Source organism: Mercurialis annua, linkage group LG1-X (genome assembly GCF_937616625.2).
Source record: "Mercurialis annua linkage group LG1-X, ddMerAnnu1.2, whole genome shotgun sequence".
Taxonomy (NCBI): Eukaryota; Viridiplantae; Streptophyta; class Magnoliopsida; order Malpighiales; family Euphorbiaceae; genus Mercurialis; species Mercurialis annua.
This window is the reverse complement of record NC_065570.1, coordinates 58,756,627-58,824,075: the sequence shown is the minus strand read 5'-3', so window position 1 is coordinate 58,824,075 and position 67,449 is coordinate 58,756,627. Positions and strand designations below refer to the sequence as shown.

At 33.0% G+C, this 67,449-nt stretch overlaps 5 protein-coding genes across 6 annotated transcripts; 3 read left to right on the top strand and 2 right to left on the bottom strand.

Moving 5' to 3' along the window:
* The first annotated feature begins 12,008 nt into the window (after positions 1-12,008).
* LOC126686703 (phosphoenolpyruvate carboxykinase (ATP) 1-like) lies at positions 12,009-19,698 on the top strand. The gene is made up of 12 exons (XM_050380894.1): positions 12,009-12,165; positions 12,287-12,548; positions 12,631-12,812; positions 15,906-16,059; positions 16,162-16,246; positions 17,260-17,360; positions 17,628-17,926; positions 18,071-18,244; positions 18,363-18,428; positions 18,557-18,735; positions 18,842-19,180; positions 19,289-19,698. The coding sequence occupies exons 2-12, from the start codon at positions 12,298-12,300 to the stop codon at positions 19,430-19,432; spliced, it is 1,974 nt and encodes a 657-aa protein (XP_050236851.1). The 5' UTR covers positions 12,009-12,165; positions 12,287-12,297; the 3' UTR covers positions 19,433-19,698.
* A 1,556-nt stretch (positions 19,699-21,254) lies between these two features.
* Positions 21,255-23,143, bottom strand: LOC126686708 (ubiquitin-fold modifier-conjugating enzyme 1). 2 transcript variants are annotated; one of them, XM_050380907.2, is made up of 3 exons: positions 22,729-23,141; positions 22,568-22,629; positions 21,255-21,583 (listed from the first exon to the last, which is right to left on the bottom strand). In XM_050380907.2, the coding sequence occupies exons 1-3, from the start codon at positions 23,059-23,061 to the stop codon at positions 21,454-21,456; spliced, it is 525 nt and encodes a 174-aa protein (XP_050236864.1). In that variant the 5' UTR covers positions 23,062-23,141; the 3' UTR covers positions 21,255-21,453. The 2 variants fall into 2 exon arrangements, with proteins under 2 accessions (XP_050236864.1, XP_050236872.1); XM_050380915.2 differs by having other exon boundaries at positions 21,528-21,618; positions 22,729-23,143.
* Positions 23,144-24,185: 1,042 nt separating this feature from the next.
* On the top strand, positions 24,186-25,413 carry LOC126673935 (putative disease resistance protein RGA3). The gene is made up of 4 exons (XM_050368269.1): positions 24,186-24,506; positions 24,551-24,734; positions 24,817-24,962; positions 25,030-25,413. The coding sequence occupies exons 1-4, from the start codon at positions 24,186-24,188 to the stop codon at positions 25,411-25,413; spliced, it is 1,035 nt and encodes a 344-aa protein (XP_050224226.1).
* A 5,539-nt stretch (positions 25,414-30,952) lies between these two features.
* Positions 30,953-49,570, top strand: LOC126664901 (uncharacterized). Its single transcript, XM_050357517.2, has 27 exons — positions 30,953-31,411; positions 31,744-31,903; positions 32,377-32,469; positions 32,734-32,836; positions 32,986-33,148; positions 37,932-38,106; positions 38,714-38,842; positions 38,948-39,544; positions 39,625-40,251; positions 41,115-41,183; positions 41,506-41,619; positions 41,695-41,940; positions 42,722-42,769; positions 42,928-43,071; positions 43,537-43,698; positions 43,803-43,865; positions 44,487-44,597; positions 44,708-44,791; positions 44,879-44,926; positions 45,622-45,696; positions 46,250-46,345; positions 47,203-47,283; positions 47,361-47,432; positions 47,970-48,014; positions 48,132-48,215; positions 48,304-48,407; positions 48,994-49,570. Exons 1-27 carry the CDS (start codon positions 31,215-31,217, stop codon positions 49,097-49,099), a joined length of 3,996 nt encoding a protein of 1,331 aa, XP_050213474.1. The 5' UTR covers positions 30,953-31,214; the 3' UTR covers positions 49,100-49,570.
* A 553-nt stretch (positions 49,571-50,123) lies between these two features.
* Positions 50,124-53,332, bottom strand: LOC126664902 (probable beta-1,4-xylosyltransferase IRX9H). Its single transcript, XM_050357518.2, has 4 exons — positions 52,212-53,332; positions 51,139-51,388; positions 50,830-51,045; positions 50,124-50,571 (listed from the first exon to the last, which is right to left on the bottom strand). The coding sequence occupies exons 1-3, from the start codon at positions 53,000-53,002 to the stop codon at positions 50,878-50,880; spliced, it is 1,209 nt and encodes a 402-aa protein (XP_050213475.1). The 5' UTR covers positions 53,003-53,332; the 3' UTR covers positions 50,124-50,571; positions 50,830-50,877.
* Between the last annotated feature and the right edge of the window lie 14,117 nt (positions 53,333-67,449).

Here is a 67,449-nt window from a genome sequence, read left to right as displayed (position 1 = left end):
GTTTCAAACATTTTCATAAAAAATAAATTAGTTATAAAAACAATCTAAAACAGTTTTCAACGGTTTATAAAGGTTTTAAACAAACAATTTAAAATGATTTCTAAAAACAGTTTCAAACGGCTTACAATAGTTTCAAACGTATGAACAAAAATCATCAATGAAAATTAAAAATTTAATACATAAAAAAATAGAAAGAGGAAGAAGAAGATCCAGAATAAGAGGATATGATGACGGCGATGGCGTAATATTTCGTTGTTTCAAATTCTCTATGACGAATACGATTATTTTTTTCATCGTTGATTTCTTATTTGTTTCAAATCTTTGATTGTTTGTGTTATAAACCGAATATATTAAATAAATTATAGAAAATTTAAATAGAATTTGCTAAGAAATTTTATAGAAGAAAATAAAAAAGAAAAAAGTTGCTGAACAAAAAAAGAACAAAAAAATAAAGAAAAAGAAGGAGAAAAAAAAGAATAAAAGAATAAAGAAAATGAGGTGTGCATGTGTTTAAAAGGGGAGTGAAAATACAAATAAGTTAGATTTTATTTGAAAATACAACTAAAAGCAATAAAAAGTTAGAGTAAGAAAATAAATTTTTAAAAATTAAATATTAACAATAAATAAATTTAAAAAATAAGTTTTTTTTTGCAAATTTTTCTTTTTTCTTTTAGGCCTGGACCTTGTTTAAGTATTCAAAGAATAGAAGCAAAGGCTTCTTTCTTTTTGAAATAATACAACCAAAAGCCTCATTCAATATTCAAATAATACAACCAAAAGCCTCATTCAATATTCAAATCATCTTGTTGGGTTCAAAATCAAGAAAAAAATTCAAAGCCTAATCTTTACAATTTTTGAATAGGTAGCTAGAAGCTACATAGGAATATTTTGGGCCATGTTTGCTACTTTGTTTTATTTTGCAACGGAAATTGATAATTTCAAGAAATTAATTTGAAAAAACGGCAATTCTTTATTTCTCTGATTTTATTTAAATTCTGATCATTATAATGATTGTACAAACAAATTTGTAAAGAAGAATTTTGTTTGTAGATCAATCAGATTCTAACTATGATATTTTTGTAAAAGAAATTAGACTTAATTGCAACAAAAATCACCACTTTAACGTGTTTTGCATATTTAACATTAACTTTAAATTTTGGCAATTTCAGACATAAACTTTCAAATCTTTGCAATTCGAGCTACCAGCTGAAATTCCGATTTGAGATTGCTTATGAGGACACCGGCCACGCGGGTTCAATTTTTTCCACGTATTAAACGCACCGTCTAAGTGGTGCATCTTTCTTCTAAAAACGGTTATCATCAGATTTACCCTAATCTCTATCATTGTACTGAAAGTTTATAAGGTGGATAAGGTTGTAATGAAAGTTTATAAGGTGGACAAGATTAATAAAATAAAAAAATTAAGGTGGATAAACAATAGATTTTAAGATGTAAAAACTATACTAATGCAGCTTACTTCATAATCTAATCTGGAAACCTTGCTGATGTTGCTTCTCCAGGTTTCAACTCATAAGCACATGAGTTTTCTGCTTTACTTAGTCTATAAGTAATCTCCAACCTTTCTCAGCATTTAGCTCGTGTTTAATACAGCTCAGCAAATACAGCTGTATACAGCTCAACAAATGCAGATGGTGTGTTCTTTTCTCAGCTGTATACAGCTCAGCAAATGCAGATGGTGTGTTCTTTTCTGAGCTGATGTGTCAAGGCTTGATTCGTCCAAGAGATAGTTAGCTGAGTGAGGCAGTTATTTTTCTGTCTATAAATACAGCAATGTAGCTGCTGTGTCTGATAATCAGACTTTGTAAAATTTTCTTGGTGATTAATAAAGATTCTATTTCTTTCAGTTTCTATTATGGTATCAGAGCATTAGAAGCTCCAATTTTCTTTTTCTTAAGCTTTCAAGGCTTATTTTCTCGAGAAACAAACAGTTTTAACAGTCTACAATCTATGGCAAATCTCAATCTCAGGCAAGAAGAAGCTATTCCTGTATCAAGTCCCTTCTTTTTACATCCAGGTGAGAATCCTTCACTCACTCTGGTGTCAACGCTTCTTGATGGAGGCAATTATCACAAATGGTATAGATCAATGAGGATGGCATTGTTATCTAAAAATAAATTCAAGTTTGTGGATGGATCTATTCAAGTTCCAAGCAGAGATGATGAATCTTATGAGGTATGGGATAGATGCAATAATATGGTAATGTCCTGGCTTTATAGAGCACTTTCACCTACAATTGCTGAAAGTATTTCTTGTATGGATTCTGCTCTTGACATTTGGATGGATCTGAGAGAAAGATTTTCTCAGGGAGATAATTACAGAATAGGAGATTTACAAGAGGAGATTTACACTTTTCAACAGAACAATCTATCAGTTACTGAATACTACACTCATCTCAAAACCTTATGGGATGAATTATACAGTTTAAGAGTTTTACCTATGTGTAGATGCAATCCTAAGTGTGATTGTGGAGCCTTAGTGCAGGTGAAGGAAAATAGGTCTAATGATCAATCCATAAAGTTTCTGAGAGGGCTTAATGAGAAATTTTCTCATGTTAGATCTCAAATTTTGATGAAGGAAGTATTGCCTCCTATCAACAAAGTTTTTTCATTATTGATTCAACATGAAAGACAGTTGAACACTCCCAGCAAGCAAGGCAATAATGAGACTAATATTTTTGCTGCAAAACTCAATTTGCAGAATCAGTATGAAACTGATTCCAGTTGTTTTGATGGAAATCAAATTACTGGTTATGAATCCAATGTTCATTATGCAAGAGGAAGAGGAACATCTTTTTTACAGAGGAAGAGGAACATCAGGCTACAGGCCAATCAATTTTCAAGCTAATAAGTTGAAAATGTGTTCATATTGTGGCTATAGTGGACACACAGTTGAAATTTGTTACAGGAAACATGGCTATCCACCAGGTTTTCAACCTAAATATAGACCAGAAAACAATTTCTCTTCTCAAGCTAACTTTGTTGATTCAAGTATGCAGCAATCATATCCAAAAGCATCTACTTCTGAGAATGCTATGTGCAGGCAGGCCAATGAAATGAAGGTTACAGGGCAAGTTTTCCCCTTCACTCCTGAACAATGTGAGCAGATAATGTACATGATTCAAAATCCATCAAGTGGACAGAATATGCCTGAAGTTGCTCAAGTGAACTCACTAAAATCCAGTTTCAGTCCAGAAAAACAGGAACCTAATGCTAATCAAGGTACTGTTTGCTCCTGTCATTATAAGACCATTGCATATAAAAATGTCTGGATTTTAGACACTGGTGCCACTGATCATATAGTTTGCAACATTAACTATTTGACATCATCATTTCCTGTGAACAATGTGAATGTGAAGCTACCAAATGGGATTCTGATTCCTGTGACTCATATGGGGACAGTACAGCTGAATACTGAATTGACATTGAAGCATGTCTTATGTGTTCCATCATTCACCTTTAATCTTATCTCAGCCAGTAAACTCACTGATGATAAGAGTATTTGTTTGATTGTTCACAATGATTCCTGTTTCATTCAGGCTCTGCCTTCATGGAAGATGATTGGCATAGCTAAAAAGAAAGATGGACTTTACCAGCTCTCACAAGGGGACAAGATAGAAGAAATTTCTAATATTGTTTGTTCAAGTAGTATTGATAATAAATCTGTAAACATATGGCATTACAGACTTGGACATCTGTCCTCTAAGGTTTTAAGGGAGATGCAGAGATTAGAACCTTCAATTGTGAGTCATATGGAGCAAGCTTGTGATGTCTGCCATTATGCAAAACAAAAGAAGTTACCTTTTCCTGTAAGTTCTTCTTTTACAAAGCATATTTTTGAGTTGATTCATGCAGACATTTGGGGTCCAGTTTCTGTCAGTTCAATAAATGGTTATAAGTATTTTCTAACCATAGTTGATAGTCATTCAAGATACACCTGGGTTTTTATGATGAAACATAAGTCAGAAACAAGGAAAAATTTGCAGGATTTCAATGCTTTTGTTCAAACTCAGTTTAATACCAAAATCAAGACTATTAGGACTGATAATGGACTTGAGTTTATGGACAATGAATTCTATGCTAAAAATGGGATTCTGCACCAAACCAGCTGTGTTTATACCCCTGAACATAACAGTATAGTTGAGAGAAAGCATCAACATATACTTAATGTTGCAAGAGCTTTGAGATTTCAATCTTCTTTATCCCTGCAATTTTGGTCCCATTGTGTTCAGCATGCAGCTTATTTGATTAACAGAACTTCTTCTCCTGTTATATCAAATCAAACTCCTTATGAAAGGTTATATGGCACTTTACCTGTTCTGAGTCATTTGAGAGTTTTTGGTTCATTATGCTATGCAAGTACTATCAGTGATGGAAGATCAAAGTTTGATGCTAGAGCATTGAAATGTATTTTTCTAGGCATTCCTACTGCTACAAAGGGATATATACTTTATTCCCTGGATAATAAGAAACTTTTAGTTTCAAGGAATGTGATTTTCTATGAACACATTTTCCCTTTTGCATCTCAAACCAAAACTTCTTCATCCATTCCTCAATCTTCTGCTGATGGTTCATTCTTAGATTATGAACCATACTCTGATATTCCTTCTTTATCTCAAACACCTCAAACCAGTTCACCTTCACCACAAATCACTTCTTTTCATCCTTGGAATGCAGCAACTATTCCATCTCCTCCTTCTCCCCCTCTTTTTCAAACAGATGATTTTCCTGAACTTAGGAGATCTACCAGAAACACTCACATACCAAATCACTTAAAAGATTTTTCTTATAATTTACCTCCCTCTTTAAATAAACCTGCCACCAGCTCCCATATCTTAGCAAATGTCATGACATATGACAGATTGTCTGCATCTCACAAACATTTTGTGCTGACCATTGATGCCATCACTGAACCAAAGAGCTATAATGAAGCCATTAAACATGAATGCTGGAAGACAGCTATGAATTCAGAGTTACAGGCTTTAGAGAAGAATAACACCTGGAGATTGACAGATTTGCCACAAGGAAAACAACCAATTGGTTGTAAATGGGTTTACAAACTCAAATTTAATTCTGATGGCACAGTTGAAAGGTGCAAGGCAAGATTAGTTGCCAAGGGTTATACTCAGCAGGAAGGGCTTGACTATTTTGATACTTTTTCTCCTGTGGTGAAAATGACTACAGTCAGAACTTTGATTGCTTTGGCTGCAGTTCATGGTTGGCATTTACATCAACTAGACATCAATAATGCATTTCTGCATGGTGACCTTGCTGAGGATGTCTATATGTCTTTACCTCCAGGCTTTCATAGCTCTATTCCATCTCAAGTATGCAAGCTACAAAAATCTTTATATGGTCTTAAACAAGCAAGCAGACAATGGAATGCCAAACTGTCATCTGCTTTGCTTGCCAATGGTTTTTGTTCTTCTGCTGCAGATCCATCTTTGTTCATAAAATCCACATCCTCTACTTTTACAGCTCTACTGGTTTATGTGGATGATGTTATCATTGCTAGTAACTGTACAAAGGAGATTCAGTCTGTCAAGGATTTTTTGCATAATGCTTTCAGCATTAAAGACCTTGGACAACTGAAATATTTCTTAGGCATTGAAGTAGCCAGATCTGCTAAAGGTATTTCATTGTGTCAAAGAAAGTACATTCTGGATTTACTTAAGGACACAGGGTTTTTGGATGCAAAACCAGTTCCTACTCCTATGGTCACTTCTAAGAAACTCGGCAAGGGTGATGGTGATCCATTACCAGATAATTTTCTGTACAGGCAGTTAGTTGGCAAATTGCTCTACCTCTGTGTTACAAGACCAGATTTATCTTTTGCTGTGCAACAACTTTCACAATTTCTGGATTGTCCAACCACTACTCACATGATAGCAGCACATAGAGTTTTGAGATATCTTAAGTCTGCTCCTGGAAAAGGTCTTTTCTTTTCAACTACTTCTAATCTGAATTTACAGGCTTTTACAGATTCAGATTGGGCCACATGTGTTGATACAAGAAGATCTATTTCTGGATATTGTGTTTTCTTAGGCACTTCTTTGATATCCTGGAAGTCTAAGAAACAAACCACTGTGTCAAGATCCAGTTCAGAGGCTGAATACAGGGCCCTGGCCATATTGACTTGTGAATTGCAATGGCTTTCTTATCTTTTAGCAGACTTAAAGCATACTGCTCCTCTTCCTGCTACAGTTTTTTGTGACAATCAGTCTGCAATTCAGCTTGCACACAATCCAGTTTATCATGAAAGGTCTAAGCATATTGCTATAGACTGTCATTTAATCAGGGAGAAACTTGCTGAGGGTGTTATTAAGCTTCTTCCTGTTACTTCTGCTAATCAGTTGGCAGATTGTCTCACCAAACCTCTTCCTCCTATATCTTTCACTCAATCTACTTCCAAGCTGGGTCTTTTGGATTTATATGCCCCAGCTTGAGGGGGGGTAATGCAGCTTACTTCATAATCTAATCTGGAAACCTTGCTGATGTTGCTTCTCCAGGTTTCAACTCATAAGCACATGAGTTTTCTGCTTTACTTAGTCTATAAGTAATCTCCAACCTTTCTCAGCATTTAGCTCGTGTTTAATACAGCTCAGCAAATACAGCTGTATACATCTCAGCAAATGCAGATGGTGTGTTCTTTTCTCAGCTGTATACAGCTCAGCAAATGCAGATGGTGTGTTCTTTTCTGAGCTGATGTGTCAAGGCTTGATTCGTCCAAGAGATAGTTAGCTGAGTGGGGCAGTTATTTTTCTGTCTATAAATACAGCAATGTAGCTGCTGTGTCTGATAATCAGACTTTGTAAAATTTTCTTGGTGATTAATAAAGATTCTATTTCTTTCAGTTTCTATTATATACTATACTATTCAATTACATATTAATATTTTTAATAAAATAAAAATTACATTTTAAGTATTTACGAGATTGCTATATCAATATATTTTAGTGAAAACTGAAATTATTAACGGAAAATATTTTATAACTATAAATTAAAATTTGAATATTGCATTGCAAAAGAAAAGAAATTTGTGTATCTATTTGTGAAATTTTCCATAATTATATTTTGATGAATTTACCATAGTTTTTGAACTGATATTTTTATAAATAGATATATTGGTTTTGGCACTAGATTACTAGAATGAAATTGGGCGGAAACAAAAGAGAGTCAGTGGAAGGTGGCCGTCTTTTTTCAATCGTCGGCTAACTAGACAGACTGCACAAAGTACGTGTATGTGTGTGGATCCTACGTGGATTGCCCAAAAACCTTTGATCTGGTCTGCTCTTTATAAAACTTGCTCAAAGTGGGCTGCTTTCTTATAAATTAAAATAATTAATTATCATAGTCTAAAAGTCTTCTTCCTATATTATGCACCATTTCTCATTCTACTCCTCCTATTGGACTTCCACTTTTCATCATTTGAATTTTACCAATTTTGTGGCGGTTTTGATGGGTTCCAACATTTTCTTTTAAGATTCCAATCAATTACTAATAAAGTAATAATGATCAATTTACTTCTTCAACTTGAGAATTCTATTGATGTTCCAATAATTTAATCAGTGATGGAGTCTGCCTTCTGATTCGGTTATGTGACCTGTAAAATAAGGTAGAAGCTAACCGGATGGAAATAAATTTACTTTTATATTTAAATTTAATTAATTGCTTGATTTCATTATTTATCATTTAAGTAAAAAAAATTGCCAAAAATTAAAAAATTGGGACACGATTGAAACAATAAAATACGAAATAGAGTAAAATTGACCGGTTTTCACCGCCAGAAAAGGATTGAAAAAGTGCTAAAAGATCAGGGTGTTTTTAAAGTATTATGCCTTAAAAAAACGAATATATTATTTATATTTTTCTTTTGTCTTATTAATTTTGAAGAATTAAACATGTTAAACTATAGGCTATGAATCACTCATGGTCTCTGACTTTTGAGGGTTCATGCACAAAATCCCCCTGATGTTTCAAAACGTGCACAAAACCCTCTAATCTTTGTGGCGGCTATCACAAAACCCTCTGAGGACGAAAATACCGCTGGTGCCGTCTTTTTTGATCAACTGACATTCTTTAAAAAAAAAATATGACGGCACCACATCAGCTGACATATCATCAAAAAATCCTAAAAAACTAAAACACCCAAAATACCCGAATTCAATCCAATCCAACTCAATCTAACCCAAACCATTCGGTCAACCCATCCACCACCGACCCGACCACTGCCGAAAAATTTTCCGGTCATCTTTTCCAATTTAATGATGACCGAAAAAAATTCCGGTCATCGAAAAAGGAACAGATCCGCCGGATCTGTTCCTCAAGAACAGATCCATGTAGAAGATGACCAGAAATTTTTTCGATCATCTTCAAATCGGAGAAGATGACCAGAATTTTTTTCGATCATCTTCAAATCGGAAAAGATGACCAGAAAATTTTTCAGTGGTGATCGGATGGCGGCGGCGGTTGGGTGGGGTTGGTGGTCGGATCGGTTGTTGGGTTAATCGAATGGTTTAGATTAGATTGAGTTGATTTGTTTTTTTTTTTTTTGTCTTTGTCTAAATTAAATTATGGGTACTTTGAGTGTTTGGAATTTTTAAGGTATTTTGCTAACATGGCGTCGTTAGTTCTTTTTTTTTTTTGAGAATGACTCTTGACTGAAAAAATGGCGTCAAGGGTATTTTGGTCATATTTGGGATTTAGGGGGAGTTTGTGAGCGCTGCCACAAAGATCAAGGAGTTTTATGTCCGTTTTTAAACATTAAAGGGTTTTGTGCACGAGTTCTCAAAAGTCAGGGGTCATGGGTGATTAATAGTCTAAAATATATACTCCCTCCGTTTCAATAGAGTTCTCCACTCTATCTTTATAACCGAAGAATATTTTAATATATCATTATAAAATTGAAAAATATTTTAATATAATATTTAAATGTGAGAATATAACTAACATAACAAGTCAAATCTCAAAGGGTTGAAACTTTAAAATAATTATCACATCAAAATTTATGCTTATATAGCAAAATTGTTAGCGAATATGCATATCCCTGCCTCTCTAGTAAATTAATATATGGAAATACTTCAAACTAAAACCTATCTATTTCAAAAGAATTAAGTAGCAATTTGTCTTTTCAACTTGTAAGTAATGAACAATTAACACATAAATTAATTTTGTTGGCAAATCAATACACGAACTTGGTGATTATAGGCAATTAGCCCATTTTGACAAATTAATTTACAAATTTAGAAGGCAAATTGCCAATTTAAGATACAATTAAAGGGCAAAATTGCCAAAATGGAGCAAATTGCCCATAATCACCAAGTTCGTGTATTGATTTGCCCACAAAGTTAATTTATATGTTAATTGTCTATTGCTTACAAGTTTATGGGACATATTGCCACTTAAGTCTATTTTAAAATATAATGTACGCATATAAGAATATGATTGTATATATTTACTTTATTAAATACGTAGATAATTTATTTTATTATCAAACATAAACATGACAACATAAGTTAATTGTACTTTCAGTTTACTAAAAAAAAGTTATTGTACGGCTAATCATGGTGGCTTTATCTTCCCTGGGAGGTCTCTTAATCAAAAAAGTCTACTCTTTTTGTACATGACTCTTCAGCGTTTTGTTAATCCAATTTTAATAGCCCGATGCTTACTTTTTCTTTTAAGTAATTTTTTTTCCATCAAACTAAATTTGTTTGATCAACTATTATATACAATTTGATAACTACATATTCTCAAAAAAAAAAACATCACATCCATCTGTATAAACTATAAAATTCGGTGATTTTCTTTTTGCTAAAATATGAGCAATCGAATAAAATTTCCTATTAACATACTTAAGAATTTTACATATATTTTTGTTTAATCAAATAATGTAGTTATGTGGTGGCATCTAACTAATGATATTACAAGATAATTTTTTACTGAGAGTATCCATTACAGCTAATGAATCCAAAGGAATTAGATTAGCTTTAGTTGTCCAAACAATAATATTCTTAGTCGCACAATTACTACAAATAACAGCTCGAATTTTATCATTCTAGTCTATAATCACGTCTTTCATGACATATTCGTTCTCTTTACTATTTAAGCCATCATCAACAATAACGCATAGCACACTTATATTTGATGAAACACATCATAAAATAATGACTATAAGTATTATTGCCGAGATACCATATATTTTCACCGTAAAACTCAGCATCTCCGTATCTTAAGATAAAAAAAACTATTATTAAATTGTATAAGATCTAATCTAACTAAGACATATATATTAAAATTAATTTTTAAATCAAGGTAGAAATTAGTTAAGAGTAAAATTTTAAATGACGATTTAATTAGATGTCATGACTATAGTTTTTGATATCAAAAATCAATTTGTAAATCATAAAGAGGTTTTGGGCGAAAACTATATTTTATAAATATAACAATTTGATAATTTATTTTTTAATTTCTTGAATAAATCTGCAGATTAGTTTTATTTTTGGTCCGAAGTAATTTGGTTCAGATATAATTGTAAAACATTTAAATATTAGATGCTCATAATTTTGTTATTTTAAAATTTTATTGAAAGAGTAATCTATGTATTTAATAAAATTAAAAAATATATTAACAATATATATAAATTAAATTATATTTTTATATATAAAGATATTGATTTGGTAATTTGATCTCCTATGTCTATTAGAACTTACATACTTTAAATTTTATATAAGGTTCATTTGCCTCATGAAAAATAAATTTATAATTTTAGATAAAATTATTTACTTATTGTTTATTTTGGTTTATTTGCCCTTTTAGTTTTATAGTGTCCAATAGTTTTTTGCCATCTCAATTTTAAATTGTCTTATACTACTAGTATTTTGTCACCTCGACGAGGTAAAATGAATTCAATTACTTGAATTTATGAATATATTATTGTTTTGTGTGAAATTCCAAAAACTGAATTCAAAGTTTTTTTGTAAAGAATTTAGGTACGAATTTGGAGTGATGATATTGTAAAATTAAGATGCGCATGAAAAAGTGGAAACTTTGACTTTTAATGGAAGATAGAGATGATACGTAATTCACGAAAAGCTTGTGAATTGTGATCAGATTACATCCATCTGATCTCAAACCAACACACACATAACAATGCAATTAAGTTAACTAACCCTACAACTTCCCACCTTTAACTTCTCTCTATACATCTATAATTTTTGCGCCACGTCACTACTCTTTCTCTAACTTGTATGGGAAACGTGTCGATTTGTGCCAAATACTTCACTTTAGTCATTCATCTCTCAATTACGTTCTATCAATTACAGTCAAGTTGGACGCAAGTTCTTTGATTTCTTTTAATTATTTATGATTCGGTTTTAAATTTAAAATTCAACAATTTTACATATTAATCCACCTACGCTTATTTAGTACTCTTTATTTGAATTCTCTAATATATTAATATAAAGTGCCGCATAATTTAAATATATATATTCACTTTTAATAGCTTTTTAGAAAAAATAATGTAATAATAATAAAGTAATGTCCAAATAGAACTTTTTCACTTCATTAAATTAATGTTTTAAAATGATTTGCTTTATTTATTTTGAAATTATAAGTTCAAATATTATTATTATGTATACAGACACGTTTTGAATTCTCAATTTTTTGTGCACATCAAACCTTCTATCGATTCTTTTCATCTTTTTTCTGCTATAGTAGTAGAATTTAATAACGTTAGTTGTTAGTAATAATATTAACTGTTAAATCGACTTTAAATCATTTCTTATCCACCTTCGCAATATTCAAGTTTATTAAACAATTTCCTTAAAAATATTCAATATAATTTTGTATAACAAATAAAACCATATCCATCACTAAAATAAAAAAATCAACAACTAGGCATGGTTAGGTAACCATGGTTAGTTAATTAAAATATTGCGGTGGTGAAAGTGGGAGGGCTTTATAAGGAGAGGCATTGGCGCCTAGTCTTTCATTCATTCATTGATTGCCATTCCCAAACAAACTTTGTTTCATTTCTGTCAGCACTGCACTGAATACAAATTCAGAAACTTCCTCATTGTAACACTTATCTTCATTGGAAAAATAAACACTCTTATCCTTATCCTTAATTCTCAGCTCATCATCTTCTGGTTTGTTTCTTTTCCTTCCGATTTGGTCCTTATTTTAGCATGTTTGTTTTGTTATACTATTATATATATAGAGAGAGAGAGAGTAAACTGCTGCAAATTAAAAGATAGCTTGGTTTTGCAGATAATTATAAGATGGCAGAGAATGGAGAATTCAGCTTCAAAAGCAACACCAGCAGCGGACGAAATGGATTGCCCAAGATTGTTACGCAGAAAAATGATGTTTGCCACGACGACAGCGGTCCGACGGTGAAAGCGAAAACAATCGATGAGCTTCACTCTCTTCAAAAGAAAAAATCAGCACCTACCACACCGATCAAGGGCGGTGCGCCTCCGTCGCCACTTTCTGAAGAGCAGCGCCAGAAACAGCAGCTTCAATCCATCAGGTATATAATATGTATTTCATTTTTAAAAATGAGTCTTCTAAATAATACTATTTGAATTGATGGGTTAAATTTGATGGTGCAGTGCATCTTTGGCATCATTGACTCGGGAGACAGGGCCCAAATTGGTGAGAGGGGATCCAGCAAGGAAGGCAGAAGGGCAGACGGTGTCACACGTGGCACATCCTCATATTTTTGCTCCAGCTATCAGTGTTAGTGATAGCTCCCTCAAGTTTACCCATATCCTCTACAACCTCTCTCCTGCTGGTAATAACTTTTATTCTCACACTTTCTCTTATTTTTATCGTTGCAGAAACACGTGTACGTTTTAAGATTTATTAAAGGCCATCTAACCATACAATAGTTGGTTATAAGAAGGCTTAATTACTTAAAAACCACCCATCCTATAACTTTTTTTCATTTATATCATGCCCTAGGAAAATTTTCAATTGTACCCTATTTTTGATTTTTATATTTCATCTCTACCTTATTGAGTTGAATTGACCTATTTTTTTTTAAAAAAAAGTTTAAATTAGTCCTTCATTTTTAATCTATATTCTAATAAAACGTTAATGTTAATCATTTATGTATTTTGTTTTTAATATTTTCATTTTTAAATTAATTAAATTATCAAAAAATTACTCTTGGGGTACAAACGAAACATAAAAATCGAAAATAGGGTACAATTGAAAATTTTCCTAGGTTGTGGTATAAATGAAAAAAAGTTACAAGCTGAGTGGTTTTTAAGTAATTAAACCCTATAAGAAATGAAATAATTACACCTGAAGGTTTGGCCAACTTGGCCAAGCTCTAATGATATGCGTATGAGGTTGGGGGTTCGACTTGCAATACTCACGGGCAGTGTGCCTATTTAAAAAATATTTAACATTAACTCCCGCCCGCTAACAATTAGAGTAGGCTATATTTGACTAAAAAATGAAATAATTATTTCTTAGTTTTTGATGAACCAAAATAAAAAATAGTCGTTCTGTATGAGATACCTACATTATTTTGTACTTATTTCATAAACCAAAATTTTATTAATTTATTTAGAATAGAGAGTCAAATTATAAATATTGTTGAAATTAATTTTTAAAGTTAAGTTAAAATAAATAAATATGGGAAAAGTGAATCTATATATCTAACATACTTATGGATTTGTTAACAGTTTGGTTAATCTTATAATTTATATTAAATATATTTATAACTAGCAAATAAAAATTAAAGTTATTTTCAGTCTTTTAATTTATTATAAATTCATAAGTAAATAACAAAATATCTTTCAAATTTCATGAAGTTTATATATTATTATTAAAATATTTCGATTATTACAGAAACTTTTAAACACTTTTTCTTTAAGCATAAATAAATTAATATTTAATTGTACTTTATTTTAATTTTAATAATTAAATTTTAACTTTTTTATTTGTCTTTTTAATAAGATGGATTAAAAGTATGAAACTGTGGACCAAACTATTAATATATTTTTTTATCAAATGTACTTGCCAATTTCCAAATTCATTTTATCATATATCTATATCTATCTATCTATACTATATATAAAAGCACGGATGGGGGGGGGACAGGCACTTTTACCTAATAGTCCTTTCTAATTTATTAGTTAATTAGATGTTTTAGTAATTTACTAATTGACTATTATTAAATTAGATATCTAATTAGCAAGGTAGCACGGAAACGGAAACGGGAAACGGAAACGATACGAAACGGACACGGGGAAACGAAAGTTTTTCAAAATGGAGGACACGAAACGTGGGGGAAACGTGTAAATAACAAAAATATAAGGATATTTTTATAAAAATATTATCTAAACATTTATGATAATTAATAAAATAATTTATTTTAATATACTAAATATTTAAAATTTTATAAATATATAAAAAAATATAATATAATTCAACACAAATAAGTATATTTGATGTATTGTGGGCAATGCGAATGTAAAATTTATGGGTAACTAGTTAGATTTTTTTATTTGTGGGCAATAATTTTAATTTTTTTACAAATTATTAATTTTTACAATTTACGGAAACGGCCCGAAACGTTTCGTGCGGGTGTCCAAAAGTTTCCGGTTTCCGAAACGTTTCCGAAACGGGAAACGTAACTTTGTCGAAGTTTCCGTGCTTCATAGCTAATTAGTGTTAGAGTTATAATGTAATTAAGGTACAAAATAAAGAAAACTACCGCAAATAGTGTTAGAGTTATAATTTAGTTAGGATACAAAATAAAGAAACTGCCGCAAAAAGACAACATAAGGATTTAATATTTATTTCAAATCCTGATCTTTTCACATATTCTATCGTATATATTTTGTTATTGAGTTCTATTTTTTTTTCAATTATATTTATTCAAATCATTCTTGTAATCATGTTATGTCAAGTAACTGATGCTCTATTATACTATAGTTTATTGCCTTTTAGATAATTGAGTTAGAATATTAGTTAAGATAAAGTTCTTCTGATAATTACAATTTTAAAATTGAAGAATAAATTTATGTACGTTATATATAAATTCAAATTTAAATAAAAAAATTTGTCATTTTTGTTCCACATTTAAATATTATATAAATAATAATGTCCTTTTTACTTATTAAATATAATTACTAATTAACAAACTATTTAAATAATTCTTAGAGTTAGAGTACTAATTTAAATAAACTACTTATAATATTAAATTAATATAATTGTTGAGAATACCAATTAAGATAGACCACTTTAAATATTTAATTATAGATTATTTTAATTGTTATTTAATTATTTAGAGTTCTAATTAAGGAAGACTACTTCTAATAAATTAATATTTAATATTTTTATTCTTTATAAATAAGATAGATTATTTTTAATTAATTATTATTTTAATTAATATTTGATATTTGACGAGTCACACTACGAGTCACGTGTGAAACACGTAAAGCGACACTAGTGTGTATAAAAATATTGAAAAGTCTATGTTCAAATATGAGAGTATGGCTTGAATAATAATAGTAATATATCTAAAAAGTCAAAATGTTGATTAATTAGTTTCTTACGTATTTATATCATGAATTATTATTTTTGTATCAAAAAAGTCAATATGTTGATTAATTAGTTTCTTACGTATTTGTAACATGAATTATTATGATTCATACAGTGTCTTTACCACTTTGTTTAGACTCCAAAATACAAGTACCTGAATCAAATGTTTTAATTCTGTATGAAATGGAGATAACTACAAATCCTGGCGTAGTGAAAATGCGAATTCTATGATCCGTATTTATCGTCATTATATGAAATTGAATTCTTGAAATTTAGTTTAATAAATAGAAATTTTGAGACCATAATAACGTATTTGGATGCATTGTAGAGCTTTATGAGCAATCTATAAAGAACGAGAAGGGTTCATTTATAACGTCCACCGGTGCATTAGCTACGCTTTCTGGGGCAAAAACCGGCAGATCTCCAAGAGATAAGCGTGTTGTTAGGGACTCCACTGTTGAAGATGAACTCTGGTGGGGAAAGTAAGTGCTCTTGCAATTTTCATCTCTTAGAAAATTTACTATATAGACTTCGATAAAATGGCGAAAATTCTTATGGAGATTTGAATTTGTTTTTCTCTGCAGAGGCTCGCCTAACATTGAAATGGATGAGCATACTTTCATGGTTAACAGAGAACGAGCAGTGGATTACTTGAACTCATTGGACAAGGTATCTATTTTTTATTAGTTCTTATTCTTAAGTCAATTTTGGCTTCTATTAAGGGGGAAAAAAAAAACGTTCGCCGCTTATTTTGATTAAAATGACAAGTTGTAGTGATCAGTAAAAATTTAACATTTAGTTTTATCTCTTCCAAAATTTAGACTGGTGCATTCTCATTCAGTCCCAGATTTATGGGACTTTTTTTCAATTTGGTTATTTAATCTGACTTTTTCTGTTAAAGATGATGTAATGAATATTTTAGTGGGTTTCAAAAAAATACCCATCTTTATCTAACATTTTGTCTGTGCATAAAAGTTATAACTGCCTTACAACTAGCAACTCTTATGGCCATAATCTATGGGTCCCAAGTTAAATCATTTAAGCTTCATATCTGCACTCTACCACAAGCATGAAGAATGCTATCTTTTTTTTTTTAATCTATTATGGTTTACACGTTAGAAAAATAACTTTCTTTCTCAGATGACTCCAAAATGTTACGTGTTTAGTGATCCTAGACATATCAGTATCCGAGGTATGATGTTTTAACAGACTCCCAGCACTCCTCGTCCTTTTTCAATACTTGGGCTAGGACCATCCTATCTCATGTAGTGGCAGGCAATTGTAGATTATAAAAATCATGTAGATAGTACATAAATAGAATTTATTGAGGTGAGTTTTATTGTTAGGTGTGCCTTATCCATCCTTGGTTACTTCCATATCAGCTATTGGCTCCAGTAATGGTCATGACTTCATGGTTATGGTGAGGGTGCCTTTGTCCAGCAGGATTTGTTGTTGTGTGGTCACAGCTTAGAATTGCTTACCTCAAATTATCAACGAAATGATGTGATACAAGAATTATTTGGACTAACTAAAAGAATAATAATTGAACTAATCTCTGAAAATCTGCCTCATCTTTGCATAATTGAAACCAAAGTGAATGTTTCTCTTGCTAACAAATTATATCAAACAACATCGTGTTCCATTGTATAATGGATGATGATACTTTTGAATCTACATTTCAGGTGTTTGTAAATGACCAGTTTCTGAACTGGGATCCAGAGCACCGAATTAAAGTTCGAATTGTTTCTGCCAGGGCTTACCACTCGTTGTTCATGCACAACATGTAAGTTACGAGGCTGAAGTTTTTGACAGAATATTTGTTCAACACATTTGATTAAAAAAAGAAAGGAATGAGAGGAAAATTTGTTAAATTTTCTCTCTACTTTCTCGAATTATAAATAAATTGATCATTAATGAGTATGAATACTTAAATGATGTGTATTCTCTTTAAGTAGTATCCCCCTCGATAGCTATTTAAGGGCACACGTCCAAGAATAAGATGAAATAATGTACTAGCTTAGTTTATATGAGATAACCGGGTGGGTTACAGGTGTATCCGACCCACACCTGAAGAGCTGGAGGACTTTGGAACTCCGGACTTCACTATATACAATGCCGGGCAGTTCCCATGTAATCGTTACACCCATTATATGACTTCTTCCACTAGCATAGACATCAATCTTGCTAGGAGAGAAATGGTTATCCTCGGCACTCAGTATGCTGGGGAAATGAAGAAAGGTCTATTCGGTGTAATGCATTACCTCATGCCTAAGCGTCAAATTCTCTCCCTTCACTCTGGCTGCAATATGGGAAAAGATGGGGACGTGGCCCTCTTCTTTGGACTATCAGGTACAGTATCATTGGATCTTCATTCAGCAATGTGGAGATCAATAAACTGCCTAACGATATGTGCCTATACAATCTTTACTCGATTCTTTTTTTGTCCCACATTACTGCTGATAAAATCCTTTATTTTGTTTATGTTCATCATAGGTACTGGGAAGACTACTCTGTCTACTGATCACAACAGATATTTAATTGGGGATGATGAACATTGCTGGAGCGAGAATGGTGTGTCGAACATTGAAGGTGGTTGTTATGCCAAGTGCATTGATCTTTCGAAAGAGAAAGAGCCTGACATCTGGAATTCCATCAAGTTCGGAACTGGTAAAAATCTTAATCTTTTTCCTTCTAAAATCTCGTTTTGTGTAGCGAGGGTATCAGCTGAGCAGTTACCATTCAGCAATATTAAAGTGGTGCTAATAAAAGTGCTTGTGCATTTCAGTGTTGGAGAATGTGGTGTTTGATGAGCATACTCGAGAAGTAGATTATACAGACAAATCCGTCACAGGTGAACTTACCTTATGTTGTCATAATTAATTACTATTTAGTAATGAAATGAAATTTGAAACAGCTGCATATTGCTTGTCTAGCTAAGACATATAATACCCTGCATCATAATTTCTTTAATTCTTGCAGAAAACACAAGGGCAGCATATCCTATTGAGTACATTCCAAATGCTAAGATTCCGTGTGTTGGGCCCCATCCAAAGAATGTTATCCTTCTGGCTTGTGATGCATTCGGTGTTCTCCCACCTGTGAGCAAGCTGAGCTTGGCACAAACTATGTATCACTTCATAAGTGGTTATACTGCTCTGGTACTTGTTAAAGCTGTTTTTCTTTAAATACAACATTGCTCAGTAGATGTCTCCTAGGTGCATTAGATTTTCCGGTGGTTAATTAGTATCCCATTTTCTCAAACAGGTGGCTGGTACAGAGGATGGTATTAAGGAGCCACAGGCAACATTTTCAGCTTGCTTTGGTGCAGCATTTATCATGCTGCATCCTACAAAATATGCAGCTATGTTGGCCGAAAAAATGCAGAAGCATGGAGCTACAGGATGGCTAGTCAATACCGGGTGGTCAGGAGGTAGCTACGGATCAGGAAAACGTATGAAGTTAGCATACACTCGGAGAATCATTGACGCAATACATTCAGGCGAACTATTGAAGGCAAATTATAACAAGACAGAAATTTTTGGGCTTGAAATTCCAACAGAAATTGAGGGCGTGCCTTCAGAAATCCTGGAGCCAATTAACGCTGTAAGCTGGCTTCTTCCACTTTTGATTCACTTTTTCTGAATCAAACTTGGCATAGTATCGAACTGTACAAATATCTCTATTCATGCATTTTAACTTTGTTGATTGCAGTGGCCAGATAAGACAGCCTACAATGATACACTATTGAAGCTGGGTGGTCTGTTCAGGAAAAATTTTGAGGTGTTTGCAAATTATAAGATTGGGAAAGACAACAAGCTGACTGAGGAGATTCTTGCAGCTGGTCCTATTTTCTGATCAGATTGGTTTGGAGCGAGGTGTGGAGAAATAAGAAGAGACTCGCCATCAACTCGTTTTTCTTACTTGAAGTTGCATTAATATTATTGGGATTGTTATTTAGGATCGAGTGTGGCTTGAGACATTTCGGAAATGTCGTGTAATTCATGATTCCGTGTTTTATACAAATGTTATGTCATATGAAAATTTGTTTGACTGAAGACTTCTAAAGTTCTTTGGTGCATGATAGAATATATAATAAGATCAGAGTGATGCGATTCAATTTTTTTCCCCTGTGCAAGCACGATACGAAGCTCAATTTTCTTGCGCATGAAACTTGCACTCATACAAAGCAGAGGCGACCCTTTCAGATGAACATCTAAATGATCTTGGTTCCATTCTATTTATTTCCTATCTCTGTACCAAGAGCTGGAGATGAGACCGAATATCTTATTGTTGAGATCATATAGTTAACAAATAGGGTCAATAAAATCAATTTACAATTGAATTAATTACAAAACAAATTATGAACTTTAGGATGTTTTAATTACAATATAAATCAAAAAAATTATCAGAGCAATTTTCCAATTAAAAAATGTTAATATAGAAGCAGGAATAGCGTACATTCGTGAGTTCACATTACCATTTATTTATCAAAAAATTGCCTGGTGTTGGCCAAGATTTAAAAGTGTTGTGTGATTGCAAAACTTAATTTGCAAAGCCACTCTATTATTGATAAATTACACAACTAAAAGCAAACAAGTATTGGCAGAAAAGGAGAATATTCTAGTAAGTACTAAGTAGTGCACATTTGGCTAATAATCACCCATGGCACCTCAACTTTAAGGGTACGGGCGCTAAACCCCCTGAAGTTTAAAAACGGGCGCTAAACCCCCTGAACTTTGAGGCGGCGCTCTCAAAACCCCTTTTGGACGAAATATGACCAAAATACCCCTGGCGCCGTTTTTTCAGTCAACTGACTTTTTTTTCAAAAAAAAAATAAAATAAATAGTGCTGCCACGTCAGCTGCCACGTCACCAAACTACCCTAAAAAATTAAAACACCTAAAATACCCCTAAAACACCCAACCCAATCAAATCAACCCAAGAACATCCAACCAAACCACTTTCACCCGAACCACCACCCCACCGCTCTCCGGCCACCACGTCCGACCACCGCCATGGACGAAACATTTTCCGGCCGGTCTGTTCTTCGTGGAAGAACAGATCCCAGGCCTGTTCTTCCACGAAGAACAGACCTTGGATCTGTTCTTCGTGGAAGAACAGATCCGGGCTGTTCTTCCACGAAGAACAGACCCAGATGGGTCTGTTCTTCGTGGAAGAACAGATCCGTCTGTTCTTCCACGAAGAACAGACCCAGATGGGTCTGTTCTTCGTGGAAGAACAGATCCGTCGTTCTTCCACGATGACCGGAAAATTTTCCGGTCATCTCGGAGAAGATGACCGGAAAATTTTCCGGCGGTGGTCGGGTGGCGGGTGGGGTGGTGGTTGGGTCGGTTTTTGGGTTGATAGATTGGTTTATATTAAATTGGGTTGGTTTGATTATTTTTTTTAAATTAAATTAGGGGTATTTTGGGTTTTTCAAATTTTTAAGATATATTTCTGACGTGTCAGATGATATGACAGTGTCAGAATTTTTTTTTTAAAATGTCAGTTGACTGAAAAAACGGCGCCAGGGGTATTTTGGTCATATTTCGTCCAAAAGGGGTTTTGTGAGCGCCGCCTCAAAGTTCAGGGGGTTTAGCGCCCGTTTTTAAACTTCAGGGGGTTTAGCGCCCGTACCCCTAAAGTTGAGGGGCCATGGGTGATTATTAGCCTGCACATTTAGATTCTAAGGGTGTTGTGAACACCGAAGTGTGTATTTCATTAAACAGAAAGTTACAAATGATGTTTCTGCAGATGAATTGTACACAATGAACATCCTATAAAATATCAACTCATGCCTTGGGCTTTATTTTCTTTAACAAAGGTAAGGACTGAGAAATTAAAAGGCATTACTTTTTCAACCAGTATGTTAAGTAATTAAGATTCACTGGTAGCAGCAGTATCGTCTTTGTGCTTGATCATGCCCGAGTCTACAAGAATAGGAACCTCTGCCGCGAGCCATGGAGCAAGACCCAAACAAAGTGCATGTGCTATGCCAAACCTGGGACTGCCATATCAACAGAAAAATTTAAACTCTTCCGGCTGGAAAATAGCAAATGAAAATATTAAAAAAACTGAAAAGCATAAACAAAGTTCAAGAAGCGAACAAGTATAAGCTATTGTTTACAGTTTAAAAAAAAAAAAAAAAGAACACCCTGTATCTTAGATTTTAACGGAGAATTATGGTGCTCATGGGGGTACAGAATAGTGCTCACTCAGGTTTATACATCCAACACTATCAGATGTTTCAAACTCGCGTCTCTACATAAAGAAAAGGTAGCTTAAAAGGCTACTTGGGTCACAAAAGCGGTCTTATTAGAAATGAGTTAGATAACCAAATTAACAAACTAAGATAATAGTCTGCTCAAAAATATAAAGAACTGAGCAAGCAGGGCTCCTGTGAATAACTCTCACAGACTGAAAATAGCTGCGGTTAAGTAGATTAATTCTGAAGCTTCTGCAACTTCCTGAGCAGTCATGAAGGGATTAGCTTTTTTGTTATACTCTCAAGCTTCTATATTAAGCTCATGCCAATTTTCCATTCTACCAAATAAAGCTCATGCCCAAGCAGAAAATGAAACACTAAAGAAATAGAACAAAACACAACCATAGTATGAATACCAAGAGTAAAGTTCATAGTAAGATGAATGCAGTCATAATTAATTAAAAAAACAATTTACTATGTCGATGAAATACCAATAGAAATAAAGTAAACAAAAATCTAGCAAAAACTAGTAATAGTAATTATAGTATGCTTGAAATTGTTCCACATTTCACCCTAGTCATAATTTAGCTCAGAGAAGTTAAAATCCTACACTTCTGTGATTTCAATGTTAGAAAAAAATGTAGAAACCATATTGATTAATTTTGCTTCTATCGGCCTGATAAAATTTCTTAAAGCAGTCAAACATACCAAAAATCTACGAAAAATCCAATTACCGGATTAAGCAAACAACCCAAGTAACAAGTAAAAATTAAGCTTCCAGCATACCAGTTTTTAGCCCAAAGCGGCTTGAAATGAATAGTCAAACAAATCTTGCCTCCTCTATACATCTATAAACAACACAAAGAACGTAAAATTAATCAAACTTCCCCGAAGAAAATTTGACAATCTTTAAGCAAGAAAAATTAAAAAAAAAATGCAAAAACAACCTTCTGGGTCTTGCCATCGAGCTGCGGCAACTCTAGCTCCGGAGCAGTGGAAGGATAAGTAACGGGGATATCAAATTGGAGATCAAATTCGTACTTGAGGAGATTATGGACATACCAGCACTTGCCTGTCCAACGAGTCCCTTCGGGATTGGCTGCTGAGATTCGAAACCAATCGTTATCTTTTGATTTGTTCATCTGGGTGTAGGCGATTAAACCCTTGTACTCTTCCTTTAATCTCTGCGTCCATGCTGCTCCGTCTCTAGGCCCTGCTTTTGTTGTTAGAAGTGGGATCTGGGTTAGTGTTGATTTCGTGTTTGGATCCCATCCCACCATTTTTTAGTATCCCCTCCTCTCTCTTTTTCGCTTCCGCCCTAACCCTAATTTCGAGTTTTGATTTGATTCTTCAGAACAGATTGTTTGTTTTCTGATTTTTGATTTCTCGGTTTGTCGATGGATAAAAGTCTATTTGGCCCCTAAACTTTCACTGGAGTCCAAAAACAAATTTCAAAACCAAATCTATCCTTTTCTCTCCTTCAAACGGAAAAAATTCTAAACCAATAAAAAAATAAAGGCCTAATTACTTAAAAACCACCCATCTTGTAATTTTTTTCATTTATACCATGACCTAGAAAAAATTTCAATTGTACCCTATTTTTTATTTTTATGTTTTATCTCTACCCTAATGAGTTGAATTGACCTATTTTTTTAAAAAAGAGTTTAAATTAGTCCTTTATTTTTAACCTATATTCTGATAAAATGTTAATGTTAATCATTTATGTATCTTATTTTTAATATTTTTATTCTTAAATTAATTAAATTATTAATTTTTTTAATTTTAGGGTACAAATGAAACATAAAAATCGAAAATAGGGTACAACTGAAAATTTTCCTAAGTCATGGTATAAATGAAAAAAAAGTTACAATGTGGGTGGTTTTTAAGTAATTAGGCCAAAAATAAATGAATATGTTTTCTTTTAGGCCTAATGTCTTAAAAAAAACCTGACCTTTCATCCCCTTTTCAATACTACCCTGACGTTGCAAATCAGTAAATTTTACCCTATTTTGTATTTTTTTATTTCAATTGTACCCTAAAGCATAAAATTGACCTTTTTTTATTGGTAAAAACTCTCTAAATTGATCCTTTTGTATTAGATTAACTTTTTATATTAAATTGATCATTTTTAAATAATTCTTTTGAACTTTTGTCAAATAAATAAAGGTCAATTTTATGTTTTAGGGTACAATTGAAATGAAATAATGCAAAATGGGGTAAAATTGACAAATTTTCAACGTCAGGGTAGGATTGAAAAAAGGATGAAAGGTTGGGGTTTTTTTAAGGCATTAAGCGTTTCCTTTAAGTCTTTATTTATGAATTATCTTATATTAAGTCAACTTTAATTTGTGGGCAGTCAAGCGAAGTAAATTCGTATCCAAAGATTCAATTTTCTTACCTGAATATGGCAGACATAGTTGTATCTCCACTTCTCCAAGTGATTTTTGAGAAATTGAGCACACCATTGGTGCAAACAATTCCCAATCAATTTGGCTCGGAAACACAGGTGACTCTTCTTTGTCACAAGTTAAAAGCTTTTAAAGTTGTTCTTGAAGATGCAGAAGAGCAACAACTGAGTAGCAGAGCTTTCAAGATTCTGTGTTCAGACCTCAAACAAGTTGCTTACGATGTTGAAGATTTTCTTGATGAATTCTCTCTAAAAGCCCTTCAATCTGGAACTTATAGTGGGTTTATTCAGCAGGTACGAGATTTTACCCTTTATCGGGTCAGTTTTTTAACCGTATTAGCATGTATCCAAGATTAACACAGATCAACCAAACTTTAGAATCTTTAGCTGAAGATAGATCTAATTTTCACTTGAGAGAGCAAGATATAAGAACTGGTAGTAGTAGTAGTAGTAGTAGTAGTAGTAATAGTAGTAGTAGTAGCAGAAGAAGAATAAGGCGTACTGGGTTTTGTGTAAATGAATCAGAAGTGTTTGGAAGAGAAGATTGTAAAAGTTTTAGTTACAGTTGATAATAATAGCAGTAGTAGTTTTTCAAGTGATATTTCTATAGTGTCCATTGTTGGTTTAGGTGGTATTGGTAAAACAACACTTGCTCAATTAGTTTACAATGATGAGAGGGTAGCTAAACACTTTGATTTAGAGATATGGGTATGTGTAAATGATGATTTTGACGTCGAGAAAATCACGAGCTCTATTCTTGAATTTGTCAAAAAGGTTTTAATGCAATTTCACTCAAATGGATACGTTGCAATTTCGACTTCAAGAACTATTGATTGTGAAGAGATATTTGCTCGTGCTAGACGATGTCTGGAATGAGGATGATAGTAACTGGGATAAATTAAGAACATCGTTACTAGGTGGTTTGCAGGGGAGTACAATCATTGTCACCACCCGGAGTGAAAAGGTTGCGTCGATAATGGGCACTACTTACATTCATAGTTTAGGAGGTCTGTTTGATGATGAATGCTGGTCTTTGTTCAAGAAACAAGCTTTTGGGCACGATGAAGACAAGCATAGGAACCTGTTCCCAATTGTTAAGGAAATAGTGAAGAAATTTGGTGGTGTACCTTTAGCTGCAAGGACTCTTGGAGGCTTGGTTCACTTAAAAAGAGACGAAAGATATTGGCTTCTTGTGCAGGATAGTGATGTTTGGGATCTGGATTAAAGTGAACATGACATTCTTCCTGCCTTAAGGTTGAGTTACAGTCATTTACCATCCCATTTTAAAGCATGCTTTGCGTATTGTTCAATCTTTCCTAGAAACTACATAATCAATAAGGAAATGCTGATTCATCTTAGGATAGCTACAGGACTGATTCAATCACCTGAAGGAAGGAAAACATTAGAGTTTTTAAGAGGAGTAATTTAATGATTTGTTGTGGACGCGTTTCTTTCAAGTTATGCACAAAAGTGACAATGGAAATATTATTGAATGCAAAATGCATGGCCTCATTCATGATCTGGTGCAATCTATTGCAGGGAATGAATATGTATGGGTTGAAGAGGACAAAGTGTCGTAAAGTTTCGCCCGAATTCGCCACTCTTCAATGATATGTACTTTCAGCTTTCGTACAATTCCAGAAGTTATGTATGAAGCAAAGAAGTTGCGAACCCTCATTTTATCGTTACCGGAATGAGACCTTGGAGAGGTACCTTCTGATGTATTTTCAAATTTCAGATATTTGCGGGTGCTAAATTTAAGCGGTAGTGGCATTAAAAGGCTAAGTGAATCAATTTATTCCTTCATATTCTTAAGATACCTCGACATGTCTAATACTCATATTAAAAACTTGCTTGAAAGTGTTTGTAGTCTTGGCAATTTACAAGTGATGAATCTTTCTGGTTGCTATGATCTCATTGAGTTGCTAATGGGCATAGCCAGGATGTCTAAGCTAAGGCATTTACTCTTAAATGGTTGTGACAGGCTCAGTAAAATACCACCATTGATGGGAAAACTTTTATATCTTCATACATTGTCTATAATTTATTGTGGGAAGCGAAAGAGCGGAAAGCATTAGGGAGCTGGGAAACTTGAACCTCGGAGGGCAGTTGAATGTTCGACTCTTGGAGAATGTGAGGGAGGCAGCGGAAATAGCGGAAGCAGACTTGATTGGGAAAAACCTACAGTCATTGGATCTATCTTGGGGAAATGATCAAAGTGGTATGTGCTCTAACAACATAGACGATGGCAAAGCAGAGAGAGTGCTCAACAACCTCCAGCCGCATAAATATTTAAAAAAGTTGTCTATAAAGGAGCACCAAGGACTGCAGTTTCCAAGATGGTTGGATTTTTTAAAAATCTCGAACATTACTGAGCTTGTGTTGACTAATTGCAGAAGGTGCGAAGAACCTCCTGCACTCGGTCAGCTTCCCTTCCTTAAGATCCTCTACTTGTAAGGAATGGATCCAGTGAGAAGTATCGACAATCATTTCTATGGTCAAACAATTAAAGCATTTCCATCATTGGAAGAGCTCTCGCTCGTGAAGTTTCGTAACTTACAAACTTGGTGGAACTTTAATAGTACACAATATTTTTGTTCTCTAGCCAAGTTGATCATCAAAAAATGTATAAAGCTGAGAAACATCTCGTCTTTCCCATTTTTTCGAAATCTAGAGCTACACAATTGTGACCATGTGATGCTCGAGTCCGTGTCAAACCTAACATCACTCTCTTTTCTTGTCATTAATGGATATTCAGAGTTGGTTTACTTGGAGAATTTGCTTCGAAGCAACTCTCTTCTCGAGTCCTTAGTGGTTAGCTCTTGCCCGAGGCTCTGCACAATCTCTGCCAGTGTAACAGAGCTGATAAATCTCAAGTCATTAGTGGTTTGTTGGTGCGAGGAGCTCTGTTGTCTGCCACATGGATTGTAAAAGCTCACTTCTTTAGAGTCTTTAGAAATAGTCGGGTGCCATAGTCTTGTCTCTTTGCTAGGAGACATTGAAGGTTTGAAATCTCTTCGGTCTTTATCCATTGAGAATTGCAATAGCCTTACAGAACTGCCACATGAAATTCAATTTCTTTCATCATTAGAGCATCTAACCATCATGTATTATTCGCGATTGTCGTCTTTGCCTGATGATTTGAAGCATATGTGTGCCTTTAGAAGTTTGTCCATTTTAAACCTTCAAAAATTATCCTCTTCCACATGGATTACAATATATGACTACCCTGCAATATTTGGAAATCTCAGGTTGTCTTGGTTTGCTGGCATTGCCAAACTGGTTAGCGAATCTTACGTTACTTCGTTCATTGGCCCTATCAGAATGTAAAAATTTAGTATCTTTACATAGAGGACTTCAAGATTTAAGTTCTCTTCAACATTTGTCTATCCAAGAATGTCATATCCTACATGAATAGTGTAGAAGGGATATTGGCGAGGAATGGCCAAAAATAGCACGTCTATATCGGATCGCAACTGCGAAGGGGTGTAACTGTAAGTGCCACAAGCAGCTCAGCTCATTTAAATGAATTGTATGGCGAACTGTTCGTCAGTTCATGTATGCAGTTAAGTTGATTTTTTTGGCAGTTTAGTCATGTCAGAATCTGTTTAAATGTAGCTCATTTTATTCCAAAAATGTTTAACAAAAATGGAAGATCTATTTGTTTATAACTAGTTTTTAACTTCTTTTGAACTATTGATTGCATGCATAAATTATTCATATTCTTTGGCAACTGAGCTATGGAACCAAGAAACAGTTTGAAGAATTTGTGCAGGACTTGAACTGAGCATATACAAATAAAAATTGAACAAAGGGTCGTCGCAGTCCTTGAATTTATACATCAAGGTCAATTAATTATTAAGGACAATATGCTCTAATTTTATGTCGATTAGGACAATACTTTTTATTTTTAGGTCAATTAATTATAATGCCCTCTACTTTTAATTGAACTAATCCCGAACTTGGGTCATCACATTCCTTAAATGCGTCCATTTTCTGCAATTTATGTTTTTTTAATATGTCAAATTTCATAAAATAGAATCTGAAACAGTTACATTTGTAAAAAATTGGAGAAATTTGAAAATTAAAGCCAATGACCTGACATGGAACAGACTATTTACGCTAACAGTAAATCTACTTACGAGAATAAAAACTAAATTACTAACTGTTTCGTCAATTATGTGTAGTTCTTGTAAAATTTAGGAGTTAGTTAACCAAAAATAGAGAATATTATAGTTTAAAAACTGTAATATGACCCTTTGTTCGATAAAAATGACGATTCCAGCAAAAGTTAAAGGTGATATGCCCAGTAATTTGATGCAAATCAAGTTTCATTTCTGTACAGGTATGAATGGTTTTTAAAAGCTTAATTTTCTTTAGCATGAAACTTGTTGAGATCATACAATTAACAAACGAGGCAGACCAACTAATCCAATAGAAGCAAAGAAGCACCAAATAAAAATTCTATCTGTACTGAAAATCTAATGAACAAACTACAATTTACTGCTTCAATCTGTTATTAATAAATCAAAATGCATCGTTTTAAAATTTTATAATCTTTATTATGATTTTTATTTTTCTAATAAATTTATGCACAAACTGTACAATTTTGTAATTCCACAACTGTAATCTATAAATCATATAATTAATATAGCGATAAAATTACAAAAAAATGTACAAAAGAGTTTTGATGTGGAGATGACATGGAATAAAATACAAAACTGTAGGTCCTGTTTAGTTATAGAAACTATTTTTTGCTTTCCATTTTCGATTTTCTTTTCATTTTTTAGATACTGTTTAGTTGTAGAAGCTATTTTCTGTTTTCCATTTCCAATTTTCTTTTCATTTTTTATGTTTTTCAATTTTTTATTTTCCAAACATAAAACTAGAAAATCAAAATTCTGTTTTTCATACCATATGTTTTTATCGAATAAACTGTCCATGTATTAAATTATAGAAAGGCATAATTACTTAAAACCCTCCTATCTTGTAATGTTTTTGCATTTATACCCTGACTTAGAAAAAAGTTCAATTGTACTCTATTTTGAGTTTTCGTGCTTCAGTTCTATTCGAAGCACTAAATTGACCTTTTTTCATTTGAAAAAAGGTTAAAATAAATCCTTCATTTTTAGCCTATATTCTAATTAGACGTAATATTATTAATTATATAAAAATACTTTCTTTCTTTAAAGAAATTAAACGAATAATAATTATTTAATTTATATTAATTATTAATATTTTTTTATAAATCAAAACCTGTAAAACAAAATTTACATAAAACAAAATCTATTTATATTTTTAATTTTTTTCCGATTCTCTGTTCGATGAAGGAGCTCGAGTGGAAGGAAGGAGCACAAATCTGTTCCCTCCTTCCATGAAAGAGGAGCACAAGAATCGAAAAAAAAAATTATTTTTTTTTAAAAAAAAATCAGTGGCAGGTTCGTAAATTGAAGGAGTATGGTAGTAGGTCGGTAATGTTTTTAAAATTATTAACTTTTTAATAAAATATTAAAAATAATTAATTATTAGAATTTATTTGAATATCTTTAAATCTGAAAAAACTTGTTTGTATTTTTGTAAATAAGAAAAAATATGGTACACCCCTTCTATTTAGTTGTTATTAACGTTTTTATTCTTAAATTATTTAAATCGTCAATTGTATCCTTAATCGGGGTAGAGCTGAAACATGAAAACCTAAAATAAGGTATGATCAAACTTTTTTTAGGTCAGAGTATGAATGTAAAAACATTATAAATTGGATTTTTTTATTAGGCCTTATAGAAAATACAAGGTCATACTTACATTATTTAAAATTAAAGTTTGTGATGAAGTTATAGATTGTGCCATCATTTTTATTTTCTATGATTACTTTGAAATAAAATAAATAATCAAACTTTATTTTATAATTTTCACAAAAATGTGTACAAATTTTAGGCAAATTAAGATGAAGTTCACAAAAATTAAAACTAATTTCGATTTTATTTGAAGGAGAGAAAGAAAAACTTCTTCAAAAAAATAAAAAAAGTACTTCATTCGTCCTAAATTTCACAAAAATCATACTTTATTTTATTTTAGAATTTCAATGTATAATTTTTTTAAAAGATAAAATCTCTAATCAAAATGGCAAATGTATATTTTAAGAAAGTTATGACAATTTGATCAATTAAATTTGTAATTTGTGATAAAATAATTAAATATATTCAACCTTCGATTTAAATCTATCTTCGATTATAAAACTCTCATTTTAAATCCATACAACTCTTTTAAACTGTAATAAAAATCAAATTGTGTAAAGTAATTTTATTTTAGTAAATAAAAGTCAAAGACCTAACTGATAAAATAAAACTACAGTTCAATCCTCAAGCTTTTTTTGATATAAATAAAAATAAAAATTATAGTTTATAAGATCTAATGACTTAACAAGTTCAATTTATTTCTTTTACTTTTATTATATTTTAATTATTTTATTTTTGTTACGTTTTAAAACTAAAAAACTGTTTAAAAACTAAATTTTATATAATTAATTTTTTAAAATATTAATTATTTATATTTATTAAATTATCAAATCTCATACATTTATTTATATAAAAACAAATTTTAAAATTAAATTTTATTAATTATATCATTTGACTTAGTTGACTGACAAAAAATAAGTGAAAGGATTAAACTGTCAACAGCAAAAAAGACTAAAAAAGAAGTACTGTCCGATAATTATTATGGTTATAAATTAAAGTTTTGGAATCATAATGATATAATGAGAGAAATAAGATAATTCAGGGATTGTCAGTGAAAATTAGCCGGCATTTGCTTGGTTCATCTCGAAGCTAAAACCCAAAATCGATTTACTCAGGTTCATCATCACTACTATTTCATCATCACATTAAAAATCAAGAAGTTAGCAATACAAGTCCCGCTTCTTTTAATCCCATACTCATGCCGATACCGATTCTGATAAAACACCACCACACTTCTTCAAAACCCTAAAAAATACACTCCCGTTACTTTGTCTAATCGAGCCAATTCACAATGGCCTCGAGGGACCAAGCGCTCTCTCTCCTCACGGCGGTAAATGCCCATGGCGATTTAGCAGTGAAGCTGTCTTCGTTAAAGCAGGCCAAAGACATTATATTATCGGCGGAGCCGTCTTTTGCTGCCGAGCTTATCCCTTACGTGGTTGAACTCCAGTTTTCTCCTGAGAGTCTTGTTAGAAAAATGCTCCTCGAGTCAGTACTTCTAAACCCTAATTTATTGTGTGTTTTTAGCTGTCAATTTAGGGTTAGTTTTTGTTCTGTTTAGTAGATTTTGGTTAGTTATTTTTGTGATTTTGAGTCTGGTTTTTAGGTTTAGGGATTTTAGGAATTATTGTGGTCAATGCTTTTTTTAACTCTGCATTAAGTTTCTTGATTTTCGTGTTACATAGCAACTTTATGAAGCTTATGAAGCATTATGAACTTAATCTTCTTTACAAAAGCTACATCCCTTATGTTTTTTTTAATGATTATTGTTTCTTCATTTGCCAGGCGTATCTTTAGTTTAATTTTATTTTGGTTGACAGGATTATTGAAGAAATCAGTTTGAAAGCAATGGAACACTGCACTTTACTTGTACCTGTCTTATTGGCATTTTTAAGAGATAATGTTACCGTCATTGCTAGGCAATCTATTGTTTGTGGCACACATTTATTTTGTGCTGTTCTAGAGGAATTGGCATTGCAGGTGCCTTTTATCTCCCCTATCTCACCCTGTAATGTTACTAAATGTTTCCTGTGCTTTGATTTTGTTCTTACGCTATGTTTGGTTCATGGAATAGGTGCGGAATGAAATAGTTATTCCGTATAGAATGACTATTTTTTTACTTTGGTTCATGGAATGGTTATTCCATGATTTTGTGGAATAAGTACTCCTCTTAGAAAATAAAGAATGGCTATTTCATTTCTTATAGAATAGCTATTCTATTTCATCCTATTCCATTCCATGAACCAAACATAACCTTAGTGTTTTAATTAAATTGCTGTTGATTTATCTGGGCTTACTTTAGATAAATGTTGTGATATAGCCTTGCTTTATTTATTTTGCTTGAGTTTTCTTGTTATTTTCTCCTCCACACCTCCTTCGTTTCGTCATTGGCAAACTTGCAATTTTTTTGAACTTCTCTCACTAATTTTATTGTTATATCCTGAAAACCTTAGTTTCACCGGCATGGTAAGGTGGAACGATGGCTCGAAGAACTCTGGATATGGATGCTTAAGTTCAAGGATGCTGTATTTTCAATCGCAGTTCAGGTATATTCAATTTGCTTTTCTACTTTGAAAATCTCGTTTAGCCTTATCAAACATTTAATTGTCAGACTGGCTGGCTCTGTTGCTGAAAAATTTCATATTGACTTTTGATACATGAGTCTTTTGGGTCAAGGATGTTTAGTACTGTTTTATTAAAAGTTTTATTGAGTTATAGTATACGTGTCTCTTATTTGCATTTTTTGTTCAACCTTTGAATAATTTTGCTAATGTAGTTTTCTTTTATCTTTTCTTAAAATTCTTCTGTAGCCTGGTTTTGTTGGGACAAAGTTGCTGTCGCTTAAATTTTTGGAAACATTTGTATTGCTTTTTACCACCGACGTCAATGATTCTGACAAATTTGTTGCAGAAGGTATTACAATCTGTTCCTTAAAGAGTTTAAATTACTTTCACCGGATATTTTGACAGGGACATTTCTTGTCCAAGTCCTTTTGGACTTTCACTTGTGTTTTTATTTTTAATCATGTTATTGCTATACCTGTTTGGCTCTATGTATCCCAGGAAGTAGGCGGTTATTTAACATCTCATGGCTGCATGATGGACATCCTTTTCTGGATTCAGTTGCACTCATGTCAGATGCAGACAAGACTCTTGGTGTTCTGTTGAATTTTCTGCAGTCGCCTGGCAGTCTTCCTGGTCCATTGATAATTGCAGTTGTAAATTGGTGAGGTTTCACAAACTGCTAATCTATCTATCATGTTTGCATTTATGTATTGTGCAAGTTACTTCTCGGTCCATACCATCTGAGTAATAGAAAGCACTTTCTTTTTACCCTATTTCAATGTTTCTTAATTACTTTATTAATCTTCTCGGAAAATTATGGGATATTAACTATGATTATAGACTTAGAAGTTGGTTATTAAATTATGGTGCTAAAATAGGAACAGAAATTTGGAATGATGCAATGTGAAACTAAATATTCCTCAACGTGCTTGAACATACCTATTTGATTCTATAAAGGCCATGCCAGTCTCTTGCTTGGTTCTGAATCCTTTTTGTGGAGTTGGAGCTTTGGCTAGTTTGTGTTGTGTTTCTCTATCTGTTCTAAATATTATTACGTCTAGTCATCTACTCAACCTGAGTTCTTATTTTGGTTTCCATTAATTGCATCTGCTGTAAAGTACGCAGATGATTTACACATGTGCTCACTTTATTAGAGCTTTAATTATTTTGTTGGATTTTGGAGCTTCACAAATCTCTAGGTCATTTTTTATTTTGATGAACTTTGGATATGTTCTGATTTGAATAATATGTGCAAATGTCTAAATGGTCCAAATATACTATTTTCTGATTAAGTGATTGCTTTCCTGTGGAGGATTCATATAAAAAATCTTTACCTGTCACTCATTTTTTAAGCATCTTCCTGCTAATGAAGGCTTTAAAATTTTCTATATATTTATATAGGGAGTAAACTGCATTTTACCTTCGGTTATACTGTCTTGAATTTTTTGGAGGGGATAACTGAAGCTTGGAAGCAGGTTGTAGTACAAGTTCAACTGCTTGTTTCTGGTATCATTGCAGCATGCTGACCAGCTCTGTTATGAGGAGTTACTGGGCTTGGATACAGCTGCACTGGTGGTTCAGATAATTGGAGTTACAGGGATAGACAATGTTCACATTGTGTGGATACTTTGCAGAATAATTGGCCAATTATAGGAATGGTTAACTGATGGTATAATAGTCATCCCAGATGGTGAGAGAGACTGGGTTGTCAAGCAACACAGTTTATGAATTGTAAACTGTTAAGGGGCCATTTATATTACTTCAGTTTGAGATCTGTATGCACATACAGCTGACAATTACCAAATTGGAAATGTATTATTCTTCTGTTACTGTTGATGCACATTTAATACCTTGAATAATCAAAATATTTTTAACTGGAATTACCTGCTATACGGCTCGTCTGGCTTGTTTAAATGTCTGCATTATCTTTGTGAAGTATTATCTTTTTAGATATGCTGCTTTTTTATGAGCAAAAATATGTCAGCCTGATGCTTACTGGCTCTACTTTGTTTGAATATCAGCTGCAAATATAAAAATTGTTAACTAAGCCTAATAAAGTTATGTGCTCTGGTGTTCATAGAAACAGTGCTTTCATATGAATCAGGGTTGTATTGTCAAACCCTATCACGCAGACGATATTGCTCACTCAGAACAGCTTCCAACTTTTGGCAATGTTTTTCTCCCATACGTCAAGCATTAAAATAAGCTGTCTTTTCCTTTTAATGTTGTTAGATGATCAATGATTTTAGATTTTAATGCTTCTATTGAAAATGTCTCTAAAGACTGGTTTTCACCTGATATGCATTGAGTGGAGGGCATTTGTTGAAAACTTTTGCATGGTCAAAACCTTTCAAGTCATTGAATTTTTCTAAACAGTTGATTGTTATTTTCCACTCTTTTCAAATTCTTATTTCCTGATGTTCGTTGAATTATACTTATTACTTCTATTGTTTTTTAACTGTTTGTGCTTTCCTGTTCATTAGCCCCTTGGTTGGCATATTGTTGCTTGCACATTGTTGGTTTGCATATGGTAATTAAGTTGGCATGTAGTATACCTGAATATGCAGAACGTATGTGTATTTATGTTTTGTTAATCTTGAAGTTGAGAATCTGAATCCTATTTTATATGTTAAAGTTTGAAGAAAATATGTATGTTTGGATGTGTTGTTAACAGGGCAATACATATTTCAAAAAAGTAAGGATGCTAGTTGAATTTTGATTTAAACTCTATATTAACTATCAACCTAAATTCGTTTACGCATGAAAAAAATTGAAGATATGCAGTCGGTGAAGCTATTCGAATTGCTAACCTAGGGATATGTGTTAAGCTCTCAGGAATTTTTTTTATCTGGTGTATTATCTGATTATGATAGTATTTACCTGAATTTAAGATAAGTATGGAACTAATGTTTTCAATTACAATCCAAGAAATTGACCGAATGGTGTTTTATTCTTGCCATCTGTTTATGTGCATTAGGTGATAAAAAGATGACCAGTAACTTAGATTTGCTAGACTGCTAATAATTGTGGAAGTTGGATTAGATATATGTTCTGCATGAATTGGAATAACCCTTATGCTCACTGTTACTCTCATCATTTTAGGTGGATGGTTTTGTTAATCTTTTTTTGAAGTGTCAGAAATATGTTAAGGTTGTCTTGATTTGAAAGCTGAATGATTATAGTTTGCCAGAACGCTGCTTTCACTGGTTGGTGTTGATTTGCTATGTCCTTCAAATGTATGTTGGACTCCTGTTTTTAACTCTTATGGTCATAACTTTTGCCTTGTTCACTAGCAGATGAACCTATTAATATTGTTGTAACCTTAAACTCTAAACTGAAAAATTTGGTTAGGTATTTTAACCTTCACCTTTCACCGATGGAATCGTTACCAGGATTAAATACTACTGTGCTGATAGAGTTTGGCTAGTTTTGAGGACTGTTCCTAGAGTTTTACATGCTTATGATAATGTTGGCATTCATATTGTTTGCTGTTTGACAGACATGTTCTATATCCAGTTTCTGTTAGCGTCTTTGACATTGTTTGATTATTTCATTTGCTTTCTAAATCTATTTATTGGTAGATAAGTCTCGAGCATCAAGAATGTTGTTTCTGACCTGTAAATTTATCAGGAGAACTAGTTTTATTTTTTATGTTCCTTATTTGTTATATGAAATTAGCGGAAAGGTCCTGTCTTGGCTGCATATAGCAACTGATACATTGTGGTTTTGTCTATCTATTTATAGGTTGCATGACAACCCTGATAATCTTTAAAAGAAACAGAACATTGAACTTGGTCTGAGTTTTGTATCTGTCTGGCCTTTTGGTTTTTAGAGGTTCAGCTGCAAAAGTTTTAACTATTTGTCAGGAAGATGATGTGTTGGGATTTGTACCTATTAATTTAGAGTGGATTTTTTAGAATTTCAATCTATTCTGACTAGAATATTAAGCTTACAACTCAATTTTTTCCTCTGTCCGTGTTTTATATATAGAAGTAAATTTTCTTGATAGAAGAGAAGTTAGTGATCACGGGAAGAAAGGAATTGCAAAAGGTTTCTGTAAATCATTCCATGAATCTTTCTGATGTGCTCTTTTCCCTAAGATTTCATCTTCTTGTGAAATTAGAAAGCTATTTGCGGTCACACAAAGGCAATATCAGTGAGTTCTGTTCTGTCTCTTTAAGAAGTTGAATTGCAGAATCCGGTGGGAGCTTTTGTTGCTGAAGCATGGTTCTGCAATCTTCATACCACTTGGAATGATGCCTTTGATTTTTGCTTTTAAGTAGCTAAGCAATGGTGTATTGGGTGGTAAGAGTCTCTAGAGTTGGCAAGATGGATACAATATGTTTGCTCTAGCTGTGAATCAAGATACAGCAATGTATAAAGAGCATGTATTTTCGCTGCCCCTTTCTTGAGATTTCAGGGAACTTGGTGGCTGGGGAACTAAGCTAGTTCATTCATTGGTTTCACTTCCAGTATGAAGGCAATTTCAGCGAATACGCTTCTTGATTTTGAGAGTCAAGTCATTTTTTGTGCTCTGGTTTTTATGTCATGTTTATACATTTTATTGCTTTTAATAGGTTTGGGCTTGACAAGGCCTTGCGTTAAAAGCAGTTTGTTTCTTTGCTATTTTATTGATGGATATTAACATGTTGCTAGTTGGTTGTATCATATCAGCAAAGATTACATTAGAAACTACTGAAAATAGTGCATAAATTTACATCTTTTTGTTTTTGCTTTCATTTCATAATCACAAATCTTCTTTAGCCTAAGATGTCATGGACCTAAACTTTTGCTTCACATATGAAAAACTACAGGATCTTATTGCTCTCAATGGAACTTGACTTGAGTAAATATTGTTGAATGATGCTATTTTGTGATGTTGATTGTTAAATCATGGGTATGAGGTTTTAGTAGAGGATTTTTATTCATGGTTATAAACAATTGTGTGGCAAATTAGGACCCAATTTAAAAGTATTTGCTATTTATGGACTTTCAGATGATTGCAGTCTCATTCATTCAGTTTGTTGTTTACATTGCATAATATCTTGGTCAAGCTCGTGTTACAGAAAATCCATGTCAAGATGGTCCAAGAACTTGCAGAATGAATGAGAGGTTCAGAATAAACTGTGCCTCTCCATTTTGCCTATATATGTGTTTCCCTTAACATTGTTATGCTTTGCTCAGACCTCATCAATAATTTGTCTTTTCATTCTTGTCTTTGCCAATATATTTGTCCAGTAAAAAAAATTCTTTTAAATGAATAAATATGTTATTTTAAGGCTTTGCTCAACCTTGTGTACTCAAATGACTAAGTAATGAAGTTCTCAAAATAATTGTTGTCTTATTGGTCTAGCATTCTGTTCTCTCTTAGATTCATCTTAATTATTTTCAAATCCCTTTTTTGATTTAAAAAATTAGTCTAGTGACATGTATCTATTCAACAGTCTTGCGGCTATAGCAAGGAAGAGGCCGCTCCACTACGGTATCATTTTTTCTGCACTGCTTGATTTTAATTCAAGTTCAGAGACGATGAGAGGATGTCATACTGTTAGCATCCAATATTCCTTGAGAACTGCCTTTTTGGGATTCTTGCGGTGTCTACATCCTACCATCTTTGAGGTGAGGTTACATGATTTTACATTTGCTAAATTGTTGACTTATATTATTTTGCTGACATTATTATATCTAACTTGTTATTCCATTTACGGTGTTTCAAACTGCAACTGGAAGCATGGAAGATCATAATACTGACTAATAGTTATATATTGATGATTGCATCGGAGTTCTGTTTGCAAAACAAATTAAATTGGCATTTGCTGCTTAATATGGTTCTAGATTATGCAGTCTCTGACTTATTCTTACTGGCCAAATATTCATGTCAAGAAAAGGTTATCTGTTGCTGTTCTGTCAGTATTTAATAGGAAGACAGTCATATGCCATTATCAGGATCTTTTCACAAATTAACTTCCTTCTCCTGTGCTTTTAACCTTTTTATTTTACCTAGTAAATGAACAGTTTGATTCTAGGTGAAAAGGTCCCTCAGAACCCAGGGTGATACAAAGTTACATTAATACAGTTGTTTTAGGACAGCTGCTCTATTATAAGAAATGACAAACTAATATTTAGCTCGTTGCTTATTCACTGGTAGTGGCTCTGTAGAACTGCTGTTATTTACCTGCTCTCTTATCTATAATAGATTTAGACTTCTGTTTGGTTCCCTTTTCAGTCAAGAGATAGATTGCTTAGAGCTTTACGTTCTTTGAATGCTGGGGATGCTGCTGATCAAGTTATTCGTCAAGTTGATAAAATTATAAAAAGCAATGAGCGTTCTTCACGCGACATCAGGGTCAGCAGGGTAATATTTTGTTGAATTACTGTATCATAATCATTTATTCTAGCTCTATGATCTGTTCCTCTCATTTGTGAAGTTTTAATTGTCATGAAATATAACATATGCCAGGATGATCAACCATTAAGCCAACCTTTAGTTTCAAGTGATCAGTTAAGAAAAAGATCCGTGCCTCTAGATCATGAAGAGCTCTCTAATGGCCACGAGGTGTCAGCCAAGCGGATTCGCTATGGACCTGCTATGTCATCAATTATGCCAGTGCAAGTGATTGATCCCGAGGAGGATTCTGTATCTGTCAATGGATCTTCTAACGGTCCTTTATTAGATGGTGATTTGACCCCTGCAGAACAAATGATAGCTATGATTGGTGCATTGCTTGCTGAAGGAGAGAGAGGTGCTGAATCACTTGAAATTCTAATTTCGAACATTCACCCTGATCTGTTAGCTGATATTGTAATTACTAACATGAAGCATTTGCCTAAGAATCTCCCACCTTTGACAAGGCTTGGGAGTGTACCAGTAACTCATCAAACTGCCTCTTTGAGCACTCCTGCAAAATTTGTATTGCCATCTGCTTCAACAACTTCAGTCTCTCCCGTCACTGCTACACAAGTACCTTTTGCTGCAGCAAGTGCAAACAGTTTATCACTGTCCGATTCACCCACGGTCAATCATTTGCCTGCTGATTCTAAACGTGATCCAAGAAGGGTAAAATATACATTATATTGTTATATTAGTTTCTTTTGTTTACCGTTAGGTTAAGATAATTTTATTGTCAATATTTCCAGGATCCTCGCCGCCTTGATCCACGGCGTGCAGCAACGCCTGTTGGAGGTCCATCCATGCCTATTGCAGATGATAGTGGTGCTACAGAACCTGAATTTGATGTGTCAACTTCTTTAACTAGGCCTCTTTCAGTTCCAGCTGTGACATCTGCTGAGAATCCTCCTGTGCTTCTGATGTCAAACAAGGAAACTGATGATAAGACTCTAGAATGTCCATGGGTTCCTGAAATTGATCAACAAATTTTTAAAGAGGAGGTTTTCAGTAAACCTGAGGAAATCGTCCCCATATTAGAAGTCAAGGTTTCTTCAGACCGTGCTCTTTCTCCTTTACAAACAGTTGATGAGGATTCTGCTGCATTAAAGTCGTCAGATGTTGAAATGACATATGGGGATGACACGTCATCTTTGATGGACCTTGATCAGAATTCTCCTTCTGTTTCAAACTCGTCCATTCCTGAAGAAACCTGTCAAGATTTGCCTCAGCTTCCATTATATATTGAACTTACTGAGGAACAGCAAAGAAGTGTGAGAAACTTGGCAGTCAAACGAATTATCGAATCATACAAGCATCTACCTGGGATTGATTGCAGCCAGACACGCATGTCATTACTTGCTCGATTGGTTTCGCAGGTAGAGGCAGCATAATGTTTAATTGTTGAACTCGTTTTAAAAATAACATTCTATGATGTTCAGCGGTTTTTAAGCAGTTTATCTTTCTTCTGCCCCAGTTTTATTGAGTAGGGAATTGCTTTGTTTACTGTATCGATTACAATATTAAAATTCTGTAAGAAAAAAAGGTTTTTGTGTTATGTATCTTTTGTTTCTTGGTTATTGCATTTTCTTAATTTCTTCAAAAATTTAATTGAAAAATTAATTTCCGTAGCCTTTGTATGTGGTAGTAAATATTCTGAGATGGTTCTAAAAAACAAGTGAACAACCACACCCGAGTTGAACTTGAAGGATGCTATTCCTAGAATGTTCAACATCACTAAGAGTCTGCCATTTCTCAGCAACCGCAGACCCAAATAAGATTATTAATTCTGCTGAGGTTGCAGACTAAATTGTAGTCCTTTCTGCTAAATAAAACTGATCAAATAGAAATTATAGCTTCTAGAATGGACTAAGGTGCCACACTTCTCATTTTTGTGTGAGGAAGACGACAGAAAGTAGTCTTGTTAGGGCTGTTCCACTTTTCATAGAGAATAAATGTAGTCTGATTCACATTGCTGTCAGTAGCTTGAAATATTGCTATCACTGAATATGGAATTCACCAGTTTAATCCATGTAACTTCACTTCTCTTTCTGGTTCAGTTTGACACTTGTGCAATCATCTACTGTTTTATGGTTTTCTTGTTCAGCAAGTAGCTAAAACATAATAGGTTATTTAAACATATCTGAAATCTGAAGGTTTTAATTACTATCTTATAGGTTTTTTTTTTGTGACACTTGTTTACTGCTGCATTTGCAATTTATGCTGTTTTCATTTATTTCAGATCGATGCCGATGATGACATTGTTGTGATGCTACAGAAGCATATAGTTGTGGATTACCGGCAGCAAAAGGTATTTTCTGTGTTTGGGGTTCCAGATGACTTCTTTGAAATTAACATGTGCTTGAAATTGTGCTGTAATTTATTGTCGCATGATGATCTTTTTAAAATTTACCCATATTTACTATTGCAAATAAAATGGGTTCACATGTCAATTGTAGCTCAGGGTTGAAAGTAATATACTTTCCAGTTAGTGTTTCTGCGCAACTTCTTTGGGTTAATAACATTATGAATTTGTTAGTAACAAATTTTTCATTAGGCAAAACGATGTAGTAATTGTGTTTAGTTTCTAATTCAAGCTTCTGTTATCCAACTTCTTTCTTCCATTTGTTCAGGGGCATGAGCTTGTAATGTATATCTTGTACCATCTGCATTCACTTATCATTCTTGATTCACCTAAAAGCTCCTCATATGCTTCTGCCATTTATGAGAAATTCCTGTTGGCAGTGGTAAGTACACTTTCAGATGGCTCTATGTAATATTTTCCCTCTGAGATTTAGATTTTCATGGCTCTTTCAATGTAGGCCAAATCTCTATTAGATGCTTTTCCAGCTTCAGATAAGTCCTTCAGTAGACTTCTTGGTGAAGCTCCACTTTTGCCAGAGTCAGCCTTGAAATTGCTGGATGATCTGTGCTGTAGTGTGGTTTTGGATCCCCATGGAAAAGAGGTTAATGATGGTGAGCGTGTCACTCAAGGCCTTGGTGCTGCCTGGGGTTTGATTCTGGGTCGTCCAAATTATCGCAAAGCATGCTTAGATATAGCCTTGAAGGTAACTCTGTCACTCCATAGCACTAGAAAGATAAGGATTTTTTACATTTTGATTCTCATATATGAAATTTTCATATTAAGGTAGCTGTGAGCCTCTCTATGTATGGGAAAGTAGATAGATGCTAATTTTTTTAGGGAACTTGTTATTTAACTGATGAAAGCAACAATAAATCATGATATTATCTTTTTTTGCCTGAAACGCAAGTGTTATTTTGCTGCTTCCATAGTGACTGCACTTATATTAAAAGAAGGTATTATTATTATTATTATTATTACTTAGACAAATCCACCAACCTTCTGTCCGCTTCACCTACCTAACACTGAGAGAGAGAGACGCCAGACAGAACCGTAAACTGGAATCTTCAGTTTAATAAATGAAATCATGGAACGAATACAGATTGTGAGCTGAGAAAGCGGTTAAAATATTGGAAAGCTTCCATTTTATTGTTCTCTTTTACAAACAAGGTATAGTTGCTGTATTATGTTTCTATGCTTGCGAAATGTGAAAGGATCTATAAATTTCAAATTGGGAGACCAGCGTCATGGTGTACCGTCTCTTTCGCCAGTGCCTATGTTCTAAACCTGCATAATACTGTTAATGTTTATCGTAAAATGGGAGAGTCTCACACAGATCGGTTAACCTTTCTTTCTCACATGAAATGAAAGAAGAAGAATGAGATTGGAGGAGCCTCCATGAATAATATCATACTGTTTAGGGGTGTATGTGTATTATAAATTTCAAGTTTTATTGATGTTATATCTGTCCTGTTGCCTGTTGGCAGTGTGCTATTCATTCACAAGATGACATTCGAGCAAAAGCTATCCGGCTGGTATGTATACCTTTTGCTTTATGAAACTCTGAAATCTTGCTAATGGCCTTCACAGACTGTTGGATAGGCTTTTCATTTGAAAGTTATTTCAGTTTCTTCCACCTAGGAAAAAGCTTTATTTCATGTTTCATGTATTTATTTTTCTATGTTATGAACAGGTGGCAAACAAACTCTATCAAGTAAACTATATAGCAGAAAGTATTGAGCAATTTGCAATAAAGATGTTGCTGTCCGCTGTAGATCAGCATGCATCAGATACAGAGCTTTCACAGTCAGTTTCCACGGACCAAAGAGAAGCGGAGGTATGGATCATGCAAATTTCCTGGCATACTTTCCTTTCCAGGCCATTGTGCCAAATGCTTGATCTCTTAATTGCATATTTGAGGATCATGAGATGCGTTAGTTTTGGTTGTGTATTATATGATACTGGCTGCTGGTTGTAAAGGGAGGCTTCACCACCTTTACAGTAAAATACATACAACATTCAATTAAGTCTCGACCAATATTTAATGGGAGTCACATTCCTCTAAAACTTGACCTAACATTTGTTTTTTGCACCCATGACATACTGGAGGAAAAAGTAATACCTTCACTAAGTTAAAACATGTCTGTCAGTTTTTAAAAAACCTGTTTGTAGAAAATAATCAGTGGTTTTAAAAGGCGTTCACCTACTATTTGGGTTGAATTGGAAAATGAAAACTTGAAACATAGTGTTCATCTAATAATTTCTTTTGACTACTCCTTTTTCCCTTTGGTAATTATTTCAGGTGGGAAGTCAGGAGACATCAATCAGTGGATCTCAAGCCTCAGATATTGGAAATTGCGAAAATAATACACAAAATGCACAGCCAGCAGTCCAAAATATGTCAACAATGTCGTTGTCAGAAGCTCAACGAATAATTTCTTTATTTTTTGCTTTATGCACACAGGTTTATTAAATTTTCAGCATTGTTAAAGCTTCATATTTATGAGAAATGTCATTTTTCTGGCTGTACTTTTTATTAAAATGCTGACAAAGCTTCTTTCTTATCAGAAACCCAGTCTTCTTCAACTTGTTTTTGATACGTATGGGCGTGCTCCAAAATCTGTGAAGCAGGTATTTGTCCAGTTATTGTAATTTTTTGTTTGCAGCTGTAATATTTGATAGAATTTTTGGTGGATGCTTAATATCTATCCATAAAGCCAGTTGTCAAATATTTGAAATCTTAGATTTGTCTGAGTTAGTTTTGTTACAAATTACAATTACACGTGGTAACTTTAATCATGCATCAGTTAAACTACTCTCAGAATGGCACCAACGAAATACTTCAATCATACATCACTTTCTTGAGTCTGCATTCATGAGGTTATCTCATTATGTCTTTGATACATGGGGATTATCCGGATTTGGGGTTGGTATCTTTAGATATGCTGACTACGGCAAAGAGCAGACTTGCAAGTGCACAATGGATCACACAGTTCATTGATTCACATCACTTAGATTTCACTTACTGACATATTGTGTGGTATTAGAATATGATCAGTAGTTAGGTATCGTTATACCCTCCTCTTAGTAATTTCGTTTTCTCTCTGGAGATGATATAGTTTTTGCCTCTTGTTAACTTTGTTCCAGTTCTCTCAGCTGATTTTCGCCATCTTTTTTGCGGCCGAGATAATAAATTATAATGGCTATATCCATCCTTGATTTCCCACTTCTGATTTAGCTTTTTGAATGCAGGCTGTTCATCGACATATACCTATTCTTATAAGGGCCCTAGGGTCAGCTTGTTCTGAGCTGCTCCATGTAATATCTGATCCTCCAGAAGGATGTGAAAATCTTTTGATGCTGGTATATACCTTTCCTTTGTTATGATGAATAAGCAAACTGTTTTTGAAATTATGTACTCTGATATTCAGTTCATGAATTTGTTTTGAATTTGATTTTGTTTATTTGGGAAGGTGCTGCAAAAGTTGACTCAAGAAACAACACCCTCTGGTGATCTAATTGCTACCGTTAAACATTTATATGATACTAAGTTAAAGGTCTGTGTATTCTTTTTTTATCCTTTTAAGAATTTTCTTTCAATAATTGCCATGATCTCCTTAATGTGGCATTGTTTTATCTTGCAGGATGCTACTGTACTTATTCCAATTTTATCTTCACTGTCCAAGAATGAGGTCAGCATCACTATTTTGTTTTTTTATGTTCTTCAAATCAATTTTCAGTTGCTGTGACATTTGGTAGTGGGAAAAGTGACTGGCATCCGTAATTTTTTGGTCGTGCAAAGCAAACTATAGATAATAATGATTCTGGGCGTTATGAAATTTTAAATCCAGTGGATCATCTTCTCCACCTTTCATTATGACAATGTGATAAGAAAAAATTAGTTTATCAAAAATCAGAAATTACTGATAAGCCCATTCTGATTATGGACAGTTTCGTAAATTTGGGAAAACAATATTGATTCTTGGGAAGACTATATTAGTTCTTGCAAGTCATAGTCCATTTTGTTCCATGTAGTATTACCACCAAATAGCCAATTGCACTTGCAAGTCTGCTCTTGACCTGGACACCACATGTTAGAGAATTGGGGAATGATATCATCAGCATGTGATGCAGGAGCTTATTATAGATAGATGTTTTGTGTTCTATCCCTCCTTCCCAAATCTTGACAATTATGTATCGAGTTTATTCCATTTGGGATCCACATTAGTGAGACGCTTGTAAAAGTTTAAAGCAGGTCTTGGACATGGCAGTTCAAAAATCTTTAGTCGTATGCTTGCAACTTTTTTGTGTTGAAAAATCTAGCATTTGTTGAAAGTTATTTCTGCTGGTTATCTAAACTTGGATTTTGATCATTTAACGGTCACAGGTATTGCCTATTTTCCCTCGGTTAGTTGGTCTTCCCATAGAAAAGTTCCAGATGGCACTTGCTCACATCTTACAGGTAACTGTGAATGATTTGTGCATTGTTTCTTGCATAGAATGTTGTACCATGTATTTGTTTTTCTTTGTGTACAACCAATTGGTGAGGGTAAATTTTACCTTTTGGTGATGTTACTCTTCTGGTATATCTAGGGTACTTCTTTGCATGTATGTTTTGCCTTCTGATGAAGAGAAATGATAAACAAGTTATTTAACAGAACATTTGCGCTTAAAGCTTATAAGCTGGTTGATGCAGATTTCTATATGGTATACGGTACTGGTGTAACATTACTGACCTTTGTGTTGGATACAAATCACCAATTGATACAGCTGTCAAGTCTTTATTGAATGCATTATGTAGAATGGTTGCTGCCGTGAATTTAATTGAACTATTTTAATAAAGAATACAAACATTGTATAATTCAGTTGATCTTTCTATCCTTTTGAATGTGTCCCATGCAAAAGTTAGAATGTTGTACTTTGTTCTCTAAGCTGTACTTGCAATTATAAAGTTTTTTTTTTCCCGTCCAGCAAAGAGAAAAATTTGTTAAAAATGTATAGCTTGCAAATGGCAGGGTTCAGCTAATACTGGTCCAGCTTTAACTCCTGCAGAAGTGTTGGTTGCCATCCATGATATCAGCCCAGAGAGAGACGCCCTTGCACTCAAAAAGGCATGCACTTTTGTGCTCCTTAAATTTGTTATTTTTTTTCAGATAGGAAGCCTAAGTTTTCTGTGTTGAAGACTCTGATGATCTTTGAATTTTTTTTGTGTTGCTATGCCATATCATTGTCCATAGACTATCCCATATTTTTGCTGAGCTGTGTTTACAGTGTTTTCTTTAACAATGATTTCAAGAAGTAAAGGATTTGAGTCATTTGATGCATCGCTGGTAGGTTAGCCTGAGTATAATACATTTCTAAGGATATCAGCATACCATGCACATGCAAAAAGTTACCTACTATTACGTACAGTTCTTTCATCATTTGTAGTTAAATTTTCTCAGGGTCATCCCGTTACTAACAGTTAGCCAGGGAAAACTGTGTAGATCTTTTTTTTCAATTTGCATGTAAAGATTCTCTTTTCATGGCATATTTTGCAGGACATAAAGTAACTTGTATCACTTGCATATCTGATTCACAACTTCTGGGGATATTTTAAGGGTTAATTACTATTACCCTAAGGTTATATCAAAATTACAGTTTTTTCCCTGCATTTATAAAAACTACTATTTCAGTTTTCTAATACCCAAATTGCCAGGGGCAAATAGTAATTTTTGAAAATGCAGGAGTAAAATAGGAATTTTGATCTAAATTTAAGGGATGATAGTAATTATCTTTTCTTTTATATAGAACTCCTTTGTCCCCCCCTGCAGAGTCTCTTTTTGTTTATTCACGCTGATCACTTGTCAGGGTTGCTAAACTAGATATATGTTCTTTTTCATTTTTGGGCCTTTAGTTGGTTGTTTTTTCAGTTAACTTCGTCTCTGTGCCCATAGTAATGTTTGCGGTTTTCTTTTTGATGTTTCAGATAACAGATGCTTGCTCAGCTTGTTTTGAGCAACGGACAGTATTCACGCAGCAAGTTTTAGCGAAGGCCCTAAATCAGATGGTATGTAAATCATGATAATTTTCTGGTGTGTAATGGAATTTTATTTCGATACTTTTAGTAACTGTTTACGTTTTTAGGTTGATCAAACTCCTTTACCTCTACTCTTTATGAGAACAGTGATTCAGGCAATCGATGCATTTCCTACGCTGGTAATTTTATTAAGTCAATGTTAGAATTCATTACAAATCATATTCATTTTTTAGCTAATGGAGACATTTCATCTACCTTGTAATTATTTATATATTTATTATTGTGTTTGGCATCGCCTTAGTGCATTGTGGCATCAATATTTAAAGTTCATAAAAAAATGTCCCACCATCTGATGGCAATAAAGACCTAATAAAATCCAGGTGCTTTATGCTTTATAGCAGGTTGTATAAAGTTCCAATATTTTAGTTACATCCATAGATATGCTATTGTCAGCTGTGAGTTTCAGGTAGAGGCTGCAAAATTTCACTTTTAGATAACACCTATTGACCGGGCATGTTGTTTTCTGCATGATCCATTATATTTTTGACAACTCTAGCGCATGTTTCATAGTTGAAAAGTTTTCTTTAATACGCTTTTTCTTTTTTTGCGTCATAATTGTTTGTGGGTATGTGAGGTTTACAATATTTATTACTATCTGAAAAGTGTGGAATGATGTGAGAAAGCAAACAACATCATGATAATAATTTCTTCACCAGGTTGATTTTGTTATGGAGATACTATCCAAACTGGTGACTAGACAGGTAATCTGGCCCTAAATAGAACTTTTATCCTTTCAAAATCTTAGAAAAAATATCTTGTCAAATTTGCTCTATTTTGTGTATAAAACCACTTATTTGTTGTGCTTATTTGGCATTCAGGTTTGGAAAATGCCAAAATTGTGGGTTGGGTTTCTAAAATGTGCATCTCAAACTAGGCCCCATTCTTTCAATGTTTTACTACAGGTATTACATGGGATGTCTTGGAGAACTTCCTCTTGTAAATTATCTCTTAACCTGTATATTGCCAATTTTTCTTAATTTCTTCTTGCAGTTACCCCCGCCACAACTTGGAAGTGCTATGAGCAAGCACGCTAATCTCAGAGGCCCATTAGCTGCTTATGCAAACCAACCAAGTATCAGAACTTCACTACCTAGGTAATTTTTGTGTGGAGCTGGTCTACTAGATTTCCTCCCAAGAGATAACGTGAAAATCATTTATTCTCTAGGGTTAATGGCAAATTAATATACGAACTTTACCCTAATTTGCAATTACAACACGAACTTTGAAATTTGGAAATTATCACACAACTTTCATTTTTTTGGCAAATTGGTACACTGACCAATCATGCAACACCACGTGGCTATATATTACAATGTCCACGTTAGTGTTTTTCTAGTTTGGTGTACCAATTTGCCAAAAAATGAAAGTTGGTGTGGTGATTGGCAAATTTTAAACTTCGTGTTGTAATTACAAATCAGGGTAAAGTTCGTGTATTAATTTGTAATTAACCCTATTCTTTATGTCCCATAAGAATAACTCCATGGTTAATTCCACACGGATTAGAAATATAACTTGTGTAGCTGGAATAATTTATTTTTTTCTGTCATTTCAAATGTCACTTTGTGCTCGAGGATTATTTTTGTTTGTTTTTTAAATTTGGTTTCCTATTTTAAAGCCGGTGATACTTATGTGAAGGGGCACTCTATTTTAGGTGCTAATTTGTTGCAAAATATCTTGCAGATCAACTCTAGCAGTTCTTGGTCTTGTCAATGATTTGCAAACACAAGAGCCACATGTTGCGACCTTACATACTTCTGACAGAAGTTCCTCAATTCATGGAGCATAATTAACGGGAATAAGAATAAGAATCTGACAAATTGTATAGCAGGGCATTGTAGAAGACCATTCCAGATGTTGATCTTCATCAAATGGTTCCATTGCCAGAAAGGGGAACTCGATTTTGCAGCTTTTGCAAAGGCTTAAGATGGATAATTGTCTTGCAAGTGACGGCTCAAAGTGCATACGAGTTGAAGTGGAGTGGATTCAGCAGTTGGAGTTGCCCTTTGGGCAAAGAAAACGCCTTAAAGAATGCGACCCCTCCCTTTTCGTGGAGCCCTAATAGTGTATTGTAACTGTAAAAACATTTCCATTCTTGTTCCAATTTCTTGGTGTAATTAATCTCTTGAAATTTTGATATTCAGTTGTACCCTTAAACAGGCATGTTTCATGAAAGGTGCAGTTAGTTGGGGTAGAGAGCACTGCCCTTGCATAAGTTGGCAAATTTGTTCTGGATATTGAGTAAAGAATATGTTGGAAAGATGTCATTTAATAGATAGGCCAAAATACTAAAAACTCCCCCACCTTTGAACTTTTTTTCAATTCCACCACCACCTAGGAGAATTCTCAATTGCACCCTATTTAGGGTTTTCAGTTTTCATCTGTATCCCAAAATAAAAAAAAATGATAATTTAATTAATTTAATGATAAAATTATTAAAACCAACTAAATAGAGGGATTGTATCATTATTTTTTTCATTTGAAAAAAACAAATAAATTAGTATATGAAGGATTAATTTAAATTTTTTTCTAAATAAAAAGAGGTCATTTTAGTCAATTGGGGTACAGACAAAAACTAAAAACTCCAAATAGGGTGTAATTGAAAATTCTTCTACGTGGTGGTGCAATTGAAAACAAAGTCAAAGGTGGGGGTTTTTAAGTATTTTTGCCTAATAGATAATATGCTAAGTTTATAATCACATCCTAATTTTTAAAAAACAAATTTGAAGTGTGCACTACCATTAACAGATTTGTAGACTGAAGGGTTAATACAATCATCCACATAAAGGTATGCACAACCATCCAATTACAAATATCAGAAAATATAACTCTGCCATATAAATTGAGAAGGGAAAAAAAATATCAAGTAGGAATTTCAAAACATTGCTCAACAAGTAACAGTTTCTTGATGGGACGAGATCTAGACTCAGCAATACAAATGAAAGAATGACAGCAAACATCTACTTGCACAGAACAAAACACCCTTCATTTTTGGGGCTTAGGTAGAATAGCCAGCACCTAAAGCTAATTACACCCATCGCAGTCCTCAAAACAAAGATCTATAGCAAAAACAAGACTTTGTTTTGTTGAAAGAATATCGTGGAAGGAGAACTACGCAATTAAAAATGAAAATCTTTTGTTTCTTTGTCGAATGCTGCTGGACATTTTCCAATGCTGGCTTGCTTACAGCAGATAGCACCAAATGAAGCAAAATTATGCTTGAATACGGACAGCAGCCACCCATGAAGCGAGGGAATGTAACTGTTAATAGAGAAAGAGAGTTGGTAAACTTTTGCACAAAATGTTAACATTTGTACTAATAAAAGTATAGGGTAATACAAACAGATAAAAGATATAACTGCCATTTCTAGAACCAATAATTTGTATTTACTTGTTCTTTCGAAAAGTTCAGATTATGCATCCATGAAATACGTGTTCCATATTTTCCTTAAGACATAAGGTTGAAACCTCAAATCATCAAAACTATAAAAAAAGAAATCCAGTATTTTGAAACCTAACCTGTGTAGAAATTTTATCATCAAAACTGTAATTTGGACGACTCCATCATCAAATTGGGAGATTGACATCAAGGTTCTTCTGAAACAGCCAGCCTCTTGGATAAACAAGACCATGGACATCCAAATGAAGGTGCCAATTCAGCACCCTTGAACATCCAGGAGAAATACCTTCCATTTGACTTTCATCTTCCACCACTTGCTCTATGAACGTGGTCTCCTGTGACAAAATGTAATATCAGTGTGTATGACCGACAATTACATAAAGTTAAATTCTTAAGAAAGGACACCCTAAAATGAGTATGATGCATACTTGGAAACCCTCCTTCACAGTGTCTAACTGTCGAATTGGATTCAAATAGGGGCACTGCCATCGCTTTGGATCCCACAAAATAGTGCTGTTGAAAGCAAATCCTGACATATCGACATGAAACCTTCGAAGTCTTTTACTTTTTTCATTTGTGTGCCATCCAATTACCTGAGTTCCATTGCATACTGGACCTTCCAAAATTGCTTTGTTTTTACTTTGTGCAAGCATAGCAACAGGCCAAGTGCCGAATCGGCTATACCAAAATTAAACATAGCAATATCAGGAATTATCTAGGGAAACATAAAGAAGAAATAACTGAAGCCAACAATAATTGAGTGTCGATTGAGAAGCATAAAGGCTCCTTTTTGATGATGTTCAGACAAATGATAAGAGCAAAATCTCCCATGCAAAACCAATGGGGAATATGAAATCTGCTAACAAAAAATGTGACATCTCTACAAGTCCAACTATATATATTTACAGTATTCAGTTGCTTTTCTCCTATAATTCTTCCCATGAAGAACATAAAAAGGCTCTTAGAATATCGGATTGCCATGTTTCTCGCATAGGAACAACTACAATCCAGATTAAAACAAGCAGAGAAGTAAATTAGAGAGAAACAAAAGCAAGCAACCCTCTGAAATAACTACTACCTCATAGCAAAAGACATCTAATGAAATCATGCATCCTATCATACACATTGCCAGTCATTTGGTGCACATAATCAAAGTCAACCGTTCATTTTTGAAGCATCAAAAATACTTCCACAACTACAGATGTATAACCAAAACACACCACATTTCAGCAAGCAGTACAGACCTACTACTACATTACATTTCTCTACCAAGTAACTACCTTCAAAATCAAAGAAATTAACAACTCACTCAATGTCTTCTAAATTATTATTCTATATCATTTTCAACCATGCTTATAAACTCCATTATGCAAAAACACCCAAATAAAGCCACTAATCAAACATAGCAACGTAACAACAATAAAATCATGGAATTTTAAAAAGCAACACTCGAACATATGCATATTTCAACAGAAATAATGAAATTGATCTCGGAAATTACCTAATTTCTCGCAAGCTTTCGAACAACTCAATGGAATAGACATTATCATCGTCAGCAAAATAAACAATCCCATCCAGCTTATGCCTTTCTATGTGCTCTAACGCTGTATTCCTCTGATAAACCCCTCTATCCTTAACATTGGTCAAATTCTTATCACACACCAAATGCCTATACATAACCCCCGTTTTCCTCAACACATCCGCCGTCTCAAACGACGCAGTTTTCATTTCGACAACAATCCATAACAAAGGAGGCTTCACTAGCTTCAGTAACTGCCCTAATCTATTCAAAAAGTAACCCTGCATTGCCCTGTTATACGTCGGTGTAATCACGATCAGTTGCTTCATCGGACTGACGGAGTTTTGATTAGCGTTAATGAAGTTCAAACTGACGCCAAACTCGTCGTGCTTAATGCTGCGATTATCTCCGTCGTCTAGCTGAACATTGACGTGAGGCGGTTTGATCTCGAATGAAAAATCGTTAACGCTAACGTTATCGTTTGTGTTATCCACGTGGCTGTTTGTGAAGAAACCTATAAACAACCCTAAGAGAAAGAAAAAAAAGCAGTGGTACAAAGATCTGCGAAAACGGTGACGTCTTTGTAGGAAAATCGAGGCGAGAAATTTTCGGAGAACTAAAGTTGAATAACTATTAGTTGAGTTGTTAGTGAAATTTTTTTGAGAAGATGGAGAAGAGATTGATAGTGGAGAGTTAGCAGCTGCTGATGCGGCGCCGTTTTGGTATGTACGGTCATGGTAGGCTGGCGACAGTGTTCGACGAATTGATGCCATTGATTGAAGCTGAGAAAAAAAATTACATGATCGAATCAGAATTTTCCGGTGGTTGTAACCCTAGGATTAGTAATGAATCATCGGACGGAGACTGGAGTGAGAGATTTTGGCCGGCGAGTGTGAAATCTATAGCGGAAGATAAAACTGATTGATTGATTAGTTTTGCGAAAAATGAAAAGAAAGAAAAAAGAACTCGTCGCTAAATATGAAGATTTTTGAACTGTGAGAGTGAAGAACAGAGAAATGGAAATGGGGGAGATGAGGTGTGTCTGCAGAGATCTGTTAATTTGTTTATTTCTTTGCTTTTGGTGTGTGATTTTACCGCGGAGAGTTGAAGACTGTGATGTACGCGCCAGCCGCAGTGGTTTGGGTAAGTTTTAGTATTGCTTGGTTGGCGCCATTGACCGTTCTACACGTGCCCATTTGCCAATCAAATTGCACGCGTTTTTGTTTTCTTTGAATCATTCTCCAGGAGAAATTCTTAGGTAGACTCAGTCTACCACATCCCTGGTAATTTCTACTAATAGTTGCTTTAAATTCCTCATTAATAATGTTAATCATTTAGTAAGACAATGGAGGCAGTAAAACAACACTCAAATGTTTTGGTCTAAACGACGTAAGAGAATGTGACCGTGAGCACTAGTTACTCACATCTTGGTGCCACTGGGCTGTAAACAGGGGGTCGAACCATGACTCCAATTTAGAAGGATCGAAATTTAACTATTTAGAAAACATAAAACAAACGGTTTTAACTGTCCCTATCATTTGTAGGGGCGGTTTTAACCGTCTCTATCACTTGCAGGGACATTTTTTTAGGAATGGTTATAAAAAGCTGTATTTTTTTAAAAAAAGATCGGCAAGAAGGGTCGGCCGATCCTCGTGACCCCCCTGGATCCGCCCCTGACTATAAACGAACCGAACTGTTCGCTAGCAGTTCGGCGTAAGGCCTGATAAGAGCTCGGTGCGTGTTCGTTCAATTCGCATTATAAACGGATCGAGCTCGATCTTGATTTTATGTTCATTTATTTAAACGAGTGGAACATGAACATAGTGGTGTTCGACTCATTTACGTTCACGAACAACTTGTTTAATTGTTCGTGAATGAACTCGATTAAGAGTTCGTGAACGAGCTCGTATAGGAGCTCAATAAAGAGTACACAAACTGATTCATTTAGAAATTCAATAAAAAATTCTTGAACCAGCTAGTTGCATTTAAATTCAATATGTTTTATTCTTTCAATATATTAATATTATATTTTTTTAAATAAAACTATGTAATTTTCATAAAAAGAAACTATAAAACTATATTGTTTCAGTTCGTGGTCGTGGTCGTTCGTTTAACTGTTAATTGAACGAGCTTTGGAACGAGCTTGTTTGGTATCTTCATGAGCTCGTCCGTGACTTGTTCATTTAACAGCTTCACGAACCGAACACGAACACAATAAATTTTAAATAAATGGAACATGAACATCTTATTTAAAAATCGAACGAACATAAACTGAATATGAGTCTCCTTGCTCACGGAGCGGCATACCAAAAAAAGACATAAACATGTGCAACCATCCAACCAGAGAGCTTTAGAACCATAACAGCAGGAGTCTGGTTGCTTCTATGTAGAGCTTACTGGCATGATTATATAATTCTAAAAGAAGATTGAGCACGGGGTCAGCACCCAGGCTCGTTGGAGTTGCCATATTTAAGCTCTCCAGGTAGCGAGCTACGTCCAAATTGGTGTGTGATGGAGGAAGGGATAAATTATTTAACTGAAAGTAATGATCGCTCAAGTGAAAAGCTTTGTTAAGAAAGAGCTCATGGCTATCGCCTGGATCCGGTTTGAGCCTTTCTAACCCATCGAAATAATTTATACCGGCTGTATCGACAGGCTCAATTTGCCTGTTCGTCGGCCTACGAAATAACCAAGCGAAAAATGCTTTCATTTTTCATTTACGATCATTGCTCTGCCCACTTTTTATCACTCTTTTATGGTGAATGGGACTGAAGTCTTGTTTTACGCCCTTCTTTGGCGTTTAAAATTAAGTGGCGTGTTCCGCCACAACTGTTTGGGATGAGATTAAGTTGAAAAACGAAAAAGTATGTCACCGCTAAGCATAGCTATCAATGCACTCCAATTTGTCTTATAATACAATGACAGTAGCAAGTAAATCCCATTCATATAATGAGCTGAATACGAACACCTCAAAATTCGGCTCAGTTGAGTGCATTAACATTTCTAGATGCCAGTTAGCTCTTGCATTTGCTATTAGCAAGACTTGGATGGGCTGAGCCCTTTCCCTTTCATTTTTGGACAATATGTAATAACATGTGGGCCTCACTTTTTCTTGAAGTGCATTAGTTGCTTGACAGATATAAAATGATGAAAAACTGAGATGTGGGGAGATTTATTTGAAATAAGACAAGGGTGAAAATTATTTGAAATCAATTATTAGTATTTTTTGAAAATATCTTATATACACTCCTCGATGTAATTACACAATTTTTCAAATGATTGTAAACATATTATGAGTTTTTATTTAATTAGTGAAAATTTTGTCAAGAAATGTATTACAGTTTAAATGCTATATGTATAACTGATGTAATAAATTTTTAAGTAAATAATTTTTCTTTATCATGCACATATTAAAAAAGTTGTGTAAATTTTTGCCGATATATCATAATAATAGAGACGGGTTGTTTGAATTACAATCAAAGAGTGCTAGTTATTTTTGATTCATTTGTTTGGAACGCTCTAATAAAAGATTTAAAATTTTATTATCGCATAAAGTTGATAATATATCGAAAAGATAGAGGGGATTTGAAGGCTCTGGCAATGTATGCTATGCATTAAGGAAAAAGAATATCAATAAAATAAAGATTAAATATCAAACGAAAAATAATAAAAAAAATCAATTGGAATGTTCCTTTCCCACAATAGAAAATGTAAGAGAAAATTAGACGGTACACTACAAAACAGCAAAATATTCTCACTTATACTGTTTGTTTCGTCCGTGTTGACAAATACTTTTTAAATTTGCAGACATATTTTATTGATTGCAAAAGTATACTTTTACTCTTCTATTTCCCTTTTCATCATCTTGGCTATTTCCTCTCTGCTACAAACCTAGTCCTTTCTTTTTCTTCCCAATTTCATAGTAAATCACACAAATGTTGTGTTTAAGTTTTTTAATTCGATTTTGTCGTTGTCGCTGCTAGTGCATCTTCCGCCGCCGCCGCCGCTGCAATCTCCTCTGCCGAGCTGGTTGAATTGATCGTCGATGATGAAAAGGATGGATCTCTAGCTTAAATTTTTGTTATTTGACAAATTCATTATTTGTATTGTCGATTAAGGAGTTATTGATTGATGGGTTTTTTGGCGGCAGCGATGGGTTGTCGATTGTTGGTTTTAACGGCGATAGTAATGGCAGAGGTGCTGATAGCGGTGGGATTCCTGGAAGCAGCAACAACCACCACAATATAACAATTTACTGATTTCTTTAGTTTGTCCTCATTTTCATTTTGAGGATTGATCGTGGTTCATTTGTTTTGCGGTTTGTGGACGTGCGGATTATGCTCATAAGGTGTTTGATATGTGTTGTAGTGATCGTGATGTGATTATTTGGACTGCTTTGATTAATGGGTATGTGAAATCTGGTCAATTTTTGATTGCACGGTGACTGTTTGATAAAATGCCTGAGAGAAACTCTATTTCTTGGAGTGCCATGATTTTTGGAATTTCTGGGTATGTTCAAGTTGGCTTGATTTATGGGATTTCTGCGTATGCCAAGTTTGTTGGATTGTACTGTAAATTGAAGATAAGAAGCAGTAAATTTATAAAACTTTTAGTGAACTACTACTATTAAACTGTTAGTGAACTGATAGTAAATTTTTCTTCTTATTTTTTGTTTATGAATTTCAGGAGTCTGGTTTATTACTGTTCGTAAAACTAGTAAACTGTTAGTAAACGGATGGTAAATTAACTTATTTTTTATTAAATTGATAGTAAACGATTAATGAATTAACTATACGGTTAAAAATAAATTAATAGTAAATTTGATTTTTTAAGTAAACTGTTAGTAAACAGTTAGTAAATAGTTAGTAATTTGATAGTAAACTTTTTGTTAGTAAACCGATAGGAGATTTACCGTATTTTTATAAATAAAAACCGTTAGTAAACCGTTAGTAAATTTTTTTATTTGTAAACCGTTGGTAAACTGTTAGTAACCCGATAGTAAACTTACTGGTTATTTAAAATAAAAAACCGTATTTTTCAACTCAAAAAGTGTAATTTCGCAACTTTTAAAAGTCAAACCGTAAAAATCAACCCAAACTGGTCAAACCGTATTTTTGAGAATATTTATACACAGTATGGGTATTTTTGAAAAACTCTCAAAATGTAAAGGCACGTGAAAGGCCCAAATTATGATTGTGCAATAGAGATTAGACCCATCAATCTAAATTAGGCTGCATGGGCTGGATCTACATCTTTAAAATTGCACATTAAGCTTGAACGGAATTGGTGCATGCAAATTCCTCCTAGGCTATAGTACTATACTTTTTTTTTCGAGAAAATAGGTAATATTATTGATATAGAAAAAAACAGTACATAATTGGTCAGTTGTTACAAATATTGTATTGTGAAAGTTTACATACCTGAAAACGTTGTTGAAGATGTAATATATTCTAACATATTTTTTTCTAATAAAGATATAATTAGCGGGGTTAGCAGGGATTAGTTAAAGAAAAAATGAGAAAATTACATCCAGCACCGTATAAATGCTGATTGTTCTCACTTATACGGACATGCTTCTCTTCTTGCAAAAATACCGTACAAAGTTAGCATATTCCATACTTTGACTTTTTTCTTTTACAGCTATTTTTTTTTTAATTTCATAGTAGACAATTTCCTCCTCCTTCAGACTTATCAACCACACCGCCGATGAGCTTCCCGATCTACGATGGAGGCCAATGTTGATAATTATAAAACTAATAATGATAATTCTCTCAATTTCACACTTTCCTCCATACTTTTCAAATTCATCAATTCAATCTTAAGGAGGCCTTAATTGAGCTTCGTGACCTAATCTCACAAAATTTATCGCAATTCAACGATAAGCTGGCATGGATTTGAAATTGACATCCACAGTCGGACTTTTCCATTCCTCCACCGGATCATCACCGTCATATAGGGTTTCTCGTCCTCACCTCAACGCTATTCTCGTCGTTTCTAGATTTCTATCTAAATCCGACTCCGACACGATCGATCATAGACCTCACGCCATTGTTCTTGAGTTTTTCTACGACGTTGTTTTCTCCGTCGTTCTGGCCTCGGTCATTCTCTCTTGACTTCATCTCTTCTAGTATACTAATAACAAACTAAGTAATAATTTATTTTAACATTTTATAATTTAAAAAAATAGTAAAATGACCCGGTAGTAGGCCATTAGTAAACCGTTAGTAAATTTATAGTACAACAGGTGTTTAGTAAACTGAAATCGTATTTTTGCAAATGAAAGACAATTTTTTTAATTAAAAAAAAGTGGTCAAATTTTATTTTTGCAATAATTTTAATCAATAAGTATTTTTGAAAATATTTACGTGTTTTATAGATATCTGTCTAAAGATTCTAAAAAAAGGGTTTTTATATAGAATACAGGAAATCAGCTACTGTTTTTTTTTATACGGCCCAACCCAAATCTTTACTTTACCTACCTCATTTTCTTACTTTGATAACCTTTACTTCAAATTCCTTTTTTTTTATACAATTTTTCTTATTTCTCCGAATTATGCTTCTTCTCCACGATTTCTTTTGAGATGAGAAAGAAAATTTCCATGACTTTTGCTCCTTCTTCTCCACGATTTCTTCTCCTTCTTCTACACGACCTCCATTATTCCATTTTAATTTTGAACTCATTTTCTCCACAAACTTCTCCTCCATAAAATCTTGTAAGTTTTTGTTCTTTTTTTAATTTTTAGATTTTGTTGAGTTCTCGGTACTTGCATTTGATTTGTACTGTTTGTATTGTGTTTTCCATTGGTCTATTGTTCTTATTTTTTTCGAATTATGTCAGTCTAATTTTTAGGATTTTGTTGTTAATTTTTTTATAATCTGTTTGATTTTTTGCTTAACCTATTTTGAAATCAGTTTGTTTAATCTCATTAATTGTTGTTTGTTGATTGAAATCATGACTTATGTTTTATTTTTATTTTTTAATTTCAAGGATTATTCTTTAATTCTTTTTTGTTAATATAACGTATCTTTTTAACTTGTGTAATTTGTTTTGAAATTATCTTGTTTAATTCTATTAACTGTTATTTTGTTGATTGAAATCATGATTTACAAAAGTCTATTGTAGCTCATGTAGTGAAGCCGGCTGCGCGACCTTTCAACCGTTTAAAGACGGCGGGATTATTGCTGAAATGGCTAAAATAAAAACACCGAATACTAGAAAAAAAGTTAGCAAACATGTTTCATCCGAAACAACGAAAGAAGATAGGCGCTGTTGAATTTTTTGAACATGAAAAAGCCTCGGTCAAGACATCGATGAAGGTATTATTCATTTGATTTTACTTTATATAGTTAATTTTGTTTAACTTGTAGTGATTGTTTTCTGATCTGTTATTGTATGTATTTTGTATCTTATTTTGTTCTGTTTTTGAAAGACTTATTAATCTTTGTCTTTTCACTTATTGACATGTTGTTGATATGATGTTGATTGTAATAGTCACTTAAGACTAGGTCAACTTCTAGTTTTTCGAAAAAGAAACCTTCTAGTGAACCTGAAAAGGATTTGGATGATGCCTTTATTAAGGTATTTCATCTTTGCTATTTTGTGAAATGAAATTGTATCGTACCCGAGTTTGTCAAAGCTTGGGTTAAGTATGAGAGATGGAAGACGGAAAACAATTATACAAGTGATGTTGAAGGAACTGTGCAGCTGCGAAGAGAAACGAGAAAGCAAAATGTTTTGAAATAGATTTTTTTTAATTTACGAACTATTGTGTTGGTTGTATATATAATATTTTTTTATTTTTATATGTAAGGATGATTTTAATTTTTTATTTGAATTATTGTTGTTGTTTTTTCGTATTATTTTGAATACTTACTTTGATAATTTTTTTATCTGGTTCATTTATTTTGAAATTTTTGTACTTTTATTATTTTTAGTAAAATTACTATTATTATATTAACAAGTTATCAACATGATGTCAACAATTAATGCTAATTTAATCAAGATGTTTGTAAAATGAGAACATTGATTGATTTAAGTAAAAAACAATCAACATATTATCAAAAGCATGTCAACAACTCATCAATACAACAATTTAAGACTAATTTTGTTTTTCTTTCAATGATTGAAAAATCAACATGTTATCAACAGTATATCAACAACATGTCAACATAAAATTGAAAATGAAAAAAATTGAAATACTTATCAATAATGCCAACAATAAATCAACGACGAATCAACGTAAAGAATAAAATAAAACATAAATTTTTTAAAAACTGTAACAATCAATAAAATATCAATAATAAATCAACAACATGTCAAAATGATATTGCTAACATATCTAGGGATGGCAATGGGGCGGGGTGGGGACGGGGAAGCCATCCCCATCCCCATCCCCGTGTCTATGGGGAATCCCCATTCCCGTCCCCGTTTAATTAATGGGGTTAAAATCATCCCCGTCCCCATACCCATGGATTCCCCATCCCCATGGGGATCCCCGTTCCCCGTACAATTAAATATAATTTATAAATAATTTCATTATTTTTATAAGATATTTAAAAAAAATTAATTATAAAAAATACTATTATCTTTTATAATATTATATATTTATAACTAAATTAAAACTAATAAAAAAAAATTAAATTAAATTATTTAAAATTATAAATAACATACTAAAACTTATAATATAATATAAATATGCATAAATATAAATCGGGTCTCCATGGGGACGGGGATGGGGATCCCCATGGGGTGGGGACTATACTCCCCGTCCCCTCCCCATTCCCGTGGTTGGGGAATGATTTTCCCCCATCCCCGTACCCATGGGGGTAATTGGTGGAGATTCCCCGCCCCATTAGGGGCGGATACCCACGGGGAACGGGGAATCCCCTCCCCATTGCCATCCCTAAACATATCATTATCTAGTCTCAGCTAAATTTTATTTTATTTAGTTTATTTCACGGAAAAAGTTATATAATTTGCCAATATTTTTTTAGAATAACATTTTTCAATGTTAAAATCAAGGAAATACAAACTGATTATCAACACAAAATTAACATAAAATATATAACACTGTAACATTATAATAATTCAGCAATCAACCATCAATCAACAAATCGAGCCGTAGAATAAAAAAATACAGAAATACAACCAACACAAAAAAAATGCATAAATAACAAAAAATTATTACATATAACCATAAATTTATTTTACATAACATGAAATTAGCATTATATTCTTTAAATATAATTTTTATATATGTTTAATGGTGAAAAAACAGTAAAAAAATTGTAGATCTGGAAAATAAAGAAGAAGAAAAAGAATAATGAATAAACTGCAGATCTGAAATCAAATAGATGACGACGTCGAGTAGAGAAGATGATGACGTTAGCGAAGATGACGACGAAAACGATGATGAGAACGAAGACGAAGAAGCGGAGGAATAGAGGACGGCGCAGCGGAAGATGGCGGAGCAGAAAAATGGAAGACGGTAAAGAAGAGGTGATCTGAGAGTGAAAGAAAAACGTGAGTGCAGAGAAAGAAAATTGAGCTGAGAGAGAAAGAGAGAATTAAATGAGGAGGAGAGAGAAAATAAACAAAATTATAATTTTTGTGCTATTAGGGTTAAATATATAGATTCCGTATATGACTCCGTATATGGGAGTTTAGTAATTTGAAAGTATGACACGTGTAAAAAAACAATTATCTAATGTTGGTTAATTAATAGCCAAACAAATAATTCACTTCGAATCAGCCCACAGTGAGGCAGAGGCCTGATTCGAACTTAGGATCTCTAAGTGTTGTACAACAGAATTTAGACGATTAGACTAGACCACACTTTAACATATGCCATGCATGTCCAATCTGAACAGTAGTTTATTTTATCTATATTGTTATACTTTCTTTTTGAGAATCTATATTGCTATACTTGAATTAACTGAATATAGAAGAAAAAACTGAATATAGACATTATACATGCTAGGATTTTTGTGGTGATTGGGGTGCGGTAGCTGCATGTATATCGTTTACACGTAGCTCAACTGTTTCCAGTCTAACAAAATTTTAAATTAACATTTGTAACCCAATGATTTATACAACAAAAAAACATTTGTAACCCTATAATCTTTTTTTCTTTTATCATACATAAATCCATTTTAAATGTTGTCAGTCGAGTTAACATAAATTAATATGCATTTTTTTTAAATTAAACTAGACAACTCACAGTCTGAAGAGAATTAGAGGGTCGAACATCCGATCTCATGTATATTAAAGGACTTGGCCTTTAAATGCACCCAATAATCTTGGACTAGGGGTCATATCTAACAATTTAAATAAAAGCCGACTGATTTAATTAAAATTAAATTATTTTATCTTTCCATCAAATAATTAATCAAATTAACCAAATTTTTTAAAATATAAAACTAAACTGACCTAATTAGCCAGCTAATTTGATTAACCGATAAAAGTTTAAAAAAATAATTATAAATTTAAAAATAAAAAATAAAAAATATTCAATTAATTCTATCAACCAAAACTTAGAAAATATTAATTATAACAGGATTAAAATATTTTAATAACCAAACCAAACCGATCAAACTAATCAAATGAATCAATCGATTAATTTAGTTTAACCGAATTTCAGGACACCCATAATTGGTACCCTACCTATATCTTGAAAATATATATACATATTGAGAGTTGGCATTAGGCCATTATTTGAGTCATCAGGATCTGTACTAGAATTACTTCAACTTATTTTTAGGGATAAAAGAGGTCAAGAGTTGGACTACTATTTGTTTGTCCCTCTCCCTTGCCCTGTCTTATACTAATTGGCTAATTATAAAGCTACGAGATAAGCTCCTATTATAATGTGCTACTTGCATTTCTAGACTACATCATTTCAACGGATCATCAATTATATGAGAATGTGTGTGACGAATGTACATTTTTACAATCATTGAAATCAATACAAATTTAAATTAAATTGTTCAATAAGAATGCAACTGCAATTTATGCACGTCACAGGCACAATTTAAACACTCAACACTGTTTCTATAGCAATGTGGCTTGTGGTCCAACTAGTCTTTGGCGGGAATTATTGATGGATCCTCTGCGATTGGTTTGCTAGCCCTCAGTGCCATGCATTCAGGACGGGCATTCAGCCGGTTCGATTAAATTCCAATCGTATTTTCTCAAACCGACTAAATCAAAATCAAAACTGACTAAAGTTACATTTAACCACAACTGAACAGATAAAAATATTTGAGATATCAGGTGATTTAGGTTGATTTAGCTATCTAAAGTCAAATCCAAAATTGAACTGAAATTAAAAGAAATTTACTAAACTAAAACCAAATCGACCTAAAATTTAACTGAACCTAAGAGACTAAAAGTCATCGGTTTGATCGAGTAAACCGGCCAGTCTAACATTTTGCTCACCCCTACCTACACTCAAAGAAGATATTAAGGTTCCAAGAAAAATTGAACCGATTTGGAATTGGGTGCCATTGATTCCTGTTCGATTTTGGTCTTGTTTCAAATTAATAGGTTATAGAATGATTTTGATCAGGAGTTCCGGTCCAATTTTTGGCGGAAACCGGCCCATGCCCACCACTATTCCATGTAAATCTATATTATTATGCTTATCAAACCCTAATTGACTATTGTCACTTAATTTTTGAGGCATAAGAAATTATATACGCATTACATTCTATGTATTCTTCTATAGCTAGCTAGATAATGTAATTGTTTCATAATCATAGCATATAAATAGATAAATGTTGGATTCCAAGACGCAGAATTGGACTTTTATGGCAATTGGCCTATACAAGCATGCTTTCTTCTAAGACCCCAATATTGAATTACGGGTCAAAGGGCCAGTCACATAAACTGTACGTTTCATCAAGAATCCGAATAGGATTGTCATTGACTCATTGTACTTTATAGGTGTCACTTTGGTTGAAACAAACATGAATGTCACAAAATTTTTAGTTAGTAAATAGTAATAATTATAATTATATTTGATTCGTTAAACTAATTATTTTTAAATTTTATAAATGTTTATATAAATGATTTTAAAATGAAATTGAACTGTGAAAGAGTTACCGTGATGTTTGTGTCTCAGATGAGTTTTAATAATAAAACGTTGTTTTTAATTTTTTTATGATTAGACTAATCCGCTAAATATAAAATTTTAACTTTAATATTCAAGCGGTCGTATATGTGAATTCGAATGGAAATGCATTTTAAATGAGCTGTATTGATCACTAACTGTCCTTTGACTATAAAAATTGCACACCCCACTAAGAATCTTTTCCTTAAATTCAAGACTTAAAATAGCACTTTTTTTTTTCTAATGGCTCTCTTCGTTGTCACATTCAATTGCCATTAATCATTAATCCTCTTACAGGAGTTGGTAATCAGTTTAATTAATTGAGAAAGAAATCATGAGTTTGATGATGAAGACAAACCTATAATATGAATGCATATTCTCAAATACTAGTCAATACACATAGAAATGGGTCAAACACTAAAAAATCATTATAAACAAACAAATGTCAAACACCACTATAAGCTTAAGGAATTATAATTTGATTCAAATTCTGCTTATGAATATTAAACTTACTTCTTTAACCCTTTTTAGCCCTATCATCCACGTGTTTTGCATAAAAAAGGACTACTATAGCTACTTTATTTTTTAATTATCAAAGTAACGTGTTAATTTATTTGTCAGTTAGCTAGCTATATATTTCAATCTTATAATGTTTTGATGAATAAAAGTCGTGTCTAATTTTCTACCATCTGGGGTGGTTATCATGCCTTTGCAAATTGACTTCTTTATGTTATCTTAGGTTTAGAAAACATTGACTTTTGTTTTCAGACTAATAATAAAATGAAGATAGAATTACATATTAAAACGACAGTGAGAGACAAAAAATTTAGTGGGCTAATAGCCAATTAGTTTCTCACGATCATGGCTTTCATATATTATGCATTATCTATAACATATATAACTTTGATGGGGGTCGATGATACAATATTAATAATAATGTTTATTAAAGTTGATTTATTTAAATTAGCTTTAATAAATAAAAAACAAAAATATGATAATAAAATTTATTTAATAATTTATTTATAATAAAAATAAAAGATAAAGTCTAAAATATATAAATAATTTATTACTATTTATTTAGGTCTAATTTATAATTTATTAAAAAAAATAAAAAATATATTAAATACATAAGTGATAACATGTCAACTAAAGAACACTTATGTAAATATCCTGTTGCCATTAGAAAAGTGGAGGTCGGCTACTCAGTTCCCATCTTAGTATAGGGACCTGATAAATAGTGGAAACAACCTAACAAAAGAAATACTCTTATTCAAGGCATTATTTTTATGAAATCTTGAAGTCTAATTAAGGAACTTAATTTTCTACAAGTACATTTTTGTGTATGAATTTAAAATAAATTTTCATTGTAAATTCATCCAATTCAATTATTAAAATGATGGTATAAAAATTTAAACTCAAAATTTTCACAATTTTTTATCTAGATTCCGGCTGATATTTGAAATTATTATTTTGATAACTCTAATCTAATTGAATACTATCCGTTAGGGCGACAAATTTTATTTTTTAAAAAAATTAAATTGAATTCATAATCAGAATTTAAATATAAAATCTCGAATTAAGAAGGTAAAATTTCTTATCACTCTATTCCTGGCGCTGCTCATCAAGACCTTCACAATTATTATAATTTGAAAATACCATTAAACTACTTTCTAATTAGTTTATTTAATTCAACTCAAAATGAATAAAAATAATTGGAATGATTTTGAAACTTTTGGCATGAAGAAATAACAAAAGCAGTAATTGTTTCCTCTAATGTGGTACCAATGCCCCCATTATAGGGGATACTCAAAAGTAAAGGTACATAACGTGTCGGCCCCTTAGTGCATGTGCCATTTACAAATAACAATTTTTATTATTATTAGTTATGTGAATGGGAAGAAATAGTAGCATGCAATTGCAACAATAATATCCTTCTTGGCTAGCCATAGCGGGTAGAGGGGACCCTTTTCACTAAGAAAAAAAGCAATTACGGCACTGACTATATGTCCTTTTTGTGAGTACCACACGATTGGCATCTTTTAATACTTTTTCACTTCAAATTATTATCCAAATTCAATCACCATTCTTAGCTTATACCTATTTTTCTTTGGTTTAATCTATCTATAACTATTCTATAAGTGTGAAGGGGGGACAGGCAAAATTACAATATTAGAATCAGTATATATTAATAATTACAATAAGAGTAAATTAACTAAGAAATACGAATCCTAATAAAACTAATATAAATTAGTTAGTATAGTTCTACTAAAAGTCTAAATCTAATGTGAGAAAACTAAAGCAGTAAAAGTAAAATATTAGAGTTTTTTTTTAGAGGAAAATATCAGAGTTAAAGCAATTGGTTTACGTCTATAATTTTAAGAGGTTAAGGCAACTACAATGTACTCAAGTGGTATTTGTGTCAATCTCTAACATTGATCCGTAAATTTTGTATTATGGACTATTTTTATTTGTTAGAAATTATTAATGACAGCCAATTATTTAATGGGTTATAGCATATTGCAATTCATAAAAGCAATATTTTTTTCTGAGAGGAATAAAAGCAATATTATTAATATCAGATTTTTACATTCAATTTAAATTAATGTTAATGTTTATTTTAATAAGAAATAATAAAGTTAATAGGACTCTAATTTCAGTATACTAAGATTTGCCGATAACTCCTTTGGTTCAAGAAGTTGTAGTGATTGTGTCCAATTCCCCTAGCATATTTAGATTACCACCACCAAACTACCAATGTATCGGGCATGCCTCTAAAATTACTATGCAATAATAAAATCATAAATTAAGCAAATATATTAGTTTTTTATTGTCCTAATTGTCAGGTAGAAAGCTAAACATATTAATTATTAAATATATTACACCACATTAAAATAATATAAATAAAATGCAATAATAGAGATGTGATGATCTTGTTTATTTTAATAGAAAATAATATAGCTAATAGGACTCTGTTAAAATTCCGTGATATAGATAATGATTAATAATTAAATTAGAGTTCTATTTAAATAGGAGTTCAATTTGAGTATTTGTACGTGATGCAATGTTGGACTATTAGTGTCTATAAATATAAACCATATATTGATTAGTGT

What these genes read in the sequence shown, in the direction of transcription:
- LOC126664902 (XM_050357518.2), bottom strand. Translation starts at nt 53,002, where the DNA reads ATGGCATCAATTCGTCGAACACTGTCGCCAGCCTACCATGACCGTACA. An exon ending in GAAAGCTTGCGAGAAATTAG is followed by an intron (nt 51,389 to 52,211) that starts GTAATTTCCGAG and finishes ATTTTGGTATAG; the next exon opens with CCGATTCGGCACTTGGCCTG. An exon ending in CTGTGAAGGAGGGTTTCCAA is followed by an intron (nt 51,046 to 51,138) that starts GTATGCATCATA and finishes ATTTTGTCACAG; the next exon opens with GAGACCACGTTCATAGAGCA.
- LOC126664901 (XM_050357517.2), top strand. Translation starts at nt 31,215, where the DNA reads ATGGCCTCGAGGGACCAAGCGCTCTCTCTCCTCACGGCGGTAAATGCC. An exon ending in TATTTTCAATCGCAGTTCAG is followed by an intron (nt 32,470 to 32,733) that starts GTATATTCAATT and finishes ATTCTTCTGTAG; the next exon opens with CCTGGTTTTGTTGGGACAAA. An exon ending in AGAAATTCCTGTTGGCAGTG is followed by an intron (nt 41,620 to 41,694) that starts GTAAGTACACTT and finishes CTTTCAATGTAG; the next exon opens with GCCAAATCTCTATTAGATGC.
- LOC126673935 (XM_050368269.1), top strand. Translation starts at nt 24,186, where the DNA reads ATGGCAGACATAGTTGTATCTCCACTTCTCCAAGTGATTTTTGAGAAA. An exon ending in AGTGTTTGGAAGAGAAGATT is followed by an intron (nt 24,735 to 24,816) that starts GTAAAAGTTTTA and finishes TTGTTGGTTTAG; the next exon opens with GTGGTATTGGTAAAACAACA. An exon ending in TTCTTGAATTTGTCAAAAAG is followed by an intron (nt 24,963 to 25,029) that starts GTTTTAATGCAA and finishes TTGATTGTGAAG; the next exon opens with AGATATTTGCTCGTGCTAGA.
- LOC126686708 (XM_050380907.2), bottom strand. Translation starts at nt 23,061, where the DNA reads ATGGTGGGATGGGATCCAAACACGAAATCAACACTAACCCAGATCCCA. An exon ending in TCGATGGCAAGACCCAGAAG is followed by an intron (nt 22,630 to 22,728) that starts GTTGTTTTTGCA and finishes TGTTGTTTATAG; the next exon opens with ATGTATAGAGGAGGCAAGAT. An exon ending in CCGCTTTGGGCTAAAAACTG is followed by an intron (nt 21,584 to 22,567) that starts GTATGCTGGAAG and finishes TTGATATGGCAG; the next exon opens with TCCCAGGTTTGGCATAGCAC.
- LOC126686703 (XM_050380894.1), top strand. Translation starts at nt 12,298, where the DNA reads ATGGCAGAGAATGGAGAATTCAGCTTCAAAAGCAACACCAGCAGCGGA. An exon ending in CCTCTTCTTTGGACTATCAG is followed by an intron (nt 17,927 to 18,070) that starts GTACAGTATCAT and finishes TGTTCATCATAG; the next exon opens with GTACTGGGAAGACTACTCTG. An exon ending in TACAGACAAATCCGTCACAG is followed by an intron (nt 18,429 to 18,556) that starts GTGAACTTACCT and finishes TAATTCTTGCAG; the next exon opens with AAAACACAAGGGCAGCATAT.